General features: G+C 32.2%; 2 protein-coding genes across 2 annotated transcripts; one reads left to right on the top strand and one right to left on the bottom strand.

The window, feature by feature from the left end:
• The first annotated feature begins 13,972 nt into the window (after positions 1-13,972).
• On the top strand, positions 13,973-18,034 carry LOC107870563 (protein PLANT CADMIUM RESISTANCE 2). The gene is made up of 4 exons (XM_016717133.2): positions 13,973-14,278; positions 14,841-14,912; positions 16,840-17,052; positions 17,589-18,034. Exons 1-4 carry the CDS (start codon positions 14,068-14,070, stop codon positions 17,663-17,665), a joined length of 573 nt encoding a protein of 190 aa, XP_016572619.1. The 5' UTR covers positions 13,973-14,067; the 3' UTR covers positions 17,666-18,034.
• Positions 17,957-24,098, bottom strand: LOC107870561 (glucan endo-1,3-beta-glucosidase 3). Its single transcript, XM_016717132.2, has 4 exons — positions 23,898-24,098; positions 19,785-21,038; positions 18,639-18,666; positions 17,957-18,543 (listed from the first exon to the last, which is right to left on the bottom strand). Exons 1-4 carry the CDS (start codon positions 23,962-23,964, stop codon positions 18,387-18,389), a joined length of 1,506 nt encoding a protein of 501 aa, XP_016572618.1. The 5' UTR covers positions 23,965-24,098; the 3' UTR covers positions 17,957-18,386.
• Between the last annotated feature and the right edge of the window lie 36,477 nt (positions 24,099-60,575).

The following is a 60,575-nucleotide window of genomic DNA, read 5'->3' as shown; positions in this document are numbered from 1 at the left end:
ATATATATATATATATATATATATATATATATATATAATTTAAAGGCACGATTAAAATTCATTAAAATACTTTAAATATCAACTATATGAAATTATTGGACAAATAATTAAAATAATAAGAAATATAATTTTTTTTATTAATAACAAATCATTTAATTAAAATAGATAAATTCCAAATCCAACTAATGATGGCTAAATTTAAGAGGGAACATATTTTCCAATTCAATATCCAATCAAATTTATTATCTACCATGATTATAATTTAATTGAACTTAAAAAGAGCATATTTTCTAATTCAATACCAAATCAAATTCATTACCTACCATGATTATTACTTAATTGAACTTAAAAAAGTATTTTTAGTAAAAAACAACCAAACAACTGCTTTTGTTATCATCTCAGCATACAGAGGATGAGATCTAGATTTTTTTTATAACATCAAAACCCTTTTTTCATAGTTGCAGTAGCAGCAGACACCATTTTTGCTAAATTCAACAAGATAAAATAGTTTTGTATTTTGAGAATTGAGAAATAATTTGGTCGTGATTGTTTGCCAAAATTCGCTCTTCGGAGATTAATTTTGCACGGCACGGTAGTGGCGAGAAAAAAAGGAAAGAAGGGGTAGCGGCGGTCTACCGGTGACGCCATTTTTGTCGGCGAGTTGTCGCCGGAATTGACCCTAGGGGTCAGATTTGAGGGTTTTCCTGCGATGGGGTGGACTTTGGGTCGGTTTTTGGTGGTTGGTGGCGGTTGGAGGGGGTTTCCAACTGGTTATTCATCGGATCTATCTTGGCGACAATAAGGGTAGGCGGTAGGTCACCGACCGGATTTCTATGAAGATTTGGGGACGAGATTTGGAGAATTTTTGACTTGGGGCACCGTTTCCGTCTTGACGGAGTACCGGCGGATTCGAACGATGACGGGAGATGGAGAATAGCTCTGGTTTTTGCAACCAAGAAAGAATTCAAAAATAGTTAATTTCTCTTCTACCCGCTCAACTCTCAATTTTTTCTATTTGTACCTCATTTTTCTTCTCTAGTTTTTTCTTGATAATTCACTGATGTATTATTGTTTTACTCTTTTACATGTCTATGTGTATGTAGTGTTGTGTTCTTAGTGATGGATGCAAGTGTGTGTATTTGAATTCATGTGAATACAAAATTTTTCTGTGTATAAATATCCAGTGACTTAATATACAACACATAATAATAAATAGATTCGTATAACAACTCAACAACACATACTGAATAATACATAAAAATTATTTAAAGAATTTTATTCATATTTTGATTCATGATAAAGTTTATGCAATAAACAACAAAGGATTAAATCGAAACCTGTATGATGAGTTAAGTAGAAGAGAAACTCGAACTTGTCACTGAAATTCTCAAACGAAACTCTAACATCAAACTCTGAACTCTGAACTCTAAAAATGCTCTCTTTTTTACTGTTTTTGTCTGATGTTTTCTTTCCCAATGTCTGTCTCTTTATTTTTTTCCTTTTTCAGTATCTGTGATTTTTTTCAGTGTTCCAATGCATGTCTGAGTAGTCAAATGTATGTATGTTGTCTGTTCATATAGTAGTTAGCATGTACGTGTGTTTGTGTGTTGAATATGAGCGATGTGAAATGGGGGAGAGGTTGAGGGGAATTAGAAGGGTGCGGATGGGTGGGGAAGTTGGGGTCTCTTTTTTTTAAAATAAATTAATAAATAATAATAAAAATAAAAGTTTATTTAAAATGCGACTCTATTTTTGTTGTTTTCAAAACCTTTAACAAACCTTGTAAAATAAGATGAAATCGAAATATTTAATTTAGACTAAAACTAATATATCTATTAAACATTAAAAATAACGTAAACATTTAGTTTGATCAAAAATTAAGTGTTTAGAACCACGATTAAAGTTATGTATATAGAACCATAATCAGAAATATCTAAGCAACATATGCCCTATATTTAGTATAGATCGTCTATGGTAGGCCATCAGACGATCACTTTTGTATTAAAAATAGTCATAGGACACCACCTAGGCAAATGGCTAGGTGATATTTAATAATGTACAAGTTGTAAGGTATTACAGGTTCAGCTATAAAGCTATTCATGAGTTATAGTCTTGTACTAAAGTTTTCCTTAATTTATGTCCACAATTGTTCATCTTTAGTACTTGGGAGTATGATACACCAATGAAATTAAGTGTTTCAGTTTCATATTGTTTATCTATTACTTATATGCTCCTAAGTCGTTCACTTTGAAACACAATTGTTAACTTATTATTCTATTTGTTATACATACTTGTACATGTCTTATACGTACTGACGTTCCTACATTTGGGGGCGCTATATTTCTATAAATATAGTATATTAGTAAGCAGACTTTCATACTAGGCACCTATTCATATTCAGCAAAGCATTTGGGGAGCTCCTTTCTCATCTAGAGCTCTAGTACTCCTTATTCATACTTATAGTTATAATTTTGGTATGTCGAGGCTCTGTCTCAATCAGTTTCCATTGTAGAGTTCCATATTTCTTTTTAGAGGCTTCATAGACAGTGAAAAGTTATTATATATAGTTATTATTCTAGTTGTGTATAGCAGTTTTATAGCATATACTCATACGGTTTTGTCTGCCCCGTCTAGGCTTGGGGCGTGACACTTTCCCTTCTCCTTATGTAGTAGATTTCTACACTTCTACTTCTCATGCCCATATTTATGGAAATGAGAACAAATTAATGGCTTCCAGTCATAGGTCACTACTTGTGTAATCACAATGTCTCTTTCATTCTTAAATCTAACCTCATCAGGTAGTTCTTCTCCCACCTTCACTTCAACAAGTAGCCTTGCAAAATTGAGGCCCAATTTTTTCTTTGTTAATTTATCAACCATTAGAGGTTGCCCATTAGGCTTCCAATTTTACTCAAGCCTCTCTTAATCTAATATTTGAAGTCTAATCCCAAAAGTTTGATCCATATAGGTACAGACATCAATTCCTCTTTGAAAAATTCCATCTCCAGAGTCTGTTGTTTTACAATTAGGAGTTTGTTATCAAAGTGGTAAATTGTACCTTTTATAACATCATTTTCCCAATTTAACTATCAAACTGTATTAGTATTATGACATTCTTCTTCACTATAACTTTGTTAATCCCATATTTTCCCCAGATCCTCTGCATATATCCATTTAGTATCATAAATGAAGTGTGAACTCCCAGTACATAGAACACTACTATTTTTCTCCAATTCAACTTCTGAACTTATATCATCTACCTCAATTTCCCCCATAAATTTATCCCCAATACATTCAGGAGCAACAAACTCTGGCTTAAACCCTGCATTTGTAGATTTCGTTATATCAAATTTATCCCAAATTGATGCAGCAGTAAATTTTTTGCCAGTATCTTGGCATTCAACTTCGTCCGCTCGAGATGTTCTCCCACGCATTTGAGAATTCCATTCCGCAACTCGATCCTTCATCGGTATCTCATTCCTTGAAATTTTCATCCTATGTGTATCTACTAATAGTGGCCCAACTGGTGCGTAGAGCTTCCAACTACCCCTTCAAAAGTTTCAACTGAGTTCCCCGCCTCTACCATCAATTTACCGCCCTTCATCGACAGGGTTTCGTGGTTCTATAGTGTTATTGAGGTCACTCTCTGAGCTCTCCATCTCAGGGTTGGCGAACGTTAGCAAAACATGCATCGAGAGAGTTTGACTTTACAAGATCAAATTTCAGACATTTTTTACTAAACTTTACTTGACTAACTTCAGACATTTTTGACTGATGTGAATGCAAAAATTGGCTAAAATTTCATTCATATGTTTTTGAACTATTCATGTATGCCTTCACTTTAATCATATATGACCAAAATGCATGTAAGGATCGACTAAAATTTTAGGTACGTTTATCTGAATTTTTTTTTTTGTTCTTCAAATTTTAAAAAACCCACGCACATTTCAACACTCAAATCCACTTCAAATAAGCTTAAATTTGAAACATAAATTTTATATATCATAAAGTATAAGCTCAATTATCAATATATCACAATAACAACAATCTAACAAATTTTAACATCATTATAATGTTTTGATGTATTATGTATGTCTACATTTCACTCATGTATAACTAAAGTGCATGTGAAAATTGACTAAATTTTCAATCATGTCTTGTTGAATCTTTTTTGTCAGGAAAAAATAATTTTTCTTCGAATTTCAACAATGTAACATGTGTTTCAATACCAAAATCTACAACTTAAATTTAAACATAAATTTCATGTATAATAAAAAATAAACCTCAGCCATTGATTGATCATAAGAACAACAAATTTAACAAATTCATTTAGAATAATAGTGAATTGTCATTGTTTCAAAACCCATTTAATTAAAATTCACATTTCATATTTAAAATTTCTTTGAAACATTATATTGTCATTCATATAAATTCAAAAAATACTATTGTACAACAAGTAGGAAGAGGAAAAGTCATTTTTTATATTTTCTATGAAATTCTAACTTCAGTAGCAACTATCTAACATCACCATTTATAATCTTAATTCATCCCCATAATTGAAATTGAAATTGAATTTGAATTTGAATTTAAATTTAAATTGAAGAACGTATCTTATGAACAAACCTCAGTCAAAGATCCCTTCTCAAATTTAGTGATGATCATCTGAAAATCTATAAAACTTAATGTTATTTCTTATTAAAAATATAGTTCGTTCGATGAATATTATCAAAGACTGTGGTGGAAATATTATCTTGAAATTTCTAAGGCTTGGGGGATGTTATTTTCTCAAGTCGTCCAAATGATGAGTAAAAGTAAATCTAAAATCCTTCACTTACGTATTTAAAATATTGGCTTCATGGATAGTCCGTCGTAGCATTCAACATACTGTCAATTGTGATGGTTTGGATTGCATAACCATAAATATTTTTGAGCGTTACAGAGACCAACTTTTGATCACCGCTTCAGTGGCTGTTGTTTTCCACCAAATTATGTTCAATTTTAAATTGTTTTCACTTTGCTCCAATCCACTCATCCGCACTTGCAAACACCTATTACTTTTCAAACATAATTTTTGGGTGTTGAACCTATTGTTCCACTTTTATTAATCATGCTTTCAAGTTTATATTAGTTAGAATTAGAGTATAGAAATCCTCGATGTCTTACACAAATACATTTCAAAAGAAATTATTTTTAATAAAACATTTAACTATGCAGTGGGATTACAATTTGAACTATTAAATGAAAGTTTAATGCATTAAAACTCTTGCTATGCATGTGGCCCAGAGAAGGACCGAACCATAATGTTCTATTGCATGCAACCTCACTCTACATTTCTGCCGAAACCTAATTCTACGGCTTGAAGACATAACAATAATTTTACCAGTTACTCCAAAGGAGCTCTAAAGACTTCCATTAGACTAACTGGTTTATTAGCAAACATTAAATGAAATGTATGAGTTTTTTACCTGACTTTAAGTTTCATCCACTCTATAAGCCATTACAACTTACACACCTCATTTTTGTTGATGATATGATGGTATTTTGCAAAGGAAAGGCTGGATCAATTAAGAGAGTTCAAGAGAGGTTGCAGCACTTTAGTGCAACTACTGGCCTGGTGGCAAATTTGGAGAAATCTAGTGTGTGTTTTGTTGGACTAGATGATCAGAAAAAAACTGAGTTGTTGGATCTAACTGGATTCTGCTTGGGATCTTTTCCTATCAGATATTTAGAATTGTCATTATCCCCAAAGTGATAAAATAAGCTTGATTGTCATAATTTGATTGATCAGATAATCAAGAAAATATAAACAACTTAAGAAAGATGTTTTTGATGGGTTATGGATCCTTTTCTTTTTCTATATGGAAAAATAAAGCTTAATTTGGACTAACCCATTTTTGCCCATAGGTCCATTACTATGGAAAATATATATAGGCCTTTTTAGGACTTATTTCACCATACACAAAATATTTTTCAGCAACCACAGAGAGAAAAATAGAGTGAGTTTTCGCCCAAAATTTTAGCCCTACCAGCCAACTTCAAATTGTGAATTTTCACATCATTTTTTATCCGATTAAGCTAATTATGGACAGCTTATTTTCTCATCTCAATCTCGATTAGGAACTAACAGAGTTGGATTTGATGACCTGTATCTCCTTTTTTCATCAATGAATAGTAGTTGTATTTTTTGTGCTTTTGCTCTTTTATTTCTCCAGTTTTTGGTGTTATGGTTTATGTTTTGCTTATTGTTTGGCACTTGTTTGATGATTATTTTGGAGAAAATTATTGTAACTCTTAGTGATTATAGTAGAGATTTTGATTCCATGAATTTTTACTCTTCACATCAAAGGAAACCCACATAAATTTAGTGTCTCGCGTAATTATTTTATTCTTTGTCTTGTCGTATTTTATTTGGTGATTTATTTGTTGTCGTATCATCATTGTGCTTGAATTTGTTTGTTTTCTCTTTGTTTAAATTAAAAGAAAAAGTTTAGACTTGAATATTCTTTCGCTGCTACTCTGTCGTACACTTTGATAGTATTCTTATTTTTTAAAAAAGTTGTATCAGAGCATTGGTTGTTGTTGATTTTCGATTTGAATGATGGATACAAATATGATCATAATGGTGTGTTTGAATGATAGTAATTATCATACTTGAAAAGGCAAGATGAAGGATTTTCTGTTTGTCAAGAAAATACATTTGCTTGTGTTTGCGTTTGTTAAACTTCAGTCCATGAAAAATGAGGATTGGGAATTTATGAACCTACAGGTTTGTGGTTATATCAGACAATGGGTTAAAGATAATGTTAGAAATCATATTGTGAATGAGATACATGCCAGAAGTTTGTAGGACAATCTCGAGACACTTTATGCTTCGAAGACTGGCAATAACAAGTTGTTCGTTCCTGATTAAGCAATTAATGAATATGAGGTTTCAGGGTATCCTTGACCAGCTGTTCGGAATGGATGTAAAGTTTAATGAAGAAATTCAGGAACTTTGACTTCTTAATACTCTGTCAGGTTTTTGGAAAACTCTTCAAGTTTTTCTGACTAATTCTGCTCTTAGTGGTGATGTAATTATGAAATATATTAAGAGTGGTGTCTTAAATTAAGATATGATAAGAAAATATCAGGCCTCATCTTCTTCATCTTCACACTCTGATTTTAAGTTACCGATGAGAGGGGGAGAAACAAGTTCAGAGGTCCAAATGGTAGAGATCAATGTAGAAGTAGGTCGAAGTCCAAAGTCAAAAATGTTACAAGTGACTATTGCAACAAAAAGAGTCATGTCATTAAATATTATCACAAGCATAAAAGAGATATGAGACGACAAAATAAAAAAGGTGAAAATAAAAATTGTGTTGTTGTTGTTGCTAATGATGATCTTCTTGTTGCTTATGGTGATAATATTCTTAATCTTTTTCGTGATGAGTTTAGCTGATTTGTGGATTTTGATCCAACTTTTCATGTTACGGCAAAGAAGGAATCATTTTCTTCTTATATTTCAGGTAACTTTGGAATATTGAAAATGGGCAATGATGATGAGGTTAAATTACTTGGCATTGGGATTGTATGTTTGGAAAGTAAAAATGGTTCAATATTGGTTCTCAATAATGTCAAGCATACTCCACATGTTTGCTTGAATCTGATTTTTGTAGACAACATTGATGATGAGGGTTATGTTAATCTATAGAAAACATTGATGATGAGGGTTATGTTAACACCCTTGGTGCTGGTCAGTGAAAGCTTATTAGAGGTTCGATGATTATAGCTCGAGGTGATAAGTTGTCTAACTTGTACATATTTCAGGCTCCACTTCTAGAGGCTCAATAAACTTGGTGGAGAATGATAATTCATCAGAAGTATGGTATAGAAGGTTGAGTCATATTAGTGAGAAGGGGATTGATAGTTTGTCTAAGAAAATTTACTTTTTGGAGTAAAACAAGCAAAGTTGAAGAAGTGTGTTTATTGTTTAGCTAGTAAACAAAAAAGAATTTCTTTTCAGAGCCATTCGCATTTAAGAAATCTTGATTTGCTGGAGTTGCTACATTATAATTTGTGTGATCTTTTTAAAGTAAGGTCTCGTGGTGGTACACTTTATGTTGTGACTTTTATTGATGATTCTTCTCGCAAACTCTGAAAATTTTCTTTGAAGTCCAAGGATTAAGTACTTGATGTGTTCAAGGGTTTTCAGGCCTTGGTTGAGAGGTAGAAAGGGAAGAAATTAAAATGCATCTGCTCAAATAATGGTGCTGAGTATATTGATTCTTTTGATAGATATTGCAGAGAGCACAGTATTGGCATTGAAAAGCTCCTCCAAAAGTACCGCAGTTAAATGGTTTAGTAGGGAGGATTGCTAAAACTCTAGTTGAGAGAGTTTGACGTATGCTTTCAGATGCTAAGTTATAAGATTTCTTTTGGGCAAAAGCATTTAATGCTATGCTTATGTTATCAATTTATCTCCTACTATTGCTTTGAATAGAGATGTCCCTGACAAAGTTTGGTCTGTTAAGAATATTTCTTATGATCATCTTAGAGTCTTTGGGTGTAAAGCCTATGTGCATGTTTCTACTAATGAAAGGTCAAAGTTGGATATTAAACTAGACAGTGTATATTTATTGGTTATGGTCAAGATGAATTTGATTATCGTTTTTATAATTCAGTTGAGAAGAAATTTGTTAGAAGTCGTGATGTTGTGTTCTTTGGAGAACAAATAATTGAAGATTTTAACAAAGAGAGAAATTTGATTCTCAGAGTAGTGAGAGTCTAGTTGATGTAGATCCAGTTTAATTAACTACTGCTCCTAAAGAAAACCTTCATGATGATGAAAATCAAGTTGATAATAAAGAAGATGATCGTGTTTATAATGACCAGCATAATGTTATTGATGCTCCAGTACAAGTTGATATGGTTGATAAATAACTAGTTATTGATGCTCCAGAGAGTTCTCTCAGACAATCTACTAGAGAGAGAATACCTTCATCTCGTTATTCTCCTAATGAATACATACTCTTGACTGACGCAGGAGAATCTGAGAGTCCTGATAAGGCCATGAAAAGTGAAGAAAAAGAAACATGATTTGGTGATATGGAATATGAGATTAAATCTTTGCATGATAATCATACCTTTAATTAGGTTAAGCTACCTACAGATAGAAAAGCTTTGAAAAACAGGTGAATTTTTGGGATGAAACATGATGGTAACCCAATTCTACGATATAAGGCTAGATTAATTGTGAAGGAATTTAACCAGAAAATGAGAGTTGATTTTGACGAGATATTCTCTCCAATTGTGAAGATGACATTTATTCATGTGGTTCTAGACTTAGCTGCAAGTCTAGATTTAGAGATTGAGCAAATGGTTGTTAAAACTGCTTTTCTCTATGGTGACTTAGATGAAGAAATTTATATGGAGCAGCCGAAAGGTTTTGAAACCACAAAAAAAAAGAATTACATTTACAAATTGAAGAAGAGCTTGTATAGTTTGAAACAAGCTTCTAGATAGTGATACAAGAAATTTGATTCCAGGGCTTCAAGAAGACTACTTCAGACCATTGTATTTTTGTAAAAAAATTCTATGATAGTAACTTTATTATTGTGTTGCTTTATGTTGATGACATGCTTATTGTTGGTCATGATGCTTGCAGGATTTAGAAGTTGAAACAAGAGTTGAGTAAGTCTTTTTCAATTAAAGACTTAGGACCAGCAAGGCAGATTCTTGACATGCAGATTATCTGTGACAGAAATTTCAAGAAGTTATGGTTATCACAAGAGAAGTACATTCAAAAAGTACTTCGAAGGTTCAACATAGATAAGGATAAGTTTGTTAGTACACCTTTAGCTATACACTTTAAATTGAGCATGAAGCAGTGCCCTTCCAGTGATAATGAGAAGGAAGATATGAAGAAAGTTCCTTATGTTTCAGTCATTGGTAGTTTGATGTATGAAATGATTTATACAAGATCGTATATTGCTCATGTTGTTGGTATTGTTAGCCGTTTTCTTTCTAATTTGGAAAGAGAACATTAGAATGTTGTGAAGTGGATTATGAGATATCTTAGTGGCACTTTTAATCTGAGTTTGTGTTTTGGTACAGGAGAGCCTATTCTTTGTGTTTATACTGATTCAAACATGATTGGTGATATTGATACTTGCAAGTCTACTCAGGATATTTGGTTACTTTTGCAAGAAGAGTTGTGTCTTGACAATCAATGTAGCAAAAATGTATTACTCTATCTACTATGAAAGCTGAGCTTATTGATGTTGTTAAAGCTTGTAAAGAATTATTTTGAATGAAGAGATTCCTGGGGGAGCTTGATTGTGCTTAAGAGAGGTATGCATTTTATTATGACAGTCAAAGTGCTATACATCTTGACAAGAATTTTATATTTCATGATCGATCTAAACGCATTGATATGAGATACCATTGGATTCGACATGTGTTGAATTCTAAGTTGCTTGAACTTGAGAAGATTCATAAGGATGATGATGGTTCCGACATGATGATTAAAGTTTTGCCAAGAGGAAAGTTTGAAGATTATTGCATGATCGTCAGGGTGACGGTCTCCTCCACATAATCGTGAGGGGGAGAATTATTGGGTTATGAGTCTTTTTTTCTTTCTATGTAGATAAATAAAGTCTAATTTGGACAATCCAATTTTGCCCATAGGCCCATTAATATGAGACATATGTATAGATCTTTTTAGGTCTTATTTTATTATCCACAAAAGAGTTTTCATCAACCATAGAGAGAAAAATAGAGCAAATTTTCGGCCAAAATTTCAGCCCTAGCAGCCAACTTCAAATTGCTATTTTCGATTGAGTTAATTCTTGGACAATTTGTTTCTCTCATCTCAATATTTGATTAGGAACTAACAGAGCTGAATTTGGTGATTTGCAGCTTCTGTTTTTTATCCGTGAACAGTATTTGCATTTTTTGGGCTTTTGCTTCTTTATTTCTTTAGTTTTTGGTATTGTGGTTTATGTATTGTTGCTCGTTGTTAGGCCCTTGTTTAGTGGCCATTTTGGAGAATATTATTGTAACTCTTGGTGATTATAGTGGGGGTTTTGGTTTCGTAGTTTTTTACTCTTCACATCAAAGGATTTTCCCCGTAAATTTGGTGTCTCGTGTGATTGATTTTATTCTTGTCTTGTCGTATTTTGTTTGGTTGATTTATTTGCTATCTTATTATCATTGTGCTTTGATTTGTTTGTTTTCTCTTGGTTCAAATTGAAAGAAAAAGTTCAGACTTAGATATTCTTCTGTTGCTATCCTATCGTGCACTTTGATAGTGCCCTTATCTTTTCCTACAGTCTTATATTGGTCGACTGTACTTTTTTTTTTGTTCATAGCTTCTGGGGTTCAGATATTCATACTACTTCAAGGAGTAGTGAAAAAGGTGGGTCGATAGCACTACTGATAAGAGGAGAACAACATTGGTATCCTGTGATGTGGTGTTTCAACCAAAGAAGAATGGAGGACTAAACATCAAAGGTTGTGGATTGTGGAATATAGCATCAGTTGGTAAACTGTTGTGGCAAATTGTGAAGAAAGAGGACACACTTTGGGTCAAGTGGATCTATGGCAAATTGTGAAGAAAGAGGAATCAACACATGGGCGATGACTAAGTCAAAATGGCAATTCAGGTTGACAGTTTATAATCCCCTAATCAATTTAATAACTAAAACAATTCAAGTATATTCTACTAACAAGAAAGGTCGAACTAAAATTTAAAACCAACACGGTATAGGAAGTTTCTTACTACTAATAGCTAGTTCTTCCATCCTAATGTATATGATATTCTAATTTCATTCTTAATAAAATGATTTAAATATACCATAAATCCAAAATTTGTAAGTATCAAAAGTCTTCACTCTTTTCATTAATTTTATTATAAGTAAATAAAAATAGCATCACATAAATCAAGCTAAATTTTATTTTAAATAAATTAAAAAAGTATCACAGATTAAGTTAGAAAAAGTACATTATTATCCACGGGAAAGGACAGAAATGGTACTTTAAATTAAACTATTTCCTTGAAAATGGCCATGGAATTTAAATTTCACTTTCTAGCCATTTAATTTACTGACTGATTCTATACTGTTTTTACACAACTTTTATACAGGTTTTATACAAATCTTATACATAAATATTCTATACGGAAATTATACGGCTTTGATACATAATTTATATAATAACTGTACATTTGCACTTCAAATTAAACTATTTCCTTGAAAATGGCCATGGAATTTAAATTTCACTTTCTAGCCATTTTAATTTACTGACTGATTCTATACCGTTTTTACACAACTTTTATACAGGTTTTTTACAAATCTTATACATAAATATTCTATACGGAAATTATACAGTTTTGATGCATAATTTATATAATAACTGTACTTCTTTTTACACGTTTTATACAACAATTATATAATTTGTATACACTTTCTATATATTGTACATATACATATTTGATAGAACTATACGTTTTCTAAAAGGGCCGAATTGCCCAAGTTGAATATTGTATCAGTATTGTAGATAGACTGTATCAGTATCGTATATTGACTACGTGGATCAAAATGACCCAAATTGAGAAAGATTAGGAAATAGCCATAAAATGACATTTGTTTAGCCGACTTGACATTATTTGTCCAAATGCCAAACTTGGACTATAATTGGGCTATTATTTTTTAAAAAGATCATAGAGTGTCCTTTTCCCTATTATCTACTTATAGTGGGACAGGAAGGGATCAACGGATCATTTGGACCCACCAACAGATCCCGGTGAGCACGTCCCGTCCTGATCTCTGGTCCCTTAGTCCGGTCCCATCTGCTAGACTTAGTAAGACATTGAGTGTGTTTGGTAAAAAGGAAAACATTTTAAATTTTCTCATGTTTTGTTGGCTTAAACGTTTTGAAAAAATATTTTTTCAAATCAACTTATTTTCCTCGAATTTAAGAAAAATAGCATCCCTTCAAAAAAGTAAGAAAATCATTTTCCAAAAACTCTCTTTCAACCTCACTCTCAAGTTGAAATATTTATACAGCTCTCAAAATCACTCACTCCTATCTCGACACCACGTCCAATCCAAAAAATATATTTAATTTTTAAAAAAATATTTCAATTTTTTTTATCCCATCTCCTACTCCAACCCCACCAGCCCCCTCCAAAAGATATATCAATTTTTTTAAACAAATTCAAATTTTTTTCTTACCCTACCCCCTAGCCCACCCCCACCCCTACCATCCCCCTGCCCCCAAAAAAAAATTATTTTTTTAATAAAATTTTAATTTTTTTTCTTACTCCACCTTCACACGCTACCCCAACCCCTACTAGCCGTGGCCCTCACCCCCTAACCCCCTCCCTCAAAAAAATTGTTATTTTAATTTATTTTTTAAAAAGAAATTTAAAAAAAAATTCTTACCCCACCCACCTATTCTGACCTCCCCTCCCCAAAAAAATAATTTTTTAATTTGTCCTATCGTTCTTACCTCATTTGTTCTCATTGTTTTTTTATTAAATATATACAAATATTTTTAGAAAATATTTTTCTACTTGCATAACAAACACAAGAATATAAGTAGGAAAAAACTTATTTTTCTAGAAAATGTTTTCCTCCTTCATATGGAAAACACCTTAAAAAAAAAGTATTTTCAAGATCAAAAATTATTTCTATAAAAAACATTTGTTACTCTTTAGCTAAACACTAAAATGTATTTTCTGAAAAAATATTTTTTTATTTACCAATCAAAGATTAAAAAATATTTTTCAAAAAATATTTTTCACTAATCCACCAAACATAAAAAAAAATAAGTAAGAAATTAACTTCTTTTTCATAAAAATATTTTTTAGGAAAATATTTTCTAGGCAAAACATTTTCCTTCGAACCAAACACACCCATTATCTACGTGGGTCATCAAAATTGACTAGACCAATTATTTATCATCACTTATCTCTATTTACCTGTTTCTAAAGTCAAGTCTTCTATAAAATCTCATCAATTTCCTTTACCCAAACAAAAACAAGAACTCACCTTCCTTCAGCTTTTTCTTCTTCGTCAATAAATCATCATGAAGTCTTCAACAAGTTCAAGTGATCGATACCAAAAATTTTCATCGTCCTTCGGCGATGAAACGCCGTCGCCAATGGGCGTTCCAGTGAGCTCAAAAACACAATTTTACGTGGAGACAATTGATAAGCAACCAGCAATGTATAGAAAGAAGAAGAATGATGTTCCATGGTCAACTGGTTTATGTGACTGTATGTCCGATCCCAAGAATTGTAAGTCTAATATTCGTCCCTGTAAATTCTGATTTTAGTCTCTATGATGTTTGACTAGACATATTTAATTTTTAATTATTTAAAATATGCACTTTCAATATTTTTGCTTACAAATATTTACAAACTTATCACAATTATTAGAGGTTCTAATACTTTATGATACATGTATTATATTAAGCATTGTATTATTTGCTACACATTTTTAATTATGTTCTGAATTATCCAAATATAACGTAATTTTTTTAAAGGGACAAAAAACACACATTTTCAGATAATTGAGAACTAAATATGCTTATCCAAATATCACAAGGATCAAACAGTACAACTATTACTGAATTAATATATACTATAAGAAAATATAGAATTGGCTATGAAATTTTTCGGTAATTCCTAGCTAATCATCGCTAAAAAATTTCTAGCTAATTAAATTTTCTTGTTATCGATCTCTACTTCGTAGCTAAACTGAATTAATATGGAATATTTGTTGTTTAGCTACTAGAACTTTTTTTTTTCTTTTTTCTTTTTCCTTTTTTTTTACTTATTTTCCTTATTGTTTGATCAGGTTGCATAACATTATGGTGTCCATGCATCACTTTTGGACAGGTTGCGGAGATTATTGACAAGGGTTCTAATTGTAAGTACTTTAGTTCTATTTTTCTGATTTTATTACGTTTAAATAATGAACTAGCTTATATTTGAAGATAGAATGAACGAAAAATAAGTGTGTTGACCAAGTCCGTGAATGATTTGATCCATTCAAATTTGGACCCACTAGTAATTGTTTATTTATCAACTCAGCTTATAATCTTAACCTCTTCAAATTTAGCTCATTTAGATGTTTTGATTTAAGCTAAATATGAAGTCAAATTGATTTATTAAAATCTTGTAAAAATATTTAGATCGCTTTTTAATTTGTTATGTTTGGTAATCATATATATTACTACATGAAAACAAATAAATAAGCTAAACATGGCAAAAGTTTACTCGACGAGTTGGGCTATGACTTATAATTTAGAGGGTGTTTGAAAGAGCTTATAAGTTGATTAAAATGGCTTAAAAGTTACTTTTTATTTTTAGAAGTGTTTGGCAATTTTAAAATTTGCTTAAAAAAAATCAATTTTGGCCTAAAAAAAGTCAAAAAGTAAAAGCTCAAACTCCTAACATATTTTTTGGGGTTTTTAAGCCACATTTTAGTTTGATCAATTAAAAAACATTTTTGTCCCTCAAAATTCTCACTTATTCCAAAATTACCCTTGTGTAGCCCCAGAATAGGTTTTAATGCTTGTATTAATTGAATATTTTCACTTTTTGTATTTATGGCGAACTTAACTTTAACTACTCCCTCCGTTTCGAAATAAGTGAATTGTTGGGGTATTTATTGGTGTTTCAAAATAAGTGAATCATTAAATTTTTTTTCAAATTTGCCCTTATGATTTGACAATCAATTAATTTTTGAAAAGGTATTACAAGGTCAACTTTTTATTTTTTAGGGTAAAAATGGAAAGTTGTGTTAAATTTATGTCTTTAATGCTTTTTCTTTAATATATGTGTCAAAATCCAACAATTAATTTATTATAAAACGGAGGGAGTATATTAATACTTCTTTTGTATGAAACTTCTAATTTATGAAATATGAATTTTTATATGTTATTCTCCTTCTTTAATATATTCTTTTAAATTTGAACAATTATTATTGTACAACATACGAATTTCTCTAATACAAAAATAATTCACCAACCAAAATATATGGAGAATACTCATTGAAGATATACAGCTTCATGGGCTATTAGTGAATGATCCATCTATATTTCACGATGCAACATTCATATTCGTCAATGTTTTAATAGTGATAGTCATTACTCAATCAACGATTAATATGCTTTCTAATTAAGAGTTTTTTTATCAAACAAATAGTATCATTTGTGACCAACTATTTATCTATTAATGTAATTATAATGATTAGTAACATATATATTTTGCTTAATGATTTAGACTTTTTTAACCAAAAAAAATTTTTAGCACACAAATTAATATTCATTCATGAAAATATTATATATATATATATATATAGTTTGAATCATTTTAGAAATAAAAATTAATAATAATCAACTCTATATATTGTTAACAACTTTAAGGGTATTTCAGACATTTTGACAAAAAAAATGCTTAAAAGCACTCGTTTACCAAACACATCAATAACTTTTTTTCAGTTTCAGCACTTTTATCCAAACACGTAACTACTTATTTTTAAAATAAGTTCAATACGTTAAAACCCATTTTTTTTCGGCTTTATCCAAAAGGCCCTAAGTCCCTCTTGACTGAGCTCATTTTATACTTGACTAATTTGTAGGCATAGTTCAGCGATAACTTATCAGTTAATTAAGTCAAACCGCTCATTTCTTGAAATTGGGCTAAATGCCCATTTTTCACTCCTACAAATAGCATAATATTCTATAGAATTTTGCACCTAAAGAATTAAAATTCTGAATCTGCACTATTTGTATTAATTTTCTTTCTTCCCTCTCATAATTATAATTATTGTGGGGCCTTAATTTTTGCAGCATGTGGAGTAAATGGAGCACTATATGCAATAATAATATGTGTGACTGGTTGCCCATGTTTTTACTCTTGTTTCTATCGTTCCAAAATGAGACAACAATACTTATTGAAAGAAAGCCCTTGTGGAGATTGTTTGGTTCATTGTTTTTGTGAAGCTTGTGCCTTATGCCAAGAATATCGTGAGCTCAAAAATCGTGGAGTTGATTTGTCCATTGGTAAGAAAACAAATTACTCCTTTTTTTAGCCTTTAAGTTATTTATTTTTTCATTTTTATGAAAGTGTAAATAAGTATGAGAAACTGGATTGAATCAAACTTTTAAAATCAACTTATTTAGATAAGTATTTTGGGAGAGTAATAGTTTGTGTTTGACTAATCAATTTGAAAAATACTTTTGAAAATATTAGATCAATAATTTATTTTTGGGCAAGATTTCAAAATTGTTTCTAAGAAAAAGCTACTCCTTCCATCATAAGTTGTACGAAGGTGTTTTGCCTAGATATTGAAATTAAGACATATAGAGCTTGTGGTCTAAAAGAAATCATAATTCTTTTAGCTATAAATTGTTTCATTATGTATAAATAGGAAAATTGAAGTTAACTTACCATTAAAGATGAAAAGATGGCATTCACATAAATTGATATGAATTCCTGTTAGTTCGTCAAATATATTATGTCTCGGATGTAAGGTATGATTTGATGTGAAATTTTTGTTTTTTGATTAACTTTTGGGTACTGTTCCTTTTATGGGCAGGATGGCATGGAAATGTGGAGAGGCAAAATCGTGGAGTGATCATGCCACCAACAATTGAAGGTGGGATGAATAGATAAGGATAGTAATAGTGAATATTATTATATTATAGGAATATAATTTGTTAGTGGATTGTGAGTGCTCAGATTTGTGATCTAATTATGTACATGTTTATTAATGATATTGTGGTCTACTTATATGAACTTGGGCAATTCTCCTTGCATAAGCTAAATTTTCGAGCTGAATTAGGCCCAAGTCACATATCTGTACAACCATAAAAAGATGGAATATGTTTTGTTCAAACACACATCACCAAAGGGACAACAAAAAGGCAACCAGAGCCAATGTAAAAGCCATTTGAAGCACACCAATGACACCATAATGGAAGGCAAAAAATACCTTGCCCTATATATATATATGAATCTTTACTTGAAATAAGCTTTATTCCACCTCCTGGCCAGTTCACTACTTACTACTTACTCGTTAAATACGGGCTTGAACAAGGAAAGCAGTCCCTTACTACCAAGAATATTTGCACTATATGATCAAACGTCCCCATTCGAGACAAAGCAATTCAGCTTCACGGGGAAAAGAATGATTCTACCCCTAAGATAATTACAGCAATCATCAACAAGCCTTCTCTGCCTCGACTGCACGTAGGAATGAATCCAGAGCAGTAACCTCAATCCTAGTTACTGCCCCGAGCTAGAAGACCACGCCAACCTTTAACTCTCCTTGGAGGAACAAAATAGGGAGCCAAGTTACAGAAAAAGTGAAACTCTGTTCACCATCCACACTATGCTACAAGGAAGCTGCAGTCCAGAGTGTCAAACCAACAATTAGAGAGCTCAAGAACGTAGGAACGCCGTGGGAATATTGTGGATGACAGCCAGATGCTGTTGAGCCTGATGATGGAGCCAGCGAGGAGCTATTGGTGAAGGTGCCATTTCTCCGTCCACTACATGAAAAATGAAAAGAAACAAGTCATAAGTAATAGACAATATAGAAATGACTGACTAGTAGCTGATAAAAGAACCAAATTTAAGTCCGCACCTTCCTGGATATTTACAAGAACCATAACCTGCAACAGGAAAACAAATAATTAGGCATCTATAACCATGCAAATCACAACGTTCTCCCCAAACAGTAGCTGTCGACATATTTATGTAGATTATCATTCTTGAACAAGTCTGAATCAGTATCTCATAACAGCTTAAAGTAACAACTGCGATTAGATCTCGAGGAAAAAAATTAAGTATTAATCGATGTTATTTCAATCTTTCTAGCACCGCCTAGCTGTATAAAGATTTTGCTGTTGAGTTCCGTAACACTCAACCATCTTTGCACCCATACTTATGGAACCACCACGAAGCCAAACAAGCCAAAAAATTTACAGAGTAAGCCAAAAAGCAGGTCATAAGGCATGTCATCCCTTGTTTTTGCTAATTTTCCTGATTACTGCAATACCTTTTCCCAAAATGCTTGTAGCAAACTAAATAGTTAATTTAAAAGTTGAATCTCATACTTCAAGAATTTTGTGTTAACTTGTTAAAGTTTGTGGTAGAATTCCAATTGGACAAGACACTTGATGTTGGAGCCATTACATAATACACACATTGTATATCTTTCATATACAGTTAGTTGTATAAATGTATACATATTCATCACTGTAATTGTCTAGCCCATTTATATTTTGTCTAGCCCATGTAATAATACTCAACCTGGCCCACTACAAGTGTGGATATATAGATAGAGTTAGTGGAGGTTGTAGAGATTGACAGATATTTTTCATCCAATAAAGAAAGACTCTTTCTCTTCTTCATCTTACTGTTCTTGAACCTTCTAGGGTTCTTCAATGTTCATCAATGGAGTTCATCGTGTTTTCACTATAACACTTGATAACAACATACCCAATGTGATCTCACAAGTGGGGTCTATAGAGGGTGCCGTAGCCCTATGCTAACCTGGGAAGGTAGAGATGTTGTTTCGAATAGACCCTCTTTACAAGTAAAACAAGTATATGAAATTAAAAAAAAAAAAAACATGTAAAGCAAATAGAGTAGCGAAAGAAACCATGTTGAAACAATTAAGAAGAGAATTGGACAAGAAAAATGTGATGTTTGTAACTTAGGTTCAAATATTCGAGTCAGAAAATTCATGCATGTGCAAAACAAAAAAAACATAGTTTTGACAACTTACTAGGATCAGAGGTAGTGATTTTAGCAACCCCATTGAAATTGCAAGTTCCATCGGCCATTCCCATCTTGTGATAATACGCATCAAAAGCATATGATGCATGAGCAATCACGGTATTTGGTTCATAGCAAGGGTTTTCTTGCAACAGCGGAGTACAGTCAACTTTCCCCGGTCCACAAGCCCAATCTAGTGCAGCTTGCACCATCTCTTTATCCGCATTTTCCTTTGCAACACAATAGGTTTGGTTTGTAGTGTCATTTGCCAACACCGTTCCAGATCCTGTTAAGTGCATGGTATAAACTGGCACTCCACTGGAATAGAAAAGCCCCCAATTCTTCTCTGATACAGAACCAGGTCTGAGATCTTCGTTGTAAAGCTCATAAATAAACGTACTAACTGCAATACCAGGATGTTTGGGAGTCCCGGTGTTGTTAAGAACATGCCTAATCAAGTTACTATTGTAACTGTTGGCATTGTCTAGAGAAGCATCCGGCTCAGAGGAGTCGCCCTTGGATGGCCAACCTGACTCGGTCACCAGAATGGAAATGTTCGTGAAGTTCAAGTAGGACATAGCAAAATATGCTGCATCAACAACGGCATCAAATACATTAGTGTAGTGGAGGAGTGTGTTCGAATCAACTGCCTCCTTGTTAGGGGGAAGGGGACGAAAGAGAGCATAGTCTAATGGGATCACACCATTGGATTTCATAAAATCATAATATGGATAAACGTTGAGCATGAGGTAGGACCCAGTATCTTGCAAAAATTTGAGCAATGGAACAATGACAGGATCCAACGAACGATTGAAGAAGGCTTGTGAGGGTGGAAATGAGTCAAGGATGATAAATGAAGAATGTGGGGTAGAGACTTTGATTTTGGTGTCAAGATTAGCAGCAACAAGGGCAGAGTGAATAAATTTCATGGCTGAGACTAAGACCGGAGCAGCATTAGGAAGAGTGGTAAGGACCTCAGAACCGATGGCAATGGCTGTGATGTTGGTGGCTGGAACATGAGGTAGGATATTCCGAGAAACCCAATTGGCAGCAGTGGCATTGGACTGACCTATTCCTAAGAGCTGATCATTTGGTACAGAAACAATGACGCAGATTCCAGTATTAGCAAGTGCAAGTAGCATAGCTTGATCAGCATCAAATAGCCTGACATGACGAATCTGCTGTGCTTTGAGGAGAGCCACCACCTGAGTTGGATTAGGCATGTCTGACACATCAGTGCCAATGTTTACACCAACGAAAGCCTCTGACAGAAAGAAGAAAAATTAAATAGAGCTAAAGCCCTATAGTTAAGGCTTCTTGCACAAGAAACTGTAGTAATTCTGATTGAAAGAAGAACGACAGAAGAATAAACACAAAGTTCTGTAGATTTTACAGTTTTAGATGGTAACAAGTCACAACGGAAGCATTTCATTTAAGACGAGACAAGTTTTGACAACACGTTTTGAAAGGCTTGATAACCATCATAACTTCCATAATTCACATGAAACTAGCGAGATATAGCACGAATAAATCCATCCAACCAAATAGAAAATTTAATATTCATACCAGTAAGAGGAGAATTTCAGCTTGCTTTCGTTATGCAATTGGTATATGAATCTTTTACAAGGTTACTTACAATTTTCTTTTCAATTCTGCTTTGATTTTACTTCTTTTGAGCTGAGGTTTATTGAAACTACCTTTTCACCCCAAAAAGGTAGGGGTAACGTCTGTGTACATCCTAGTTTCCCCACACCCCACATGTGGGATTACATCGGGTTTATTGTTGTTGTTGTACTAATTAACATTTGAATCGCCTGCAGACAAGGGGTTTACACCACATACACTAGATGTGGAATAAAATCGCAGGAAGCAAAAGGAGATAGTGCAACATTAGTACATAACTGGGGCTGTGGTATTTGTGCTGCTGCAACAGAGACGTTGCAGGCCGCACGAGAGGGTGCGAGGCTATCAGTTGACCCGAAGTATATTCCACCACATGATTACCATCATTGTGCCATGGAGTCCCTTCTAGTGCAAGATGTGCATGGCGGTAAACGGCTAAGCAACAGTTCATCTCAGTCTCTCAGGTTAGTATTTTCCTTACTTTTAACCAAATGCTTTTGTTTTCTAATGTTCTTGCTTAATATCATATTAATAAGTTGATTCAAATGATTTTAATGGAGATCATCTTGATGATTTTGTTGCTTCGATAGTCTCATTGATCGGATGGGCTGAGTTCATTGGCTAGGATAATTTTATCTACAGGGAAGAAGCACGTTATGACATAGATGCTCACCCAGACAAACTACGCTATAGCTAGGTTAAATATCCATAGATGGTCCAGACACCCCAAATCAGGCTGATCATTAAGACAAAAACAACAACAAGAGCAACATACCGAGTATGATCTCGCATGGTCGGGTCTAGGGAGGGTAGGAGTAAGATCAGTATACATCTCACCTTCCCCATACCCGACCATGTGGGATCACACTAGCTATATAATATATTGCTGTTTTTGTCTTAATGATGCCTGATTAGAGGGTCTCGCGACCATCATTAAGAAAAAAACAATGATAAATCAGAATTACGGACAGTAAGGAAGCCTTTATATAAGCCCACCATATCCACCATTCTGTTTCTTTAGATTTTATGTCTAATATTTTAATTGAAACAGTAGTTTCAGCCAAAAAACAAAATCAAATAAAGTGACTCATGGTATATGTTGCTCGGACTCTCCAAATATGCTGCCGCATTCGTGTGGGATTATCCAATCCAATAATGCACTACTTTTGAAGGAGCTGAAACGCATCTGACAACATTTCTGAAGAGTCTGAGCAACATAGCTCTCAGTGATACTTATAAAGCTTCTTCACAATAACATTATGCTTGCTCACTATTTTAATAACAACAGACTAAAATATAGCTGACATCATCTGACAGTTGATTCAATAAGACAAGAGAAAGTCCATGTGCACTGAACAATTTCCATAAATAATAGGCACATGAATTTGATAAAGCAAACAAGATTATTGTGTGAACATTAGAACTAATCTGGAAAGATGGTCTTATTGTAGAATTTTAAAAAATGAAATAATTTATGACAAGATGCCATGTTTGGAAAGCCAAGTTTTCAAAGGCAAAAAGTCTCCTTTAGTAAAAGTATTCACATTTTTACACATTTTGCTTCTTTACAACACTGGCTTGAACTTTAAGCATTCAGCTACATTTTTTCAAAATTAAGTACTTTTTGTGTTTGTCAAATATTGGAACAAATTGTCTATTAGATTTGAGGAAAATTAACCAAAAAAGTCTTATCAAATCCTAGAAATCACAGTACAAAAAATTACACAAAACCTACCAAATAGATTAAAAACTGCAAAAATTGCACATCCAAGAATGTGTTCCCCTATAACAAATTCTTCATCGTTCCATGTTTATTACATAGTTTAAGGAACCCAAAAGTGTTCACTCTTGACCTATGTTGCTCGAACTCTTCAAAAACGTCAACACGTTTGTGTCAGATACTCCCAAAGTAGTGCATTTTGGAGAATCCTACACAACTATGGCAACATTTTGGAGATTCCGAGCAACATAGCTCCTAACAAATTTAAGGATCAAAACTACTCAAGGATATTCTAAGAAACTAATTTGAACATATCCCAAAATAAGATTTTCTCTTTTTGCTGGTTTAGTTTTTACCTAATACTTTGCTAGACAATGGAGAAAAAATTGTTTTACTTAATGTGAACAAAAAAGTTCAAAGAAAGTTGGTGGACAACTATCAAGAAGTTAAGTCAACTTAGTATAATAGTTATTATTGCAAAAAATATTTTTGTTAAAAAAAATCAAAATCAAGAATAAATATGATTTTCTGAAATAATAAATATTAGCTCAGTGACCATATAACAAATCAAACAGAGTAAAAAGAAAAAGAAACTCCACATATTCAAGCAAAGACATAATGAAATTTATGTGTTTAAGATACTAATCTCTGTAGGTTACTAAGTCCTAAGTTAATAATCCATAAATATCAAATTAATTTCTTTAAATCAAAATTAGAGTGCAAACGAAAGTTAGTGAGTTCGATAACCTTTATCAAGAAAATAGTAGCAGCACAACTTACCCTCATTAACAGAAAAAGCAAAAACAACTAAATGTGGAACAAGAAGAAGAAGAAGCAATAGGCCCATAGCAACTCTTCAAGCAAAATGGGTAGGCGTAGGGGTGGGGGTGGGGTGGGGGGAGTGGACGGAGGGGTGTATTTTTGGTGATTGTGAGTTATGAAGGGACAATGAAACTAAAGAAAAGTGAAGTGTGTTTCAAATGTATAGAATTTATTTGAGAAAAAGGCAAAAATGGTCCCTTATGTTTGAAAGTAAGGTCAAAATAGTTCCTTAAGTATACAGTTATCAATTTTGATGCTGTAAGTTTATCATAAGTTAACGAGAATGATTCCTTAGTAGGCACTTAAACAATTTTAATCTTTGAAGTTTGTCAAAAGTTAACATTTTAGTCTCCGGCAAAATATCCATTGCACTCTATTAAATTAAATGGAAACTATGAAACTCTTTTTTTTTTGTTCCCATTCGGTATTCGATATTCGTATTGGAGCCTCGACTAATCCGAATCACGCGTTGCAGGGCGTATTAAGGTGGCAACGCTCCCAACAGTTTCTATGAAACTGTTAACCTTCACTATTAAAACAAGAGAGAGATAACAGACGAAAACTGAGGAATGCTATTGAAAAGTCAATAATTTTTTTAACATTTTTTTTCGATAAAATTTTGCATAAATTATAATTTTTTAAGGAAAAATTTACAGATATTCATCGATTAATTTAACACATTAACTACAGTTATTTCTTATTTTTAAAAAAAAAAATAAAGGAACTCATCAATTTATTTTATGAAAACTTGATGGATGGATGTTTCATAAAATAACTATGGTTAATTTTTATTTTTATTTTTCGTTGAAGGGTTGCTATGGGTAGGGTTACGCATAAATATCAAAAATCGAATTATTGAATCGAACCAAAAAATTTGATAATTGGCATTCGGTAATACGGTATTTGATATGGTATTTGGGAGTAAGATTTAAATATTTCGGGATTCGGAATTGGGTTTGGTACAAGATATTAATACCGTTTGGTATTCGGTATTTACCGTATGTATGTATAACCCAACCCAATAGACAATAGTACTAGTCATCCCAAAGAATCTCTTAAACCTTGATAATATATTTATAAAAAGCAACAAAAAGAATACTAAAAAGGGTTTCTATTAAATATACTCTTTGAAGTTTAAACGTACATTTGCACATCTCTAACTTTAATATGGTACTACCAAATACCGTACCGAATCGAAGTTTAATTTATCGATTACCGAACCATCAAACCGATATTTATAAGTATGGTATGTGATATCTATATTAAAATACTGATTACTGAATTACCGAACTCAATTTTTAAAAATATCGAATCGAATACCAAACGTCCATCCCTAGCTATGGATCTATCGCTTCAAGCAAAAGATATGGGTTTATCGCCTCAAGCAAAAGAGATGGGAGAGGGAAGTGGATGGTGATTGTGAGTTATGCAGAAAAAAGTTATGGGTTCAAATGTACTCGCTTCGTTTTGTATTATTCGATTTTTTTAGAAAAAATATTTAATTTAATTTAGTTATTTTTTTTATAAAATTAAAAGAATATAATTACTATTATATTTTAATAATACTATTTTTATTATTAATGACTAAATAAAATGTATAAATTTAAATTTATATTTTTAAAACATAATTGATAAGATTAATTTAATAAAATAAATTCTTAATAATTTTTTTCCCAGTAAGTGTGTCAAATAGCTAGAGTCAACTAATATGAAATAGAGGAAGCAAAATTTATGTATTTATTTTTTTGAGTTAATACTAAAAATGACCTTAAACTTGACACTAAATTATAACTTTGACCTTAAACTTTGACAGTGCACAAATATGACCTTTAACTATTCAAAACTGCACAAATATGACCTCCAATCCTACGTGGCAAAATGCGTGTTCAACACACAAAACTGGACGCGTTCATCTTAAAATCTAAGTGCATAATACATAAATATAATCTTAAACTTTGACAGTGCACAAATATGACCTTTGACTATTCAAAACTGCACAAATATGACATTTAAATGACTCTTCACTATTATTTTTTTATTATTTTCGGCTCAAAGATGAAAATAGCATCTAATTTCTTTTGTCATTACGGAAAAGAGCAGTATTAAAGATTTATTAATTAAGAGGGTCAGCCTCATACGAAAAAATTGAGCGGATATGTATATATATTATAAAGCAGAGGACGAATTTAAGTTATATAATATATCTAAATATTATTTATTTAAATATTAAATTAAAGATGAAACTATACTAATAATAAAAAAAATTATAATTTTAATAAAACGTTATTAAATTAATGTTGTTAAGGATAATAGTAGTAGTATAAATTAACGTTATTAAATTAACGCAATTAAAAGATGTTATTAAATTAACGTTATTAAAACGTTATTAAATTAAAGAGGGGCAGACCTACGTGGTTGCCATAGGGTTCACCCGAACCTCCTCGGTAAAAAAATTACGTTGTATATATATAAGATAGAAAATGTATATTTATTTACGTATATTAATGTTGAACCACATGAAACAAGACACTTAGATAGCCCAATGGTGTTATTTGTTCTTCTTGGATGCTTCCTTCAGCCTACTATGCGGGTTCGATCCCTGCTAGTGATTTTTTTTTTAATTAAAAAAAAATTAGGTGTTGCTGCTATAGAAATAAATAAATAAATAAATAAATATTAATAATAATAATAATAATAATAATAATAATAAAAACAACGTCGTTTTAACACAAAAAGTAAAATTTTGACAGTGCACAAATATGAACTTTAACTATTCAAAACTGCACAAATATGACCTCTCTTCAAGTCAGCCCTTTTAACAACGTGGCACCGTGTGATTGAATTACCTTTCCACGTAGGCGCGAGTGAGACTCACGCATGGGATTGCAAAATTGAAGGTCATATTTGTTCAGGTTTTAAAAAGTTAAAGGTGCTATTTGTGCACTATCAAAGCTTAAGATCAAAATTATAATTTGGTTTCAAGTTTAGGATCATTTTTACATATTAATTCTATTTTTTCTAGGTCTTGTTAATTGAATCGAACACGTGGACAGAGATCTAGCGGCTGAGATTAAAACATAGGATGCTCTCTCTTTTAAAGTTTAATAAGTGATGGAAACTTGAAGGTTCCCTTTGGGACAACAAAGAACACTTTTTGGTTCTTGTAGCTGTACCAATAAACAAATTTTAAGAAATTATTATTATTATTATTATTATTATTATTATTATTATTATTATTATTATCTCAATTTATTGATTAATTTGTAATGTAAGGTAAATAATAGAAAAATATATAGCTACATAGTTTCGTTATTTCTATTGTTTGGTCTTATTTTTTCTATTACCACGTTTCTAAAAGAATGTTTTTAAAAATTTTGACAATTTATATAATTTAACTTTTTAGATGACATATTTAAGATTATAAGATTAAAAAATACATTGATATGTTCTTAATAATTATAGTAAATTAAAATCACAAAATTAAAATATTATTATTAGATATAAAAATTATTTTTCTTTTTAAACAGAATAAAAACTGAAATTACGTCAATTGTAAAAAAAGAATATTATTTTATGTTGAATATAAAACATGAAATTTAAAATAAATATAAATTTATAATCTTAAATATATCATAATGATGGAATTAGTCAAAATAGTTGTGTCAATATGAACAGACAAAAGTGATTATGCGAAAAAATAAATTATTTAATTATAAAATCAAGAATAATAAGTAATCTCTTATGAAAAATATAAAATACATATAAAAATATTTTAAAAAATCACAAAATCAATTGATTCAAAGATTATACAGTGTTCAAAGTGCAATGCCCAATGTGAGGAAAGTGCTGATTAGTGATAAATGGCATTCACTTGTCAATTTTTACGGTGTCAGTAAATGATTCAGACAGCAGAGGGATCTTTAATTGCACCTCTTTCATCAATTGCCTATTTATTGTAGCATCCTTCATTAATATATATATATATATATATATATATATATATATATTCCAAGGTAATTACTATCAACGTTTTAAAATAATTGATCTGTATTGACTTAATATTTTAAAAAAAAATATTTTTAGTATTTTATTTTATCAAATTAATCATGTCAATTATGTATTAAAAATAAATATTGAGTATATATAATTTATTTTGTTATTTAATAATAAAAATAATATTAAAAATATAATAAAATTATTTTAAATTCATAAAAAGGATAAATAAATTAAAACAAATATTTGTACAGAGAGTGCAACTATTTAAAAATGGGGGAAAATATAATGAGTGATATTAATTACTATTCTTAATAACGTAAGACTCCAAGGGGTCGTTTGGTGTGAGGTGTTAAAGCAAATAATCTGGGATAAAATAATAATTTTGGAATAAAATTTTTTAATGCATGTTTGGTTGAATATTCAGATAACTTATCTCAGGACTAATAAATAGTACCGGGATAAGTTATCCACACAATTGGTGGGATAACAATCCAACCATAATTTATTCTTGGGATAAAATTATAAAAGGACAAAATTACCCTACCTATATTCACGCACGGGTCACTTTATGTATGTACGTACGTGCATAATTAATTAATCAATCTAACTCAACCACTTTAGGCGATCCATAAATTATACTGACATAATCATATACTTAAATCAAATAGTAAGGTAGTAATTTTATATTTATACAAATGATAAACATAATAATTTGGCCATCTGGATGGCTAACAAACTATATAATATAGGTAGACTTGTTAAACAAATATAAGAAAATTTTATGCATATTAATATTTTCACATTTTATATTAAACATTTGATGAATAATAAACTAAAAACTTTTCATAAATGCATAAAATGTAGATGAATATTACATTTTGTTTGTTTTAAGATGAAATTTGTAATGAATTAATCCTCAATATTTTTATAAATATTAAAATTATTAGAGTTTTAATTAACCTATCTTCAATTGAGTAATATTTACCGACAACCTAAATTACCCCCAAACCCACAAATTCATATTAGCCTCTTATAACTAATTTTTTAGTCAAAGACAAATTTAATTAACTAGCAGAGACTTTGTCGTATTTATAAGCCATTGTTAAGCATTTGAATTGAAATGTTGATCACTATATTATATGAGTGATCCGGATTCACAATCGACTCCATTGTTCAATTACATATTTTAAATTAAATAATTTTTTAATCACTTGAAAATTGATAGTGTATATATCAATTAAAATGAATTTTAATATTCTATATTATATGAGTGATATGTGTTTAAATAAAGTGATATAAACAACAAATTTTTTTTACTTTAACAAACTTAAGTTGGAAGTTTTTATTTCGAATTAAATAAAATGTAGTAAGATTTTTTTTTTTAAACACACACAACATAATCATGGAAAGGCACATGCAAAAAAATTAAAGCTAAATAAGATGAAAGTTTTATTTTTAAAATACACACGATATAGTCATAAAAATGTACACACACAAAAAAATTAAGTTAAATAAGATAAAAGTTTTATTTTTAAGAATAAATATTTAAAGCTTGAAAAGAAATATATATAAAAAAGTTAAATAAGATGGAGGGTATTTTGTAATCAATTAATTTATTCTTCGAAATTATACCATGCATGTTACTTTGAATACAACAAATCAAACACTCAATAAAAAACAGTCCCAGCATAATTAATCCAATATAACTTATCTCATCATAACTTATCCTAGCATAACTACATTCCCAACCAAACGATCCCTAATGGATACTCCTTTTATGTCAAAATAATTGTCATGTTTGAAGTTTAACGCATAATCGGTTAGTTTATCTCACATTATTTAGTGATAATTATTCTTCAATACTATAAACATCTTAATTATGACGCATAAATAATATTAAATATTTAATAAAGAGAAATTATTAAGATAAAAATAAGAGATAAAATCATCAAACATCCTTTATAACTAATATTCTCTTAATAGTAAAGTAAATGAAACCGGTGAAAATTATTTTTCTCCCTAAATTTTACTTTAAAAATCAAACTTCTCCGTCAAATTTAAACAATAAGTATTTTTCTTCCTTTATTTTTATTTGTCTTTTTAAATACCTATTATATCCTTATACTGTTAATTTTTTTTTAGCTCTTTAAAATTATTATATATTTTTTAAATATATATAGTAAATTTATTTAAATAAAAAAATATTATTTTCTAAACGAAAAAAAAAAGTGAGAAACATATATTAAGTATATAAGTTAATGACGTACTAAATGAAATAAATGACCAGGACAAAAAAATTAATTTATTAATAATAACTAAAATTGTAATATCTATTTATACTAGTGAAAATAACAAATAGAAATAACTTTATAAACATATTCCAATGCATGTAATATAAGAATATACAATAAAATGAAGATATATTTTATAATAAATTAATTCCAAAATTTACTTATATATTTTATAATAAATTAATTTCAAAGTTTACTTATATTATTAATATATACTCTCTCCGTTCATTTTATTTGTTACTATTTCACTTTTGGAGGTTAACCTGCATGAGTTTTGACCAACATATACATACATATATATATATATACACACACACATACAGACACATGAAATTGCTATGAAACACTTAAAGTTTAAGAGGGGCCTACCACCTAAACTCATTTTTTCTATATTTTTGTGCTTCTTTTTATTGACTTGTACAAAAAAAATTCTGATACTTGACTGTCGCGTCAGCAAAAAGGAGCACAAAATACAGAAAAAAATGAATTTAGGGGATAGTAAAATTCCTGTGAATTTGAGATGTGTCATAACAATTTCAGGTATAGTTTGAGAAAGGGGGGAGGGGGGGGGGGGGGTAATTAGTGTGTTTTTTTAAAAAAAAAAAAAAAAAAAAAAAAAAAATAAATTTTTATAAAAAAAAATGTGAAAAATAATTGGACTGATAAAAAGAAATTGAGGGTGAGGGGGGGGGGGGGGGGGGGGGGGGGGGGGGATACTAGTGTGTTTTCTCAATAAAATAACAATCATAAAAAATAACATTAGCTTTTATGACAAGTTCATTAAAAAAGTTATTATACTTATAATACTAAAAAGTTAAATAAAAATCTATAAATACTTGACTAAAATAAATAATATATATATAAGAAGATATTACAAATGTCAAGATTAAAATAGACATTATTAAGATAAAATGGGGAAGAATGTTTATTATTTAAAGTTGAGGGAGGAATTTGATTTTTAAAGTAAACTTGAGGGGAAAAATGATTTTCACCCAAATGAAACGTACGACAAATATTTAAAACGAAGGGAGTAATTATTTTCAACTATATCTTTATTATTAAAGTACTTCTTTCGTCCTAAATTAGTAGTCACTTTAACTTAAGAAAATGTCCAAAAATATTATCATTTTAGAAATTCAAGAGTAAAGTGGACAATTGTTTCTAAATTCTAACTACACTCTTAAAGATCATTGGGTAGCTAGAAAGAGATAATTCATTCATATATTAATTTATGTATAAGTTATATAATATTTGGTGTCTAGTTAGATAAGTTACTCATATATAAAATTAATATGACGTTCGTTTGGTAATTTAAAAAAGAGTAAAACATTTAGTAACCCCCTAAATTATGATTAAATTTGCTATGGCACACTTCAATTTCACGGGGGTTTCAATATCCCTCGAACTAAATTTTATGTACTTTTATCATCCCTTTTAGCTGACGTGACACCTTTTGTCAGCCTTTTTAGCTGACGTGACACCTTTGCCATAGTCCTATTTTATGTAATAAAAGCGTCACGTCAGCACAAAAGGTAATAAAAATATCCTAAAATTGAGTTCACGGGGGTAACAGGACTTATGAAGTTGGAGTGTGTCATAGCAACTTTGATCATAGTTTGGGGGTACGGAATGCTTATCTCTTTAAAAAACTTCATAACTAATATAGATATAAACTGATGCATTATATGTACCGAGTCGAAAATGAAAGACCTTAACTAATGCTTAAGGGTTGTTTGGTAGTTGGTTTGGAGTTGAGTATGCATATATTGAGTAATACCACGTTTAGTAGCTAATTAGGAGGTAAACTATCCATGTATAAAATTATATGTAGCTAATTAGGAGGTAAACTATCCATGTATAAAATTATATGTAGCTAATTAGAAGGTAAACTATCCATGTATAAAATTATATAATACGATGTTTGGTAATATAAAAACCTGCATAACTAATACATTAATGAATTATTAAGGAATTTGTATATTATCTTAAAGGGTCGAAGGTGGATTAATACATATATAACTAATACATGAATAATTAGTCCCTGCATAAATAATACATATATTTCCTCGTAATTATTTCTTACATTGCTAATACCTACACAATTTTGTTCAGCTATCGAACGATCTGTTACATAACTAATAACTGCATAATTCTAACCAGCTACCAAACAACCATTTAGTACCGCGAATGAGATAGACAAACTTATCCCATCATATATATGGAACAATGTTGCCCCATCATTATAGTAGAAAAGATGTGACAACTAATTTCGAAAAGAACTAATATCTCAAATCAAACTCATAATAGATTATACATTTGTCACGACCTGAATCAGGATCAGGGCCTGACTGTGACGAGTATCTCAAGTCAGACGAGGACCAGAGACCACCCCCTTTACCCTAGCCAATCAGAACACGATACAACTAGCAGCGAATGAGTTCCATACTTATAACAAGATAAGTGAATATCTAACTCAAGATCAATACTAAGTTATGTCACAACAATCCCAATCCATAGTAATCCACAAAGCCTCAAAAAAGACCAGAACCAATCTAAGTTGGGACATGCCTCTGACTATAGCTAAAAGAAACAATGAGAAATAGTCTATGACACGAAATAAACCAAGCAGTAACAGTCTTTCGGAAGAAGGAGGCTCACCATTTCAAGCCGACTCACGAATGGTCCAAGATCACCTATCACTGCTCAGGAAAAGCAGAAGTGTCTCCGGTTTCTGCATCGCGTGGGGATATGGTGTCGGAGACGGTTAGCAGGTTGAGCGCTAGAATGTAACTCAAGGAAGGGATAAAATAATGCCAAATCAAAACCATAGTAAAATACACATGCAGACATTGTATATATACATATATATATATATATATATAACATGTTGGGATAGGGAACAAGGCTTAGCATGCAAGTAAAATATTAGCCTGGACTATGTAGCTTAGCCGTCATAAAAAGGCACCCACAAGCTATATGGGTTCAACTCTCCTTGCTGAAAGGACCCCAGTTGGTGTTAGTCGCACGAATCAGAGGTATCAAGGAAAACCAGGGAATGCCCCGACCCCACGCCAGTCTAAAATATAAATAAATAAATATATAGACACCACTATATACTAAAATATAAATATATATATATATATCATGCTGACAAACGTGAGTTTCCAGCATCAGTCCCCCAGAGACATCCACCCTCATGACTTAGCTATACACCCCCACCTTCACGACTCGTGACGTCTGGCTATGAGTCGTCTCCATGACTCGTAGTTTGAGCAGTAGCTTAAAGACCACTCATTGTGGACCCTAGGGTCAAATACTACGACTTATGAGGTGTCATTATGACACGTAGGGTCCTAGTCATTGTCAAGGCAGAAACATCAGGCACCTCTACTGGTTTGGTTACAAGAAGCACTATACGACTCGTATAGAGTCTTGACGACTCGTTAAGTCTAGACGTAATCACAACAGAAACTTCAGGCTAACATACTGGTCAGGCTACGATTGGGGTCTTAAGACCCGTAAGGTGACCTTAAAACTCGTAAGGTAAGTTGTAGGTTGGGTAGTAAGCTCATGATCAAGGAATTTTCCAAGGACCAATAATCCGGAGTGTTACATTTTCTCCCCTTAGGATCATTCATCCCCGAATGATGAATCAAGGCATCCATTAGCACGATTTAACACAGAACACAACCAGAATTTTCTTTAACAAAGATAGAAAAACAAGAATGTTAAGAAAAATACATACCTTCAGCACGATTATTCGAAATGGGGAACAAAAATAGGTATTTGGACTTCATATCCTCTTCAGTTTCCCAAGTAGCTTCTTAACCACCACAACTTTCTGTGGATCCAGCATAATCCCCTTACTAGAACTAACATGACCAAGAAAGGTCACAACATTCAACCAGAACTCACACTTCAAGAACTTAGCATATAAACGTTGTTCCTTAAGAGTCTCCAATACTATATGGAGGTGATTGAAATGGTCCTCTTTACTCTTAGAATAAATTAGGATGTCATCATTGAACACAATCATGAATAAGTCTAAAAATTGATGACGTACACAATTTATAAGATCCATGAATGCTGTCGGAGCATTATTCAACCCAAAAGACATAACTAAAAACTCATAGTGACCATATCGGGTACAAAATACAGCCTTAGGGATATCCACCTCCCTAACATTCAACTGATGATAACCCAACCAAAGAGCAATATTATAAAAACATCTAGCGCCCTGAAACTAGTTGAAAATAGGTTAGCAATCCTAGGAAAGAGATACTTATTCTTCATAGTCACTTTATTCAACTACCGATAGTCTATACATATTTGAAGGGACCCATCCTTCTTACGCATGAAAAGTACAAGAGCACCCCACAGAGAAACATTAAGGTGAATAAAATCCTTATTAAGAAGATCTTTCAATAGCTCTTTTAGCTCTTTTAACTCAGCTGAAACCATTCTAAAAGGAGGGATAGATATAGGATGGGTATCTGGAAGAAGGTCAATCCCAAAGTCTATTTTCCTATCAGGAAGAATACCAGAAAGATCATCAGGAAACACTTCAGAAAACTCATTGACTATAGAGACAGATTGCAAAGAAGGGCCCTCAAAATTAAAATTCTTAACTCGAACTAGTTGATATAGGCACCGCTTGGAAATCAATTTCTGGGCTCTTAGATAAGAAATAAACATCCCCTTAGGTGCTAAAAATCTACCTTCCTACTCAATCACTGGTTCATCCAAAAATTGGAAACTAACCCTTTGGATTCTACAATCAAGAGTTGCATAGCACGAATGGAGCCAATCCATCACCAGAATAACATCAAAATCTAACATATCCAACTCTATCAGATCCACCAATATCTCCCTACCACATATAGATACCACACAACCCTTATAGACTTTTTTTAGCCACAACAGAGTCACCCACCGGGGTAGACACAAAAGGGATCAGGAATACATTCAGGACCAAAACCAAAATGAATAGCCACATAAGAGGTCATATAAGATAGAGCAGACCCCAGATCAATTAAGTAATACCCATCACGAGAGAAGAGTTGTAACGTCTAGTGACAATATGAGGAGAAACCTCAGATTCCTAATAGGTGGCAAGAGCATACAGATGATTCTGGCAGTGTCGATACCATAAGTAGCACCACACAGTACTGGAGCTGAAGACGTGGCAACAAGAACCTTATTAGCCCCAAAAGCAAAATTGCCTGAAGGACAGTTCATCTGAGTATGGCCAGATTGGCCATATATGAAATATTTTTCCTCTCTCATCATAAAAACTATGATGCAACTGTCCATAAAATCTGCAAGGGGGATATGATGAAGCTGACTAGGCCCCGCTGGCTTGAGATTAGGCATCCTGTGCCTTAAACCCATTGTTGCTCTAAAAGTGGCGATCATCGGATAAATTAGAATAAGGAGTACTCGCCGTAGAGTAAGAACTGGAATTCCCCACTTCTTCTTTCTCCACTGCCTTCCAACACTACCATTATTCTGATGACCTCCATCCTACTCAGAATACCTGAATTTATTTCTTTGCCTTTCTCTTATCTCAATTTTTTTTTGTCTTCAACCTATTGCATATACACCATAAGCCTAGAGATATCCATGTTATTATTCAATAATATGGCCTTGCACTGCAACACCAAGTCACGAGGCAATCCCGAAGCAAACTTTCTCATTTTATCCCTCATAGAAGACACAAACTCCAGAGCATAATGGGATAACTGGTGAAACTTTAAGTCATACTCTTTCACAGTTATCCTACCTTATTTCAAATTTACAAACTCTTCAGCCTTTGCCTCCCTCAACTCCTGAGAAAAAAGTGATCAAGAAAGGCACTAGAGAAGTCATCCGATATAGCTGGCTCAGCATTATCCCCTCTCAAATATTCCCACTTCTCATACCACTGATATGCTATATCCTCCAACTGATATGTGGCAAGCTCTACACCCTTCGAGTCAGAAACATGCATCACTCGAAAGATCTTTTCCTTTTTATCTATTAATCTTTGAGGATCCTTCTAAACCTTGAAATCAGTAAAACTCGAAGGATTTAACCTCATGAACTGACCAACTGTTGTGGCCTCAAAAAAAGAAGTGATAGAAGTAACACGCTCAGACTGGCGCGACTAAGAGGCCACTAACTGAGTAAGAAAATGGATCGACTGGCAAAACTCAGCATTAGACAAATCACCATGAGGCATTGGGGATGGAGTATAATCAGCCTAGGAGTTTGAGAAGGACTTGTAGGGACCGATGAAACTCAACGGGGGCAACCAAAGCAAGGACCCTAGACTGAGTTTGTACCCTATAAGCTGGATGAGTTTAATCTACGTGGTCCTCAAGTGGGGCAGAGGAGTTTCCATGAACATTAGATCTTCTGGAAGGCATGATCTGAAATGGAAACAAATAGAATTAGAGGAGATTTCAATATCCTAGACTCTACAGCCCGAAAGTAGAACACAAGAAAGGAAAATATTCCTAAATACCTCGTAGCCTCTCTCTTAAAAGTATGGCTCACTATACACCCATAAAAGAGACTTATATGACACGACTTTGTGGATACCCACTTGACCATGAACCTAGGCTCTGATACCAACTTATCATGACCTGAACTAGGGCCTGGCCGTGATGGGTATCTCAAGTTTGTCGAGGAGCGAAGACCACTCCTTTTACCCTAGCAACAGATGAGTTCCTAATATATAACAAAATAGACAAATATATAACTCAAGATGAATATTGAGATATAACACAATAATCCCAATTCACAATTATCCACAGAGCCTCTAAACAAACCAAAATTAATCTAAGTTGGGACATGCCTTGTAACACCCCGAGTTTCGCACCCCGGATGCTACATGGTGCTAATAATCCCGATGGACCACTAGCTAACCCATGATTGGTACCTGCTGTAATAACTGTACAATAAATACTGAAATATGCAGAATAATGTGTTGAAATGCCATAAGGTTCAAAACTGAAACATAAATAATAATACGGTATAACAATACCAAAATTAAAATAACTGTTTGAACATACTATAGTCTGAACATCTAGTCTGAAAGCCTCTAAACTGTCTGAATAAGGAGTTGATGGGATATATCCCCAACTAACTCCATCTACTAAAATAACTAAGTACTGAAATATTGAAATAATAGAACATCCTCGAATGATGAGAACTCACTACTACTGTACTACTGCTGACTGAAACTTAAGTAGTCTATGCACGGTCAGGAACCTGAGCGTCCAAACCTAACCATAGCGCAAAAAAAGTATGTGTCAGTACGTGTGAATGTACTGGTACGCAAAGTAAGGTAAGGATGAATGCAAAGGTTCATATGCATGAACTATAACTGACTGAATAACATGAACATGACTGCATGAGAATACATGCATGAATACATAACTATAACTGGAATCATGAGGATTTTGAATACTGAGTTTACTGATAACGTAGATTACTGATGACTGATATAACTGATGACTGATATACTATTTATTTGGTGACTATATATAACAGTCCTGATTCTAATGGAACTAGCTGAGTGGCTGTATCTGATAGTCCTGAAATCTATAGAACTATCTGAGTTTCATTCTGAAGATTGAGACTGAAATTGTGGAAAGTAGTCATCTAACCGACATGCCCTAAATAAGATAATATAGCTAAGTTAGGGTCCAATCTGTAACCCTAATTAGAAGGGTGTCAATACCAAACCACTGGTAAGGACAAGTTGTGAGTGACCCTTATCTGACAGGTACTTTGACAAGAGCGGTGGGACTCTCATCTAACAGTGTTAAGGCACCTCATCAACCCTCAATTGTTAGTGTTGATATCTCAACCTATGCTGGCTATATAGTTCTGGAATGCAAGGATTGCTTCTAAGAATCACACCCTCTACTAGTAGGTGAGTTCCCATCCTTGGGTTCACTCGATGCTGAATCCTACTTCCAACTGAATAGACACTAAAGTGATTATACTGAACTGAACTGGACTGAGTTCACTGAGCTTCTTTAACTGATGAAATACTTCTGAGATCTGTTACTGACTGAGTTTACTGAAAACTTAACTGAATACTGGATAGGACTGGATTGATACTAAGATTTTTGAGTTTTCCTTAGTTCTGTAACTGATTGAATTCTAATGATCATGGCTTGACTGAGAGTATCTTGCAAACTAACACTGGCTCTAGGCACACAACTAAATTGTCGGATATTAAATACCCCAGGACTCGATAGCATGAAAATAAATAGAACATGACATTTCTTGAATACATGACCATAGTCAACAATTTATAATACAATCATTGAGGGATTTCATGAAGCACTTGATATTCATAATCTTGTACATGGATAGGAGTGCATTCAAACATGTCATTATTTCATATTTCTAGTCTCATGAGCATTCCATCAAACAACTACAAGGCATAGATTTAGCATAGGAGTCATTTTGAACATAAGGGTAAAGCATGGATTCATCATTAGGTCCTATTGAGCCATAATGCATAATTCCTATTCTCATAGGCATTTTATCAAACACATAGGATGCGTAAGATTTGGATTAGGCATGAAAATTAAACCAATACATCATTATTACATAATTCAACTCAATTTCATAGATTTCGATCCACATGCTATCATAGTTTCATGAAAACACATTAAAGATTCCAACTTGAAAATCATACAACAACATAAACAAGGTCATACTCAATCCACAACATGGAAATCATAATTCTTGATTTTAAAATTAGATTATTGAGCTCCAAGGATGGAAGGAATCCTTGGATGAACACTTTACATACCTTGTTACTTTATTTGGAGAAGATTGATGGTTAAATCTTGGAGAATTGAATCTTGACTTGAAAACCCTAGAGTTGTTCTTGAGAGAATATGAGTGTATGTTGGTGATTTTAGGGCTAAATTTAGTGTTTAGGCTGTTTTTTTATGTGAGTCAAAAGACCCAATTGCCCTCAATTATGCGGAGTTAAAAGCTAAAAGTTTCAGGTGCGGGGAGTGAAGAGTGCGTCGCACGCTAATCGTACGATGCTACTACTTTGAAATCCAAACATGCCCTAAACGGGTTCCAAAAATTTTGAAACTCACCCGAGATATACTATTGACTTGCCCCATCATGAATCATCTAAAAATTGATAAACGGAGGTCGGGAAGGTCGTGAAATAAATTTTCAAAGTTTGAAGGCTTAAAATGAGACTAAGTCCTTAACACTTAGCTAAAATTTTCTAAGTGTTAGATCCCTTACTAAGCTTTAAGAGCTGAATTAGACTTAGGATTTTGCGGGATCTTATATGCCCCCGGCAATAGCGAAAAAAAAACCATGAGAAATAGTCTGTGACATGAAATAAACCAAGAAACAGCAACCATCCATAAGAAGAAGGCTCACCACTTCAAGATAATTCACGAACGTTCTAAGATTACCTATCACTGCATAGGAAAAGTAGAAGTTTCTTCGGTTCCTGCATCACGTGGGGATACAACGTCTGTAGACAATCGACGGGTTGAGCGCTACCATGTAACTCAGGGAAGGGATAAAATAATATCAGGTCAAAACCATATTAAAATCTACATGCACACATTGTACATACATATATACAACACGCTAGGGTAGGGAATAAGGCTTAGCATGCAAGTAAAATATTAGTCTGGACTATGTAGCTTAGAAGTCATAAAAAGGCACCCATGGGCTATATGGGTTTAGTTCCTCTGCTAAAAGGGCCTCAATACGTGTTAGGCACATGAAGCAACGGTATCAAGGAAGACCAGGGAATGCCTCGACCTCACGTCAGTCCAGAATATAAATAAATATATATATATATGTATGTATCATGCACACGATCATCAAGACCAACCCCCTCGCCGACAAATGTGAGTTTTCAATATCAGTCTCTCCAGGACATCCACCTTCAGGACTTAGCTACACAACCCCCACTAAGCCAATTAAAACAAGTTTAGCATAACCCACTTATTTAACCAAGGAATTTTTTGTTAAGGCACACCATAGGTATTGCCATACCCTTATGTTTGCAAGCTTATAATTATGCCATTACAATTCCATTAACTTGGCGGAACGCCTCGACCCCTTTGTTTATTAAATCACTATGGGGAAATGCCACGACCCCCTTTGGTTTATCAATTTAACCAGGAGAAATGCCTCGACCCCCGAGCTTCCAATTTTAAAATCAAGCATGGCTAACAAGGCCTTCAAAATCCTTGTTTATCAGTTTAACCATTTATGCAATGCAATAGTCTAGGTAAGTAAGTCAAATCATGTGACAAACCATCTTTCAAAACCAATTACACAAGTAGGTTGAGGGAACAAAATTTCCAAACCAATTTTCAATCCAAAATCATCAATTTTATGGAATAGCTTGACTCCCCCTTTTCAATTTCCATATCCATGTACCCAATTAGTTAAAAAATTATTGATAAAGCATAAAAAATGCATATAAAATTATGAGTGTTCAATTCAAGTAAGATTCAATCCAAAACCCTCAAACCTATGTTCATAAACCATAACTAAATCATATGGGTAACAATTTAAACATATGTTTTCAATAAAATAAGCTTTGGAAATAGTAACATGATTGAGATATCAAGAATTATAGAGAGAAATCAACTCTTAGAAGCTGTTAATTCCTTGAAAACCCTAGGAGTTCTTGACTTAGGGATTTGAGGGTGTTTGAGAGAGTATATTAATTTGTTAAAGTGATGAAAATAACCCTCAGTGGGTGTTTTATGGACGTGGAGTAGGGAAAGAGGGAAATGACAAGAATTTCCCCACTTAAACGTGCAGAAAAAGTCGTCCAGTCGTCATGGGTCACCTTACGACTCATAACGTCTGGCTACGAGTCATCTCCAAGACTCGTAGTCTGAGCAGTAGATCAAGGACCCCTCACTTTTGATTCTACGAATCACACACTATGACTAGTAAGCTGTCATTACGATATGTAAGGTCCTAGTTATTGTCAAGGCAGAAACATCAGGCATCTCTATTAATTTAGCTATGAGAAGCACTATAAGATTCATATAGAGTCTTGATGACTCGTTGAGTATAGTCATAATCACAATAGAAACTTTAGGATAACACACTAGTCAGGTTACGATTGGGGTCTTAAGGCCCGTAAGGTGACGTTACGACTCATAAGGTAAGTCGAAGGTTGGGCAGTAAGCTCAAGATTTAGGATTTTCCAAGGACCAAAAATCCAGAGTATTACAACATTATTTTAGAAAGAATAACATAAACATATACCTTTGATATGCCCAATCTACAACTTCCTCTATTGAAGCATAAGCGGTTGTCGTCAGATATATAATCCAATGAAGGTTGGGGTCGAATCTCATAGGGAATAGGGCGCTAATAAGTTGTATGGAAATTGCTTAATTTTTAATCATGTGTTTCCACAAAATGAAGAAGGTTTCATTCAAACGATAATTTAGTTATTTCAGTTTGAAAACAATGAGAAACTTCTTAGGGTTATGTTCACCTTGTTATTTTAATTTTTTCCAATTATGGGTTACATAAATTCATACATAGATTGTACTTATAGAGGAACATATTTAAAAGTTCAATTCAAGTGTTTATGAACCTTCAAGGAAAGACACACTTTAGTTTTCTCAAACTTAAAGTGGTAAAGATAATTATACATATTCTCCAGGACATTAATCCAGTTAAGACATTAGTTCACAAATTAGAGCTTGTAAACTCTAACTCCTTGTCACAACTCTCTTTTTTAAACAACTCCTTTGTTCAAGCAAGTTGTGTTTCAAGGCAGACTCTCAAGTTTGCAACCATGAGAATTCATTAAGAATGAAGAGAATAGGATATAAGAACAATTGCAATATAAATTCAAAAACCCATAGTTTAGATTGTTGATTACAAAGTTTTCATAACCCTAGTTAAAAAAGCTTAGCCACTCATGATTAGAAATAACATTAAATAAATCAAACTATTCATACTAAAATCCAAGATTGTTTGAGATTATAAGATGAACCCTAATAGAAATGTTTAGCCTCCACTTCTTTGCTTTAAAAACACGTAACAAACATTCAAAACTGGACTTGGGGTGTTTATATTTATCTTGTAAAGTTATCTCTAAACCCCTGAACTTAATTTAAAAGAACAAGTTTACCTCGGACTAAAGCATCGCGGTCCACACCTTATCGCCAACCCCAAGGATCGCGGCGCGGAGCTCAGCGTGACCTCATGGGTTGCGGCAAAGCTCAGCGAGAACTCCAAAGGTCATGGCGCGAAGCTCAACGCGCACCCTAGGGGTTGCGGCACAAACACAGCCTCCAGATATGCCATTTTGCTTCCGTCTTGTGTTCTATGCGTCCCATGATCTTCCTATGTCTCCATATGCTTCATTTACTCTTGAAATAGTACTAATCACTTTGGTTAGCTCATTTACATTAAAAGTAAGATAAAACACATGAATCAAGACACTTTGTTCTCAAACTTAGCTCAAATATGGGTACATGGTGCTTAAGTGTATAAATACACCAAAGATCAATCTTGACTTACCATACTTACACAATCTCTATTTTTACAAAGTAATTACAAAAATTTTAACAAAATTATACATCTTCACTGAATGTATCAGGAGCTAATTATGTATCTTTACAAAGAAAATAATATATCTTCGATGGATGTATCAGGAGCTAATTATTTATCTCGACAGACCCAAAATCAAAATTTTCAGTAATTATGCAAAAGAATTTTGTGTAATTAAGCTCCAAACTATCAGAAATTATGTTGTTTACCATATATTGTATCTTGAAATTATATCATTATTCCCGTACCAAACGACCCATATTGAAAATTTTGGATCAAAATAGTGTTCAATGAGGGACAAATCCAATAAATGGGTTTGTCAGATTTTTCATTACCAAAATAGTGAAAACGCATGAACAATGGAGCACTTGCAGTATGCAACTTTCATGTTTAAAAATAGATGGTTCGTTAAATATATTTACACTGAAGGTGCTGGATTGATTATTCATGAGTCTTCGGTGAATCTTTTACATTTTGAAGAAAAGCTCATTTTCTTTCAATGCACCTTCAATATTAATTTTACTATTTAAGAATCTGAAAAGGCTGTCATTTTCGTGATGGGACAATAGGAGACAACTTTTCTATAGCCTAAAGGCTCATTTGGATCAATGCACCTTCAAGCAAATTATTTCTTCTTCAAGCTCATCCGTTCCCTTAAAATTATTTATTATTTAACAATATTAGTGACACTTTATGCTACAAATAAATTACTACTATTTTAGTACTAATATTAATAGGTTATACGTTTATTTTTTAATTATTTGGCGCTACATTTTGTTTGTTAATTTAGTTATTATTTTGTTGGTATGTATTTTATTGGTCTGATGTCCCTATTAATCACCACACTTTCATATTAAAGAGTAAAAGAAGAAGTTGAAATAGAAATCACACGAGCTAATAAACATTGCTCCGTACAATCTTTGTAAATTATTTGAAGGTGCATTGATGCAATGAGCCTTCAGGCAGTAGAAAAGTTGTCTTCTATTATTTCATAAGTTCAAAAAATGACAATCTTTTTAGATTCTTGAATAGTAAAATTAATATTGAAGATGCATTGAAAGAAATGAGTTTTTCTTCAACATGTAAAAGATTCACTGAAGGCTCATGACTATTAAAGCATCTTCAGTGTAAATATATTTAAGAGATCATCCGTTTTTAAACGTGAAAGTTCACACTAAAGGTGCTTCATTTTTCATATATTTTTATTATTTTAATGGAAAAAGTCATCGTTTCCACCTCAAACTATACACGAAAAGTCTAGCTCACACCTAAACTATCATAGTGTCCTAATACACATCTAAACTAAAAAAAAATGAAACTATTTCCACCCCAAAACGTAAGAACCGGTCACATGATGGAGAGTGATTTACACTCGCACCACATTATTGCCATGTCATTAACACATAAGATATTATGTCAATTTTTTTAAAAGAAAAGTCCACGTCACTCATTGCTTCTTCTTCGCCAAAATTACCATTTAAACACCACCATTAACACCATTATCATCAAATCCAAATTTTTACCACAATAATTTTAAGAATGCACAAAAAATTTCATTATCAGAATCACAATACAACTATTAGTATCACAAAAATCACAAACAACCACCATAAAAACTCCATTTTTGTGATTCGTCAAATTACAATAATCTAGGATGTTAAAGATTTCCAATTAATAAAAAATTGAAGTGAAAAAGAGCACAACCCACAAAGATGGTAAAACCAGTTCGATGACTTGGTGTCTTTAAATTTCATCTTACCAGCCCTAAAAGATAAGCAAGTAAGATATGCTATGAGCAGGAAAAGTCACCAAAAAGCAGATCAATGAACAAGTAGGATGCACTACAAGAATGCACAACAGAAACAAAATGAAGAATATCGATACGTCAATGACCGATCTGAATTACCATTAGGACTCCCTGTACTTGTACATTCATCTCTTTTAGGATCTGTATCTTTTTCAATCTCAATTGAAGAATAACTGAAGACAGGAGGCTCATTTCCACCAATATCAACCTCGTCATCAACATGGTCATTCTCTGTATATTTTTAGTATTTAGAAGAAAATTTGTTGAATTTCGAAATCTAACACCAAACAACAAATGTTGAATTTTATGGTGGTTGTTTGTGATTTTTGTGATACTAATGGTTGTATTGTGATTCCGGTAATGAAACTTATGGTGAATTCTTAAAATTATTGTGGTGAAAATTTGAGTTTGATGATGATGGTATCAATGGTGGTGTTTTAATGGTGATTTTGATGAAGAAAAGCAATTGAAGAAGGCGGGACCCACATATTAAAATTAATAAATAAAAAAATTTAATTTTATTAATATTTTTTCAGCTAAAAAAATAAAAAGAATTCAATTTTATTAACATTTTTTCAATTAAAAAAATAATTAGTCTAATTGTATATATTAAGAAGAATATTAGGAGTACTTAATGATATAATGACAAATGAAATAGTGACACGTGTATGAAATATGTCATTTTAAGTTTTTTTCCTTCCTCTCACGCACCTTAGGAAGGTGAATACACCTTCTTTGTCACGTCACCTTCTAAGGAGGTAATAGTTTCACTTTTTTGTAGTTTAGATGTGTAATAGGTCACTATGATAGTTTAAGTATGACCTAGACTTTTCATATATAATATAAGGTAAAAACGATGACTTTTCTCTTATTTTAATCATAAAAAATCTAATGAACCCATTTATTAAATTTGTCCCTCATTCAACACCATTTTAATACAAAATTCTCTTATTAGGCTTTTGATGGGAGCCCAATGTCCAAATCACTAAATGACGTTTGAGTTTTGCTTTGCTCTTGAGAAAATGGTCAAATACCCCCCAATATTTAACCCAAATTCCAACTACACACTCAACCTTTTAAAGGATCCTATTACCCCCTGAACTTATTTTTACCGAATTTATTACCCCCAAACTATTTTAAAGTGGAATATATAACCCCCAAAATAGGACAATCAGTCATTTCTGATGCGGTGTGATGCACGCGCTGAACAGTAATGACACGTCATTTTTTTAATCTAAAAAATTAATTATTTTCCCTTATATATTTTCCTTTCTCTTTTATTCTCTCAATTTTTTCATTTTTATTTTTTTCTTTTCTCTTCTCTCTCAATTACAAACTATAAAAAATCTCTCACTTTTTCAGCCGCTAATCCCTGCCATGGCTGCTGTTGATTTTAGTTTTTTTTTTTACGACAACAACTCGATAGAATGGAAGAAAACCATTTCGTGTTTATGTTGAAGTAACTGTTAATTGAGTTGTTTTTTTATGGAATTGGAGATACCCATTTTGTGATTTCAGTTCTTTTTTTATTTGACGACAACAACTCCATAGAATGGAAGAAGACCATTTCGTGTTTGTGTTGAAGTAAATGTTAATTGAGTTGTTTTTGATGGAATTGGAGATACCCATTTTTGTTTTTTGAAAATGAAAATGGGTTCAGTATTTGGGACTTGGAATTCATGAATATGAATAGAATGGAAGAATGTTAATTGAGTTGTTTTTGATGGAATTGGAGATACCCATTTTGTGATTTCAATTATTTTTTTGACGACAACAACTACATAGAATGGAAGAAGACCATTTTGTGTTTGTGTTGAAGTAAATGTTAATTGAGTTGTTTTTGATGGAATTGGAGATACCCATTTTTGTGATTTCTATCTTCTTTTTTTTTTATAATGGAAATGGGTTCAGTATTTGGGAAGGGATGAAACTGATTATTGAAGGAATAGGTTCAGTATGTGTGATTTTAGTTTTTGATGGATTATTGAAGGACGTAGCTCCTGTTACGTCTATGATAAAAAAAGGAATGAAAAAGAAGCAGGAATAGGGAAGGGACAGATTATTGAATGTTAATGTTAATTTTTTTTGTTAGTCAGTAGTCCGTAAAAAATAATATTAAGAATTGGGAGGTTAATAAATTCACGAGTCTAACATATCGGAGAAGATGATAAATCAGTATCTGGGGATAATAAATTCGGTAAAAATAAGTTCAGGGGGGTAATAGGACCCTTTAAAAGGTTGAGTATGTAGTTGGGATTTGGGATAAAGGTTGTGGGGTATTTGAGGTACTGAATCATATAGGGACATCTGATGGAAATCCAATATGGAAATCAGTTTAACCAAAAGTTCTTTGCAGATTTGAAAAATTACGTGACATGATAAATATTTTAAATTGTATTAGGATATATTATTACAGTTTTAAAAAGCTAAAAAATGTAAATGCATTTTGAATTGTATAATAAATATTCCTTCTGTTTTAAAATAGTTGGTTCTTTTTCTAAAATAATTTAACTTTTTTGTTTTATAAAATCAAGAAAATATTATTATATTTTTTAAATATTATTCTTATCATTAAATAATTAAAGAAAGTGTACATACTCAAATATATAATTTTAAAATATAATTTTTGATAAATAAATTCCTAATAAATTTTTTAAGACGAGTGTTAAGTCAAGAAGGATCAACTATTTTGAAACGAAGGAATTACATACATATTGATACACAATACACACATATTGATAGAATTGTCAAAATGGGTTTGTCTCGTGAGACCGGCCCAATCCAATCCTTTAATTAAGTGGAGTTGGGCTAAATTTTTTCAGACCATTTAGGAGCGAGGCTTGTAAGCCCAACCTCACTTGACCTGTCGACCGTCGCTTCAGAAGCCTATCCCGTCAGTCTCAGAGGCCAGCCCATGGGCCGAAACTTTAAAAATAATTACTAAATATTTTTAAGTTGGTCATTTATTTGTTAGGAATTAGAATTTTGTCAATCTTTATAACTAGCTACTTATTTTTTATCCATCCTTTTGTTGATATTAATTTTTTGAAAGTTCTTAGTGTGTGTTTGAATTAGCTGGTGAGCTCCTTTTAATTGTGAACTTCAAAAAGTTGCTTTTACTTGTAATTATTTAGTACATATTGCCTTAGCTTATTGCAATATTCTCTTCTTTAAATTTAGACTCTCTTCTGTTATGATCTTATTGTTGTTATGTTGATATTTTGTGTATACTTCTATTTATTATCTTAACCATATTAGAATTTTTTTCATGAAATTTGTAGCTAGTAGTCCTTTCTATGTTTATTATAGTAAATGCCACGAGCTAATTACAACTAAAGGTATTAATAAGATGTCTATAACATGTTAAAAACTAGTAGGTGACATATTAAAGTGAAAAACATAAAAGTTGGTGATTGTTTAGTACTTACAATATTTTCGTTTATAATGCTTCAGGTTACTTTTATTTTTTTTGGAAGGGTCAACCCGTCCTAACCCGTGGTCCACTTAGGGCCTGAGTTGGGCTACTATTTTAAAGACCTTTTAGTTAAAAGGGCTAGCCCGTTCTAACCCATTTAACTCTCTAGCCTGCTAGAATTGGGTTGGGTCAGCCTATTTTGTCAATTTTACATATTAATATAATTTTTTTGGCATTTCTAACTGCTAAAGTTACTAGATTTATATCCGCATAAATACTTAATTCCTATCACATGAATACAACATAAATAATATTCGCCTGATACTTTTCATACTGATGCACAAACCTATTGTGTGAATGTAATTCTTTTGTTTCATTTATAAAGGTCAAACCTATCGACAACCTCCTAAACTTTGCACGATCTTTTACTTTGGCACCTCAAGTGGACGTTGTTCATTTTGACACCTCAAGTGGTCATAAAGTGTGTTATTTTGGCATTTTTTTTGCACAATCTGAAAAATATGTCATGTGTGTGTAGTACACGCGCGCTGATGTGTAAAACGACCAATAATAATATGACATTTGCCATTTTTATTAAAATAATTAATTTAAATTAAAAGATATAAATTAAATAATTAATTTAATTTAAATCAAATCAAATTAATATTTCCTACCACCCCCATCATCTTCTCCACTCCCCACCCCACCCGTAAATTGTCTTCCCCCCTGCCGACCCCCCACCCCGATGTCTTCTTCAGGCCCTCAACCCCCAAATTACATGCTGACCCCTTTCCCCCTGCACTAAAATCCAAACAGCCCCACCCTACTCTCCTTTCCCTAACTGTCGTCTTCTCCAACACCCCCTCCCCACCCCTCAACAAAATATTTCTTCAACACATCTTTTTAATCACTTCTTGATTTTTGTTTTCAAACTCAAAACACATAAAAAACTCAAAAATCTAAAAATATATACTTGATGTGTTTCGCCTATTCTGTTTTTTAAGTGTTGACATTTTATTTTTGGGTGTTAATGATGTCGTGGGTGGGAGAGGAGAATTTTGTTTTTGTTGCTAGGTGTTGTTGACTTGTTCATGGAGAAGAAACTGATAGTGGGAATTGAAGATGTAAATATGGAGGTGATGAATTTGTGGAGTTGTTGCTGTGGAGGAGTATTTGTTAATTGTCATTAGGTTGATGTTAGTGTGTTTGTGTTGAGAATATGGATTAGAGGGTGTGTTCCGTTGATTAATGGAAGGAGTATTATTTGGTGTTCATGGTGTGTATTGTTGTTGTAGGTATGTTAATGGAATGAGTATTTTGTTAATGGAGTGAAATTTGTTTTGAGTGTTGATTTCACCTCCGTTAATGGAGGAGCTAAAGAAAGGTTGTGTGGAGAAAACAATGTGAGGGACTTTTTTGTAATTATTTGGTTAATAAAATACGTGTCATTAATTCATTGGACCAATTGTTGCTGATTTGGCAATAGAGAGTTTTGATAATTTTTAAAAAATTTAAAAGATGAAAAAATTACGAAAATATCCCTCAAAAATTACAAAAATACCCCTGAAACGCGCCCAAAAACGAGTGTAATACACTCTCTTTGCTGAATCAGCAAAAATGTGTCAAAATGACACATTTATAGCTACATGAGGTGCCAAAAAGAACAACATCCACTTGAGGTGTCAAAGCGAAAGATCGTGCCAAGTTCAGAGGGTTGTCGATGAGTTTGGCCTTAATACAATTGATACTCACGGATATCATAACTTCGAACGTTTCTGCTTTCCTCTTAAAATTACTCGTCATCTTTAAAGGACAACTAGAAGATGATCATACAAATGGCCTTTTAAATTCAAAAATAGGTGCAAATTTTTCTTACAAATATACTTTAATACATGTAAAATTCTTTAATTTTATCATAATTAAGCACTTCTAATTTGTTCTCCTGTTATTATTGTGGACTACATGTTGTCTCATCTAAAATCTTAAACTATTAAATGAGATGTGATCACACATTCCAACATATTATCATCAGATATTATGATCAGGTAATAACTCTTACATTGAATCTCACAGTCACTTATTATCAAAAAGAATAAGATTGACCCACACAAGAGGCATGTTAAGAAATAGAACTTAAATTTTTCAACGAGATAATCTGTCACACACTTCAACAAGCATCCATAAATTTTAAAAGGCTCCATAAGAACCACAGATACAAGTAGTTTTTTACATGACCAAATACTTTAAGAAAAAAAATTGCACTCAATAGTAACAGTACTTAGTAGTCTTTGTACTACACTTTATTCGATAGAAAGACAAACAGACAAACAGATAAATATAGATAAGCATGGATAGATTTTTAATAGTTTTGCATACAAAAGCAACGACGGCGGAAACCTTTACATTTGCCATCAGGGAAGCCCTCAGTGTTGCAAATAGAGGCACAACTGCTATTTCTCACACAAAACCTTTTGAACCTTTGGCTCGGCATCTCTCAAGTCCTTGCCTCTGCTAGCTCCATATCTGCAGTTAAAAATAATTTAATTTTAGATTTTATATTTATCTTGAGTTCAAGTTATACACCGACAGTCAGAGACGATCCAAAATAGTTTTGTATGTCGAAGAGGAATCAAACTGCCCATAGTCAAGGAGGGACGAAGGTTAAACAAGTTTTGTTTCTATCATTGCACCAAGATATTTTTCTTATACTACGTTCTCAATAAATAAAATGTACTTTCTATAAATTTGATAAATTTCTTAAAAGTGGGCTTTGTTAAAATTGTTGTCATGTGATTAATAAAGTTATTGGTTCAAGCCACGAAAATCAACTTCTTGCATAAATGCATGATCGAACGCTGTATACAATAAACCCTTGCAGTTTGATTCTTCCTCGGCCTCACCCATACCGAGATCTTTAATGGATGGAACTGCCCTTTTTATATTTGATAAATTCATTAAATATAAATACAAAATTCATGAATGTTATTGAGTTTTTAGAAATTCGCTCCCACCACCCTAGACAGCCCTTGTGATCAGTATAAAAAATATTTGTAACATCATATCACCTTTAATTTATCATGTTATAACAAATAATCTGTTAATATTGCAGATTTTACATATTAAAGAGGTTTATCTACGAATAATTTTTATGACATGATAGTATAAATACATTTAATTATAAAATATTTAAACTTATGAACTTAAACACCATATATTGAAAATTAAAAAGATAGAAAGAAATTTACCATTGGCAAAGAAAACCATAAGCAAGAGTAACACAATTGCAAACAAACGCATAGTGTGCCCCATTATTTTTGTGTCACTCAAAGAGAAATGTGATGGGCATATGTGGAAGGTATAGGGTTATATATAGGAATGTTTTCATGAAAAATACTTTAGACATAATTGCCCCTTAAAAAAATCCATATTCTTTCGATCATATTTTTGGAGGGTCTTTTGATAAATAAATACCTTTTTAGAAAAATATGTAATATATATGTTATTTTAAATATAATAAATCAAACACTGGATAAGAAATATATATATATATATATATATATATATATAACTAATGCAAACATCACTAATAATACACCATATGTTGGATTATTCTTATGTACCCTATCAAATGATCAGGGGCGAAGCTAGCCTTTAGCTAGTTGAACTGCTTTCGATGAAAAAATATACTACTTATACATGATTAAAATTATTTTTTATGTATATAGAGTAAGTATTGAATTCCCTTCAGCTAGTTTTTCTTCAAATATTGAACCTGCTAAATTGAAATCCTGACACCACCTCTGTAAACGATACCCTATGTGAGTCGAATGAGTGATTGAGAAGAAAGGGTCAAGTTTGGGGCCAAGAGGGAGGGGGGGGGGGGGGAGGAGGGACGGAGGGGTAAAAATATCTGCATAAATTATACACAATGATAAATCTAAGGGTTGTTTTAGAAGTATAATTGTAGAAGAATCTTGTACCTACAAAGACTATTCTAGCTAATTACAAAAAATTATGTCAGTTTTTTATTGCTTTGAAGCATAAATAATTTTCTGTAGATCGAAAAATCTATCTACCTATCTTGTCTACAAAAAGATGATATGGTTTGGCACATCTAATTGGCCAAGTTTCTATGTATTATTTTTCCAATGTTTTTAAATTTTTCCTCTTTTCTTTCACTTCTTGTGATCCATAAAGTAATTTGAAAAATCTTTTTATTAATGTTCTTAACTCCCAATCTTCTTGTGATTAATTTTCTGATGAAAAGTCTGAATTTTTCATTGAAAAATCTGAAATGAAGAAAATAAATGAAAGCTTTTGCAGGAAAGAAAATTAATCTTTAATTTTAATTCAAACTTATGAAACTTGTGAAATGAATGGCTATTTAATATTTTTCATATAACTGTAAGTCATTTAAGATTTTGGGTTCGAAATTTTAGCTTTTTTTTTTTTTTACTTTTCCTCGAAATTTTTAGTCTTTTTTTTTAGTTTCTCATTCGGTGTTCGGTACTTGCATTGAAGTTCGACTAATTCGAATTCGTGCCGCGTAGGCCCCATTCGGGGGGAAGAGGAGCGCTTCCTACTAAGGATTTTTTCATACCTAGAATTCGAACCCGAGACCACTGGTTAAGGGAGGAGCAGCCTCATCCACTGCACCACATCCTTTGATGGTGAAATTTTAACCTTATTTGCTAATATCATAATAATGGGATATTTTACTAATTTTTAGGACTCGAGAAGTATTTATCCAATTGAAATTTCAAAGAGGACATTTCACCATGTATTATGTGACATAGAGTATTGAAAAATTTAGTTTGCACAAATATAATTAGAATTTCAACCACTCATTTACATGTTAAAAGATGTATATCCAATTGGAAAGTCAGAAGCTGCAATTTTCCTGTTAATAAAAGAAGTTTTTATATTTAAAGAATATTTAAGTATATTCTTTTTTTTTTTTTAAAAGACAAAAGAGAAATGCCAAAGAAATTGGAATAAATTTAATTAATAAATTTGCGAAAATGAAAAGGCAAACAAATACAAAAATGTCACGTGAAAATATATGATTGTGCTAGTAGAACTCCACCATTTACACGTAAAAATAATAAGAATGATATATTCATTTCATTTTAATAAATCTAGCTCCACTATTTATGTTTCAAAATAATAATAATAATAAAATATTTATTTTATTATATTATATCGAGTTTCATCGCTTATACTTCAAAATAACAATGATAACATATTTATTTTATTGTATTATATCGAGTTTCATCACTTATACTTTAAAATAACAATGATAACATATTTATTTCATTGTATTATAATGTTCATCATTTAGACGTCGAAAAAATTAAAATGATTTATTCATTTTATTGTATCATATAAAGTTTCGTCATTTCCATTCAAGAAAACAAGAATAACATAGTCATTTCATCGTATCATATTAAGCTCCAGTATTTACACTTCAAAATAACAATAATACATAACATATTAATTTCTTTGTATCATATCAACCTCCATTATTTATACTTCAAAATAACAATAATAAAATATTTATACATTGTATCATATAGAATTCCATCATTTACACTTTACAACAACAACAACAACAATAGCAATAACAATAATAATAATATATTCATTTCATTATATCATATCAAAGCTCCACTATTTACGCTTCAAAATAATTATAATAATAGAGTCATTTAATTATATCATATCAAGATTCACCATCTACACTTTTAAAAAGAAAATAATGACATTTTTCTCGTTGTATCATTCAAGCTCTAACATTTACACTTGAGAAAAACAATAATGATATATTAATTTCATTGTATCATATTAAGTTTCTCCAATTACATTTCAAAAAGATACAATAATGATTTATTCATTTCATTGTATAATATCAAGTTTCATCATTTACACTTAAAAAATAATAATAATAGCATATTCATTTCATCATATCATATCACACTCCATCATTTACACTTCAAAAATCAATAATAACATATTTATTTCATTGTCATATTATCAAGCTCCACCATTTACACTTCATATAATAATAATAATAATAATAATAATAATAATAATAATAATAATAATAATAATAATAATAATGATAATAATAATAATAATAATAATAATAATAATAATAATAATAATAATATTCATTTGGTCGTATTATATCCTGCCCATCATTTACACTTCTAACAAACAATAATAACATATTCATTTCTCTATATCATATCAAAGTGAGAACCATTCAAACTTTTGTTTATTAATACTGGACCTTCATATTATATTGTTTGTTTTGCATTTAATGAAATCTAAACGTATAAAGAATTGTTAAAAGTCCACATCAAATAAGAAATATTATAATTTGTTTTCCTATATATAAACTTGGACAATTATCATCACCTTTTAAGCTTTTCATAAGCTGATATCATATTTTCCTTTTTGTAAATTAAGTATGTGTCGGAGTCATTTTAGGCTTTTCATTATAACTTACTATTCAACTTATACACCACCAACCAAAAGGATTATGATAGGGTAGTTAAGAATTGAGATTTTTTAAAAAAAGTTATATTAAAAATACTGTCTTAGAAAAAAGATCCTGCAATGCGTGAATCTAGATTAGCGACTGAACAAGATGAAATAGTGTTTGTTTAAAGGGATCAGCACGTCGGGGGTGGGGTGGGGGGTAGGGGGTATTGGTGTATGATGCTTAGGCAAAGCTCGTGTCTGTAATCCCATTTTTGCTAAGTCTTGTTTGTCATCTCCTTATTGATTAATCTATCTTATTGTTTACCATCAATATTTCTGCATTTTTTTAAAAATCGTAATTGAACTTTAGTCTTATTTATATACTTTTATACATATTCAATCTTTTAAATTTATTAGAACTAAGCATTTTTTATTTTTGCTCATGTTAATGTTGTTGAAGTGCATGATTCTTCATCTAAAGCGTAAGTTACTAGATGATCGACACACACTTCAACATGTTATCATCATAGATCAAACAATAATCATTAGATTGACTCCCTGCCATTCATTATATTAGATCGATCTACACGTAAAAAAACGTACTAAGGATAACAACTTAAGTACTTAAAATGAGCTAATTGATCAACACTTCAACAAACATCGATAGCTAAAAGGTTTTCATTAGAACACCAAATACAAGTAGTTTCTAACATAACCAAATGCGATCTTTTGTAAAAAAAGAAAAAAATTTACATTCAACAGTTTCAGTACTTAATTAGTACCCTCAGTGTTGCAAATAGAGGCGCAGTTATTATTTCTCACACACAATCCTTTGAACCGTTGGCTCGCTGACTCACAAGTTCTTACCTCTGTCAGCTTCTTTTCTGTATTTAAAAATAATTTAATTTTTAAATTTCATATTAACGATTGTAAAGTTAAAGTTTAAAAGTTAAGAGATATCATTTTTTTTTAAAAAAAACTTTATTTTTATGTGTCTAAGAAGAATTGAACCTTTTATATCTGTTAAATAGTAAAGATTTATTACTCATTAGAATTGGTAAGTTCTGGCCTAGCATTCCTTATTTGTACATATTTCTGTTGAGAACTTTTTATTTTTATTAAAAGATCAGACACACCCTTGCTTTTATTGATTACTATAGTGTACTTATCTGCACTTCGCGCAGTTACAAAAAGAATTAAAATAAAATGGACAGGTATAAAAAGAATTTAAATAAAATGAAATACTAATGTCATTAGTTTTATGAAATGAATTTAATTTAATCTATAAAAGAAAATAGACCAAATATAAAAAACTCATGAAATAAATTATTACATGTCAACTTGAAGATGGACTATATATATAAAAGTGACAATAGCTTGTGGACGACATGTCTGCTTCAGCAACTTCAATGGTGATTTTACTATATTACCCCTAATTAATTATTATAAGTCATTTATGTATTAAAAAATTAATAAAAATTTTAAAATAGACATTTATGACAAAACTGCTTCAGCTGCTTCAACTGTGATTTTACTATATCATTCTTAATTAATTATTATATGTTATTTACGTAAGTTGCTGAAGCAGGTAGCTTATGGACGACATGCCTGCTTCAGCAACTTCAATCGTGATTTTACTATATTACCCCTAAATAATTATTATATGCAAAAGTTAGAGAGCGGAAGGGTCGTGACCTAGATCAAGTAAAGTGCATTAAGGGGGAAGAAGGTAGTGTTCTAGTGGAAGATGCTCACATTAAGAAGAGATGGCAGGACTAATTTCATAGACTTTTGAATGAGGAAGGTGTCACGCCTCAAATTCTATTGGGGTGGACTGACACCCATAACCGAGGAGACTCGGGAGAACCAACTCATAACCTTATACTTCCCATGCATACTTCTATGACAACCTGAAATTCGGACAACATCATGTCGCATATAAAAGGAAATAATCACCTGTATAAGCTCGAGCACACATATATATGTATATACAATACTTGGCCATTGGAACCATCATGTCTATTAACAAAACACCACCTTGACTGTACATTAGGTCTACGAAGCCTCTAGACAATACACAAGTTTAACTAAGGTCGGGACATACCCCGCCATATAACTAACTTCTATACAATACCAAAAGTGACTGGATATGACACGGAAAGCCTCGAAGAAAACTGGAGCTCACCAAAAGCAGCTGGATATCCTGGCTCCTACTTGTGCGGTGTATGAGCTGAGGTACCTGTGCCTGCAGCATGAAATGCAGGTCCCCCGTTGGGGACATTAGTACGAAATATGTACTGAGTATGTAAAGCTATAGATAATCACATATGATATAGGAGCTCAATAGAAATCAGAAACAAGTGAATAAATCGTAATAGAAGTGAACCACACTTACTAGAACTTGTGACAACCTGTACATTGTATTTATTCAATCACTTTACCTTCGTTCTTATCATCTTTGTAATCATTACTGTACAGTACTGTGACCATTAGGCTGTCTCCAATATATGTCAACTGGGATCGACCCATGATAGGCTTATGCCCCTGGGATACCACCCATAAACACATAAATAGGGATCGACCCATGATAGGCTTATGCCCCTGGGATACCACCCGATAAGAGAGAACTTCCATCACTTAGTTCAATTAATCTTTGAGATTGTTATTTCGGTCGCCACCACATTTTTGATACTTTAAAACAATGATACATTAATAAGAGACATATAAATAGACCATCAATTTAATAACAATGAAGTAAGAACTCATTGGCACATCAATGAAGTGTTTTGGAGTCATCAATGCCATAACAATGAAGTAAGAACTTACTGGTATATCAATGAAATGTTTTGGAGTCATTAATAGCACATGGATCTTGTTTGAGTAACCGGATATCTTCTGACATTCATTAGTGCAATAAACATGTAAGATTTGGAAGACAAGTAAGTATTGGAATGTCTTGACATCTTGTAGGGTGAAAACAAGTTCATTGGTAACGTAGGACATCATACAAAACCATTATGGATCACATGTTATTAAATAACTTTGGAAACTTTCTTAATAGAACAATTGTTCACTTCCATACCAAAGATATGGTATAGAGTATGCTTTACATACCTGACTGTCAACCTTCAATACTAGTCCCAAATGGACTTCCCGTCTTTTTGGATTACTTATCTACAATGAACATATATAGCAATCTAGTATTAGCAACCAAACGTCACAATCTAATTATTTGAATTCACCAAACTAGTGGTTAAGTAGTAAGCCTTAATTACACCATAAATGGTGTCACTTTAAACCTCTTATACTCCAATTACATTCACATGCCATGCATATTCATACAACATCCTCCAATATCAAGCTTGGATTCATTTATCCTTCCAACCAATCCATTAAACCAAATTGAGCCATAGACATAAATAATCATCAATTCAATAGTATATCACCATATCCACCTTCCAGAACTCAATTACCATATTCACCTTCCATAATTCAATACAACCAAACTATGCAAAATAGTCCATAACCCTATTTCCATCACATTTCAATAACAACCAATGCATATAATCCTCTACCACACATATACATATGGAAAAGAACAAAGGCAAACAATATTCATACCTTGGAATTCACCTCTTGATTATGCAATCCTGTTTGCACAAATAATAGGTGCCGTTCGAAGCTCTCGAGATGATAAACGCAGTTATAAGATTACTTTGGAATTTCTACGGTTGAATCAAAAGTAATTTAAAGGTCAAATTTGGCTAGGGTTTGTTCTTTCTCAATGATTGATGATGAAAATGAGTTTTTGAACTCATATACATGTATATATACACATATTTCCCATCCATAATATAATAGAAAATGACCAAAATGCCTTTAAAATTTAAATAATGTCAAATTTGTCCTTTGGTGGATTGTTTTGATAAGCTAAAGTAGATCGACCATAACTCTTTGCTCCGATATCAGATTTGGCTGAAATTGGTATCGTTGGAAATATAATTCAAAGGGATTTCATTTCATATAAAGTAGGCCACCCAGTTCGTCCTGTACAAGGAGTTACTGTCATTTGAAGTTGACCCTCAAAATCTGTTTTGATAGGCTGAAGTAAAACGAGTATAACTCCTTACTTAGACGTTGGATTTGGATGAAACCAATTGCATTGGAAAGAGGACTCAAAGATCTTTCTTTTCATAGGTTGCAGCTCTTCCAGTTCATTATATTAAGGGAGTTATGATCATTCAAATTTGACCCAAAAATTCGGCTGGCCTCAGTAGTTTGTGTGCAGGAAATTTTCCTACACATTTACTATTTTCAAATATCCCGGCCACCGTTTTATAGTTTCGAACGTGCTCGATTATATCCAAAACCTATCCGTTTTTGGAAATCTTTATATCATTGGAAATCTTATTCAATAACCTTCACATGAAACCATCGACAGGCAAATTCCGGTATAAATAAAATAAAAAAATTAATTCCATATAAATAAGACCAATACACATACTTGAATACGCCAATACACGTACTTGAATACGGGGTGTTACATCCTTCCCCACTTTAGGACATTCTTCCTCGAATGTTAGTATAATTATTCAACCGAAACAAGTTCAAGTCCATCATTAATATTCACACCATCACATAAATACTATACATATATAAAAAAAATTTACTTGTTAATGTTCAAACTCCATTTCTTGAACTTCCTCTTCATCTTTGAACAAATGAGGGTACTTAGATTTTATTGCTTCCTCAGCTTCCCATGTAATCTCTTCCCTTTGACGATTTCTCCAACGTACTTTCACAGATGCTATCTCTTTATTTCTCATCTTCTTAACTTGGCGATCTAGAATAGCAATAGGCACTTTCTCATAGGTAAGATCTTCCGCAACTTGCACATCCTCTGTAGAAGTGATATGTGATGGATCTCTGATGCACTTTTGAAACATTGACACATGAAATACTGAATGTACTGATGAGAGCTCTTGGGGTAGCTCTAATTCATATGCAACTTGTCCAAACCTTCGAGTGATCTTATACGGGCCTATATAACGTGGAATCAACTTCCCTTTCTTGCCAAATCTTATTACCCCTTTTATTGGTGATACCTTCAAAAATACCCAATCACTTATAGAAAACTCTAGCCCTCTCCTTCTACTATCTGTATATGACTTGTGTCGACTTTGGGCTGTTTTCAGTCGTTGCTGAATTACTTTAAACTTCTTTATGGCTTGATAAACAAGATTCGGTTTGAACAAAAGAGTTTCACCCACTTCGAACCATCCTATTGGTGATCTACACTTCCTTCCATATAAAGCTTCATATGGTGCCATTTTGATACTTGAATGATAGCTATTATTGTAGGCAAACTCAATAAGAGGTAAATGATCATCCCAATTGCCCTTAAAATCAATTACACAAGTTCGTAGCATATCTTCAAGTGTTTGGATGGTACGTTCTGCTTATCCATCTGTTTGAGGGTGAAAAGCTGTACTCAACTTCACTTGTGTTCCCAAACACCTCTGAAACGACTTCCAAAAGTTTGTGGTAAATTGGGTTCCCCGATCTGATATAATAGAGATTGGCACTCCATATAATTGGACTATCTCTTTAATGTACAGTTTCGCATACTCTTCAAATATGTAAGTGGTCCTAACTGGTAGGAAATATGCGGATTTGGTAAGCCTATCAATAATCACCCATATAGAATCAAACTTCTGGGATGTACGAGACAAACCAATAATGAAATCCATGTTGATCATGTCCCACCTCCAGCTTGGAAGATCAATGCATTGCATATAACCTCCGGGTTTTTGGTGCTCAACTTTAACTCTTTGATAATTTGGACATTCAGCTACAAATTCTGCAATGCTCTTCTTCATGTCATTCCACCAATACATATCTTTCAAATCTTGATACATTTTGGTTGATCCTGGATGAATGGAATACCTTGATCAATGTGCCTCTGCCATAATCTTCTTTCTTAGCCCATCTACATCCGGCACACACAATCGATTTTGGTACTGAAGTACTCCTTCTCGCGTAAGCTCAAATGCCTTGGT

Source organism: Capsicum annuum, chromosome 5 (assembly GCF_002878395.1).
Source record: "Capsicum annuum cultivar UCD-10X-F1 chromosome 5, UCD10Xv1.1, whole genome shotgun sequence".
Classification (NCBI taxonomy): domain Eukaryota; kingdom Viridiplantae; phylum Streptophyta; class Magnoliopsida; order Solanales; family Solanaceae; genus Capsicum; species Capsicum annuum.
The sequence above is the reverse complement of the archived record's forward strand: the minus strand, read 5'-3'. Positions and strand labels throughout refer to the sequence as shown.

Excerpts from the sequence above, each read along its gene's own strand:
- LOC107870563 (XM_016717133.2), top strand. The coding sequence starts at position 14,068 with ATGAAGTCTTCAACAAGTTCAAGTGATCGATACCAAAAATTTTCATCG. Across the intron at positions 14,279-14,840 it reads TATGTCCGATCCCAAGAATT|GTTGCATAACATTATGGTGT; the intron begins GTAAGTCTAATA and ends TTGTTTGATCAG. Across the intron at positions 17,053-17,588 it reads TGGAGTTGATTTGTCCATTG|GATGGCATGGAAATGTGGAG; the intron begins GTAAGAAAACAA and ends TTTTATGGGCAG.
- LOC107870561 (XM_016717132.2), bottom strand. The coding sequence starts at position 23,964 with ATGGGCCTATTGCTTCTTCTTCTTCTTGTTCCACATTTAGTTGTTTTT. Across the intron at positions 18,667-19,784 it reads AATCACTACCTCTGATCCTA|GTTATGGTTCTTGTAAATAT; the intron begins GTAAGTTGTCAA and ends TTCCTGTTGCAG. Across the intron at positions 18,544-18,638 it reads TCTTGTAAATATCCAGGAAG|TGGACGGAGAAATGGCACCT; the intron begins GTGCGGACTTAA and ends TTTTTCATGTAG.